Below are 72089 nucleotides of genomic sequence, written 5' to 3' on the forward strand. Positions count from 1 at the left end.
AAAGTTTTATAAACTGTTTTTAAACAAAGTGAACATTCACAAAAGACTGAAAAGGATTCTCCCAAGGATAGTACGATCTCCAAAAGGTAATACATTTGTTCATTTCTGGCATGTTTATATCCTCTTCATCATCTTTTCAGGTTGTCTCCCCAGCGACCGCAGAGAAGAGTGGTACATCTTCAACTCCCCAGAGAGCCTGAAGTTTTGGCCTCGATCTTTTAGAGATGCATATACCTCTATATCAGGCACTAGCATTTGTGTTTTATCAATTATATGGTTGTCATCCCTTGTATGGACTGACCTGAAATCCCTTATAAATTGATAAAAGTTGATATGCTATCTATTCATGAGGAAGTTTGTCTTTCCCCAGTGAGCAGAAATTCCTATCATTAGTAGAAATCCTCGGCGAAGTAAGCATGTATTCCCTGCAGAGCTATCTTTCAGATATTTCCTCAGCAGCAGTTGCCTAGAGCAGTTGGTGAAGGGTTTATCCCCTTTTTATCCCCCTCAGTAGAGATGTTTCTCCACCAATTACAAGAGAATGTTTTGATTGATGTGTATCTGTCTGGCGGTTGTTCCCCACAGAATTTCATATCATCCCCCGATAACATCCCCAGTAGAGTTCTTCTATGACGAATCTTATCGATATCTTTGCATGTTCCACAACTGAGACTTTTCCTATCCCCGGCGGTTGATAGATGTGACCTTTGCTTATCCCCAGCAGTGGTCTTTGACCCCAGCGGTGATTGGTGTCTTCTGGTATTTGATAAATCCCACCAGAATTGATTTCTCTTGTGGGCCCGACCTTTCTCTTTTGAGATGTTATACCGGATGTCCGTCCATTAATTCTCGGACCTGTTTGTGTTAGATATGTTTGTTTGTCAGCATTAATCATACATAAATCACGCATATACATCCATAATTATAGCATTCAGATATTCATGTTGCATACTTTTCCATATATCTTTGCTTGTTATCTCCTGTTATTGGTGAAATGTTATTCCCCAAGCAGATGTCTGAGTCTGATCTCTCCATATAGAGTCAGCCCTATAGGCAGAAAGTGTCTATCTTTCCTTCTTTATTCCCCACTGAGTTATGTCCTCGTGGATGATTATTTGTTTCAGTTTCTACCATAATTATATATTGGATGGAATTATTCCCCTGAATTATATCCTCATTGGGTTGAGTCTTGTTAATTGTGTCTTTCTAGTTTGTTCCTAGATCGACTCCTTTTTGTTATTTCCCCTGCAGTTCCATGTGGTTTATTGGTTCAATTGCTCAGTAACCAGTAATTGTCCATCTTCTCCCTAGTGGATTTTGGGGCTTTCTACCCAGTAACCGGTAGTTGTAAGTCCTATTTATGTTGTTTTTCTACCCAGTAACCGGTAGATGTAATCCCATCTTTGTTGGTTATCCTTATCCAATATTCGGTATGGATATTCCTTCGTGTTCGAGTTTTTCCCCCAGTAACCGGTGATATATCTCTTTGATAATTGCTCTTACAAGCAATTCATCCCCAGCGAGTCATCTTTCATTTACCCTTGTTTGGTAATGATTGTTTCTCCCTTTTGATCGATCATCATTATATACCTAGTAACCAGCATCCCGATGTCCTTTCTTTTCGGTCGATTTATCCTTTATTAACCCAGTAACTGTTGTGGATAGTCTTCCATGTGAGTATGTTATCTATGTTATAACGGTAATAGATAATATATCTCATGCGCTCTTCAGTCGAAGTTCTTGTTCTTCCCCAGTCGAGTAAGATTCGTATTTCCTTGTGGAATCAAATGTCCATCCTCTAAAACGAGTTTTCTTTTTCAGCCCTCCTTTCGGATGATGAGTGTCTTGGATATGTTCCCAATTCACGCCTGGTTGGTCACCTATTATATGCCCAGTAACCGGTATCCTTGGTGTTCCTTCCTTCTGCTCCCTATTATGACTTTTTGTCCCCTGTGGAGTCAGATTTTCCTGAGTGGAGATATGCCTTTTTGGTTCCTCCTCAGATGTTTCGGATGATTGATATCTCTCACCCTTATACCGGTCTTAGATATTCTTTCTCCCTAAGCATGTTGTTCTTTCGCCTAATAACCGGTGTTCTGATAACATGTCTCTTTTTGAGTTTATTATCCAGTATCCGGTAATATCTCGTTGTTTCCTCCTCAGCTGGTTCCTTTATGGATTTCCCCATCTGAGTCCGGATTTTTATTCGATGTATCCTTTGTGGATAGCTTCGTTGTATTAGCATATTCCCCAATACATGCATCTTTGCGTCAGCTCGAGTCTTTCCATCGATTTATTTTCGTGGAATCCCTTCGTGTCTCCCAACAAGTTTTAAGTCGTGACTTACTCACGCATTTTACCCTATTTTGCCCAGAGTCTCTGTCTCCTTAGTGAGTGTGCTACTCCTATGGATTTTCGGTCTCTCTCTGATTTCTTTTTTCCTTTGTGGCCATATTTCCCCACAGAGTATTAACTTTAGCATGCATATACTTTCATCATGAGGTCTCTTAGGGACCAAAATTCATTTCTTTGTTATTATTTAAGCCCATTCTACCTCGTCGAGACGAAGATTTTAACCTTCATATCTCCGACTAGAATGACCTTAAATAGGGGCATCTGTAAGACCCTATTTTTGACCCTAAGATCCCTCAGGGCATCTTATCATTGCTCATTACATTGCCTCAAGGATCATAGCATTAGTGGCTCCTCTACCCTAGGGTTGGGACTTGTGTGAGTTGGTTTGAGACCACCAAGCATGCTTGAATTGTATATTATAGCTTTTCTTATTTGTTTACTAACCAAAAGCACAAAAATATGTCACTAACCTCTTCTGTTTTGAAGCTCAAGTGATCATGTGCTCACCATGCTCCTAGAAGGCTCCTATGCTCAATGAAGTGGCTAGATGGAGATGAAAGCAAGAATGACAATGGTCCCCAAAGCTCTCAATCATCATATATGTCTCCCAAGTATCTCAATTTTCCAATTTGATCAAGATAACCCAAAGGGCTTGAGGATTGTTTCCCAAGGAAACCCTAATTCAACTGTGCATTGACTGTGCCTTGCTCAGGAAGCAACCCCAACCTATGATCAAATTTAATCAAGGGAAGTTCTTTAATTCATTATTTTATGCATATATGAGCCTATGTGAGTATCATCAATCATTCATTCATCAAGATTTGAAGTTTGGCCTTGAGAAGTTGACCAGTCAAGTCATCTAACTAAACTGAGGATCCTTGAGACCTAACTTTTGATGTGTTTGTCAAATGAAGATGACCCCAAGAAAATATATGGTCTTAAGAACCATATGAACATCTTTCATGTTCACCAAAAATCCATTTGAAACTTGGAAGGTCATCATTAATTTCAAAACATTATAGGTCATTTTGACTAAATCCCTAATTTTGAGTCAACTTCCCAAGGACCTAACTTCCTTATATTTTATGCTTTTGAGGTGAGATCAAATTAATTGGAAAGCTTAAGATGTCTACTTCAAATGTTATGTTGGACAAAATTTCATAATCCTAAAAGAAACACATGTGATAATACAAAATATTATAGGTCACTTTGGACCAAAACCATTGAATTTGAAAAATGTCCAACTTCAAGTACCCATAACGTTCTCATAAAAAATTCAAATGATGCAACATTTAAGTCCAAATTGATCATATTGAAAATATCTACAACTTTGATGTTGAATATTTTTACATTTGAGGCTTGCATCATTGAAACAGAAGGGCTTGAAGTTGATCAGGTTTGGTAAAAAATTTGAAAGGAAACCTGGACATGTTTTGTACCTCAAACTTCAAGGCCAGTTTTCATAAATTTCCAAACTCCAAATGGATTTTTTTCCCAACATAGCTTTTGTTCCTTATGTCAATAGCTTTTCAACCATTACTCACACCACCATGGTTAGATTTTCCATGTGTGATTTTCGAAGGGCTTAAGATTTATGTTCAATTATGCAATTCACTTTGTAACTTCATGCACAAGCTAACACCAGGCCAATTGCACGTCCAATCCATCTGCAAATGATCTCAGCTTACCATTTCATTCACTTTTGGGCCTCACATGCCCCTGTATAGGCCCATGCATGGAGGACCCAATTCTCATGCACACGAGCATTTCATTGCCTTGCTTCATCTCCAGCTATAAATACATGTGCCTTGCTCATTAAAATGGAACCTTATGGTGATCTGAAACTCTGCTGGAATCAAAACCTAACATCACTTAAAGGAATTCCAATTTTCATTTCTCAATTTCAAGCTTGAATTTCAACACAATCAGTTGATCTTCAAGTCTTATTCCTTAGTCTTGCATTCATATCACATCTCAAGATCAAATTGGAAGCAAACGCTTGAAGGAATCGTGTTGTTCAAAGCTGCTCTTCAAAGGTATAACACCAAACTGTTTTGATCTAAAGCTTGCTATGCAATGTGAATTGCTTGTGTTTAAACTATTTTCTGAAGTCCTCGAGCAAGAGGCAGGCCAGTGGTGGTCTTGATTTCATGATTGGAAGCATTTTAGTTTGCATACTTGGATTTTCAAGCTCAGATTTCTCACTTAATAGAAACATTGAGCACAATCCAAGGTTACAGGGGTGATGTACATCACCCCAGCTTCATTTTGGTACCATGCTTGTTTATTTTGGTTAAGGTTCAAAAATTGGCGCGTGGTGGCCGGAGTTCGTTCTCTGGCCGGAGAAGATGGTGGTTTCCACCACCATCCCCACGTGGATCCACCTGTTCCCAAGGATGATGCTCACACGATCTAATCGTGTCCATTGCTTTGGCTGACTTGTTTTAAATGAGTGTGTTGCGCGCTTGACTTTAGACAATGGTGAGACCGCGCCTCTAAGCCTTTGGATACAGCCACGTCATTTAATGAATTCAATCCAAGCGCTGCTGATTTTTTCCTATTTCCTATTTTCTGTTTTATTTCTTTTAATCCCTTTTAATTTCAAAAATTCATAACTATTTTATTTGAAGTCACAAAAATATGAGACCAATTGCAAAAAAAAAATCTTGAAAAATCTAGTTTCATAATCTGATTTTTAATTATTTTTGTGACTTCATTTAATATTTTTTGTGAATTATTTTGTTTTTAATTGTTTTTAATTCATTTTAAATACTTTTTGATATCTGAAAATTCCAAAAATATTTTCTTAATAGATATGGATCATGATAAGTCTATGAAAAGTATTCTCATCAATTTCTTAATTGATTTGAAATTTATTTGAGATTTTAATTCATTTGTGTTGTATATAATTGTTTTAAATTGATTTTAAATAGTTTATGTTTTCAAAAAATGTTGAAATTTTTTGTCAAACCTTGTTTGACCATGTTAGACCTACGATGATTCAATTGGACTTGTCTAAGTTGATTTGAATTGAATTTGAGGTTTGACCATATATTGTCCATTTTAATTTTGCATTTATTTTAATTCCAAAAAATACCAAAAAAATATACTTGACTTGTTGACTTCTAATCTTCATTTCTCTTCTGTTTTACATTGGTTAATGATGATTTGATTTACATTTGATCATTGTGTTTTGATTATGTCATTTGAATTCTCATTTTTGTTCATTTCATCTTCATCTCTTTTCTTCTTCTTTTTATTTTGGCCAATGAGTTAATGATTTGTGGTTGGTCTTGACATATGAGAGGCTTAACCTTCTTTGATCCAAATCAAACTCAACTTAATCAAAGATCAAGTGAGTTGCTTTGTGTCCAAGATAGATTGCTTCTTGGTCAAGCAAAAAACCTAAAATCCATACAAGGCCTTTCTTCTTTTATTTTGGCATGGCAAGTTGTAGGAGCTTGGCTTACTAGTCATGATCTCTAACTTGTGTTTATTTGCCTATAATTATATTGATCGGCCTCGGATAGGTGTGACTACTACATTAGTCCACTTACGATTGCTTAACATAGCGCTAAATTGTCTTATGACACACTAACATTAACTATTAACTACTAACTTTAATTTGAGCATTTAATTTCTTGCAATTTACTTTAATGCAATTTACTTTCTTGCTCATTTATTCATATTTATTTTCCCTTTCCTCACTTGAGCATATATTTTATGTTTATGTCATTTTTCTTTTGCTCATTTGAGCTCACTATTGTATATAAACATATTATTGCCTTGTGATTGTTTTGTCTTTGTTTGTGTGAACCCAATGCAAAAAGGAGAAAGGACTTAGAATTAGGACCTTACCTATGCTTAAAGGAGTTCAAGAGCAACTAGGCCTCATGCATTTAGAATTCTAAACTTGGTGAAGAGCAACTAGGCCTCATGCCTTTAGAATGCTAAATCTTAAAGTTTACTTCAAAGGACCCCTAATCTAAACTCATTCTTTGTCCATTCCTCTTATTGTGTTGTGAACTTTTTGATGTTTTTTCTTGTGTGATAGGGATTCTATCTTGAGATAGTAAGAAGGACCATTGCCATGAGTAGCCAAGTTAAGAGAGACAAGCAAAATGGAGATCCTAGGAGCTTGAATATAATATTTGTTTGATTTCTTGAGTGATTGCTAAGTCCAAAGGAAAGGAGCATCTTGAATCATCTTTATGATCTCAAGAAAAGGAACTCCAAGGGTTTTATCTCTTCTCTTATCTTTGCATGTTTAGGACTAGCCCTTCTCTCCTTCTCTCCACTCTAACCCAAGCCAAACTCATTTATGTGCAAACTTTGACTTTGTTTCAAACTAGAAACCTAGGCATTATGCCTTTGACTTTTCAAAATCTTTTCATTAATACTCATTGTGAATAAACATTAATTCAACTTTGACCTCATTTTGTGAATACTTCTAACTTGTAAATACAACTCACATCAAGTTAATTTTGTGGTTCCAATGGCCACCTTTGTTAAACTTTTTTTAATAAACATTAGCCATAGGTTTGATTTATCGTAGTGGTTGATGTAAACCTCCCCTTATCCTTAGTGATTGGACTATAAGTCTTCCATACTTATTATAGGGTGGATCCCTCACTAGTATGTTGAAGCTCTCCTCACATGGTGGATTGTTGGTTTAGGTTAAGTTTTCTCCCTTTGATAACAAAAGACCTTAAGGCTTGTGGTCAAACCAATTCACCAATCTTTGAGATTTTTACCCCGAACTACGAGGTTTTGATCCTACCTTTGCGATGGTACGTAGGCAATGGGTTTATCCATTCAAACAATAAAATTGTAAATATGTATATTCTTTTCTCATCTCTCCAATCTTGTTTGCACATATTTTCACAAATACCAACCTATAATACATTTGCAAAAAGGGCTCCCTTAGAGTACTAAGGATGTTTTGGGTGCTTAAAACCTTCCCATTTCATAACCAACCCCCTTACCCAGATCTCTGACATTTTTATTAGTTTTTTATTTGATAAAACTTCTTACTTGGCTTTTTTTCGCTTTTTAGCCTTTCCTTTGGACAAATAAAAGTGCGGTGGCGACTCGAATTGTATGATTTACTTTTGGTTTAGTCAATAAATCTAAAGGTAACTAATACCCCGCTATAATATCTTTGCTTGTTATCTCCTGCTATTGGTGAAATGTTATTCCCCAAGCAGATGTTTGTGTCTGATCTCTCCATATAGAGTCAGCCCCATAGGCAGAAAGTGTCTACCTTTCCTTCTTTCTTCCCCACTGAGTTATGTCCTCGTGGATGATTATTGTTTCAGTTTCCTCCCCAGTTGTGTATCGGAATGGAATTACTGCCCTAAGTTATATCCTCATTGGGTTGAGTCTTGCTTAACTGTGTCTTTCTAGTTTGTTCCTAGACTGACTCTTTTCTTGTTATCCCCTGCAGTTCCCTGAGGTTTAGTTGTCCAATTGCTCAGTAATCAGTAATTATGCATCCTCTTCCCCAGCGAACTTTGTGGCCTTCTACCCAATAATCGGTAGTTGTAAGTCCTTTTTCTGTGGTTTCCTACCCAGTAACCGGTAGATATAATCCCTTCTTTGTTAGTTATCTCTACCCAGTAACTGGTATTGATATTCCTTCATTTTGAGTATACCACCCAATAACCGGTGATATATCTCTTGGATATTCGCTTTTGACGGGAAATTTATCCCTTGCGAGTCATCTTTTATTTTCCCTTGATTGGTAATGATTGTTTCTCCTTCTGATTGGTCATCATTTTATACCCAGTAACCGGTATCCCGATGTCCTTTCTTTTCGATCGATGTATCCTTCATTAACCCAGTAACCAATTGTGGATAATCTTCCATGCGAGTATGTTATCTATGTTATGACGGTAATAGATAATATATCTCATTCGCTCTTCAGTCGAAGTCTTTGCTCTTCCCCAGTTGAGTAAGATTTGTATTTCCTTATGGAATCGAATGTCCATCCTTTAAGTCGAGTTTGTTTTTTCAGCCCTCCTTTCGGATGATGAGTGTCTTGGATATGTTCCCAATTCACGCCCGGTTGGTCACCTATTATATGCCCAGTAACCGGCACCCCTGGTGTTCCTTCCTTCTGCTCCCTATTATGAATTTTTGTCCCCTGTGGAGTCAGATTTCCTGAGTCGAGATGTGCCTTTTGGGTCCTCCTCAGATGTTTTGGATGATTGATATCTCTCACCCTTATAACGGTCTTAGATATTCTTTCTCCCTGAGCGTGTTGTTCTCTCACCCAGTAGCCGGTGTTTTTATACCATGTCTCTCTTTTAGTGTATTACCCAGTAACCGGTAATATCTCGTTGTCTTCTCCTCAGCTGAGTCCTTTGTGTACATTCATGTCTGAGTCTGGATCTTTATCCGATGTGTCCTTTGTGGATAGTTTTGTTGTATTGGCATATTCCCCAATACATGCATCTTTGCGCCGGCTCGAGTCTTTCCATCGATTTATTCTCGTGGAATCCCTTAGGGTCTCCCAGCAAGTTTTCAAGTCATGACCTGCTCACGCATTTTTTTACCTTATTTCCCCCAGAGTCTCTGTCTCCCAAGTGAGTGTGTTACTCCTATGGATTTTTTCAGTTTCTCCTGATTTCTTTTCCTTCCTGGCAATTATTCACCGTGAAGATTCTCTTTTGCATACATACATTTGCATCATGAGGTCTCTTAGGGACCAAAATTTGTCTCTTGGTTATTCTTTAAGCCCATTCTACCTCGTCGAGACGAAGATTTTAACCTTCATATCTTCGGCTAGAATGAACTTAAATAGGTGCATCTGTAAGACCCTAATTTTGACCCTAAGATCCCTCATGGCATCATATCATTGCTCAGTGCATTGTCTTAAGGATCATAGCATGTTTGGCTCCTGAACCCTAGGGTTGGGACTTGTGTGAGTGGTTTGAGACCACCAAGCATGCTTGTATTGTATATTATTGCTTTTCTTATTTTTATTACTAACCAAAAGCACAAAAATATGTCACTGAATCTTTTTGTTTTGAAGCTCAAGTGATCATGTGCTCCCATGCTCCTAGGAGGCTCCTAAGCTCAATGAAGTGGCTAGATGAAGATGAGAACAAGCATGACAATGGTCCACAAAGCTCTTAATCATCATATATGTCTCCCAAGTGTCTCAATTTTCCAATTTGATCAAGATAACCCAAAAGGCTTGAGGTTTGTTTCCCAAGGAAACCCTAATTCAACTATGCTTTGACTGTGCCTTGCTCATGAAGCAACCTCAACCTATGATCAAATTTAATCAACTTAAGTTATCTCATTCATTACTTTATGAATATATGAGCCTATTTTAGGATCCTCAATCATTCATTCATCAAGATTTGAAGTTTGGCCTTGAGAAGTTGACCAGTCAAGTCATCTAACTAAACTGAGGATCACTAAGATACAACTTTTGATGTGTTTGTCAAATGAATATGACCCCAAGAGAAACATTGTTCCTAAGAACCATATGAACAACTTTAATGTTCACTAAAAATCCATTTCAAACTTGAAAGGTCATCATTAATTTCAAAACATTATAGGTCATTTTGACTGAAACCCTAATTTTGAGTCAACTTCCCAAGGACCTAACTTCCTTATTTTTTATGATTTTGAGGTGAGATCAAATTAATTGGAAAGATTAATATGTCTAATTCAAATTTTATGTTGGAAAAAATTTCATAATCCTAAAATAAATACATGTGATAATACAAAATATTATAGGTCACTTTAGACCTAAGTCATTGAATTTGAAAAATGCCCAACTTCAAGTGCCCATACCTTTCTCATGAAAAATCCAAATGATTCAAAATTTAAGTCCAAATTAATCATATTGAAAATATATACAACTTTTATGTTGGAGGTTTTTCCATTTGAAGCTTGCATCATTGAAACATAAGGGCTTGAAGATGCTTGCTTTTGATAAAAAAATTCAAAGGTGACTTAGACATGTTTTGTACCCAAACTTTCACAGCCAGTTTTCATTAATTTCCAAACTCCAAATGATTTTTTTCCCAACATGACTTTTGTTCCTTATTTCAAGGGCTTTCCAACCATTACTCACATTAATTTTTTGGACTTTCCATGAGTGAGTTTCGAAGAGCTTTCTTTGTATGTTCATTTTTGCATTTCACTTTGTAACTTCATGTGCAAGCTATTTCCATCACAATTGCACGTCCAATTCACTTCCATGAGGTATCAACAAGGATTTTCACCCATCATTGGGCCTTACATGCGCCTGTACAGGCCCATGCAAGAGGAATTCAAATCTCATGCACACGAGGGAACCATGCTTCTCATCACATTTCAGCTATAAATAAGTGTGCATTCTGTCGCAGCCTGAAAAATACAGTGCGCGAAAAAAAAACCAACCGGCGAAGAAGGAATGACAGAAGAGTCGCCACCGTGCGTTATTTATCCCAAAGGAGGGAAAGGAAACGCTCGAAGTAAACCTGGAAAGAGGAAAGGAAAAGACAAGGTCTCGCAACCAAATCTTGGGTTCGGGAGTCGATTATGCGAAGGGAAGGTATTAGCACCCCTACGCATCCGTAGTACTCTACGGGATCCACTCTTGTTGTTTTTGTCTAAAGGGTGTGTGTTTATCTAATGTACTATTTACTAAAAGAAAGGGTCAAAGAAAATGACTCGCACGGATGTCGCATCCATTGCATACGTATCTCATCTGAATATGAGAATCAGAGTCCTCGTAGCTCGGCTACCTAGGGGTTAAGGGTAATTGTGCTCGCTAAGACATCGTGTCTTATGCCTACGTATCTCATCTGGAATGAGAATCAGAGCAAAAACGTAGTTCAGCTAACTACGGGAACAAAGGGTCTCGATTGCAACTAGGGCAAGAGAAAGGGAAGGTCTCGATCGCAACGAGGGCGAGAGAAAGGATCGCAACAAGGGCGAAAGCAAACAAGGATTAGTTGTTAGTTGTTAGTCAAACTCGGCAAGACATCGCATCTTGTGCCTACGTATCTCATCTGAACATGAGAATCAGAGTTGTCGTAGTTCGGCTACATAGGGATTGCCATCTGAACATGGACTTACAAAGGAAGGCACCAGTTGTGTCAAAGGAGAGTGGGCGATGTGTCTACATCCTAGCAGTAGGTGTCGCAGCTCGCTGAATCGAGTCTTAGGCAGTTACCTCTTTGCAATAGGACGGATTGACATGCCACAGGATCGGAGATGCACGAAAGGTCTAAAAGAAATGGGGAAGTTCTGCCCTAGAGTTGTCATGCAATATGTACTTAAGTGTTAGGATTTACAAATCTACACTCGGAAAAGCGTCATCTATCTCTACTCAACAATCGTGGCTGAAACAATGTTTTGTATCTCTTAAGACAAGATATCTTTCATTTTAAAAGGTTTTTTGATTGGTCGCACGGCGGCCAGAAAAAAGAGTTTGATTGGTTGGATGTGCTTTGAGTGATAGCGAGAACCAGGATTGGCGAGATATACATCTCGAATCCTAGCCTCAGGAGTGCATGGTATACACCATGTTCCATTTCCATCTTTATTTGCAAAAGTGTTTAATAGAGAATTAAGTGTTTTGAATTTGATTGAGAAAGGGTTTGGAGAAACCGCATTGACAATTTTAGGCGATGGCGAGAGTTAAGATTGGTGAGGCATACGTCTCGAATCTTAACCTCAGGAGTGCATGGTATACACCATGTTCCATTTCCACCTTTATTGAAAAAAGTGTTAAATAAGAATTAGGTATTTTGAGTTTTGTTGTGAAAATGACTTGACCTAGATCAAGTATTGATGGACGTTTGAGAAAGATTTGAATGAGTGTTTGAGAAAACAAAGTGGGTAAATTGGATGATGGCGAGAGCTAGGATTGGCGAGATATACATCTCGAATCCTAGTCTCAGGAGTGCGTGGTATACACCACGTTCCACTTCCATCTTTATTGAAAAAAGTCTTGACTATGAATTAATATTTTTTTTGAGTTTTTTATTAGAGAAAATGGCTTGACGTTGAATCAAGCATTTGATGAAAGTTTGGAAGAAAAGGAATAGAATAGGAGGGCGAAATGAATTGATTTGTTTATTGAGAAAATACTCGACGTTGGATCGAGTCATATTTTTGTATTTTTTCAGAAATGGTGGATTTTACTCTTTGGTTAGTGTCTAAAACAAATAGAGAAATAAAACAATACAATATTATATACACATTGGGGAAGTGGGGTGCATTTTGTCCAAATGGGGATTCAAAATCATGAAATAATTAGATCAGGCCCAAACAACAAATGATGCGAAATATGAGTGTAAGTGCAAGAGAACCGGCTCATTGTAAGAAAGCCCAAGAGTAAGCTATGTGAGGTTGATGGCGATGCTTAAAAAGCAATCGACTTACAAGGGTGTGGAAAATGGGCTCGATATTAAATCGAGAAAAATATGATTTTTATAGTTAAAAAATGGTTTTGAATGAATGATGAAATTAAAAGACAACAAATCTATGATAATGAAACTATGAAAAATAATAAAGCATAAACATAACAAAAAAATGTTAAAAGAAATAAAATACTAGAAGAAAATAAAATACTAAAAGAAAAATAAAATACTAAAAAAAGCTACACATTAGTATTGAACCCACCCCACTCAAGACTATGATACTACCCTTCTCCACCAGACCACTCATGGTTATTTATTATTTTGATGTTACTTTAAATATATAAACCAAAATAGATTAAACATTAGAATAAAAACTAAAATAAAAAAAAAGTCTTCCAGTAGTTAAACCCAGCCGCTTGGCTGTTGGGTTCTTCAACAGAATATGCATTGAAAATGTGTAAATACTTATTAACTACTTAGGAAGTTTAAACAAAATCTTTAATGTTTTTTTCAAAACTTATTCTGTATAAAAATAAATTAAAGAAAAGAAAAAAAGAAAACCAAAACAGAAGACACTTCCGTCTCCGTCTCTCACAATCCCACGAATTCTATCAAACTCCAAAGAATCTCTCTCTCTCAACTCTCATCGTCCTCAACCTTCGCTTATCAACCTCAACGAAAACTCTCTCACACCACGTAACTCTCAATTTCACTCCCACCAAACCCTCTTTCAATCGCGTGCCCTCAAACTCTCGTCTCTCTCACAAAACCGCTCAAACATCGCCTCTCAAACCTCTCTCTCGCGTACCCTTCGCTTACCCATCACTCAACAACGTTAAGCAACAAAAGCGTAAATCCACGGTTTCACAGAGACCTCAAGCAGAAATCTCACCTTCGATGAGACGGAGAATCAGGTGCTTAAATCTTCCGGCTCCTCTCTTCCAATACTGGTTCTTTGATTTTGGGATTAGGGTTTGCCTTTGAGATTTTCCGCCTCCAGGTTTTTCGTTGTTTTTTTTCTCTCACTGATTCGTTTTCTATTTATGCTTTACAAATTAGGGTTTCAAAGGGTGCCTTTGATGTTCCAGAAGAGTAACTCTGCAAAACACTTTGGATGTTCTCAGAATCAAATCGCCCTGTTAATGCTAAAACCGAAAATGGTATTCTGAGCTCGTGCTTTCTTCCTTATTTTTGTCTTAATTCTAATTTGGGAATTTTTCTGACTTTTAACGCTTTGGTAATTAATTGCGTTTTTTTTTCTTTTTACCGCAGTGAAGATTCTCTTGTAACCTTGAGATTGTGGATACTGCATTTGAGGATGAGGATGAGCATGAGGCTCGACACACGCCTGCTGGTATTGATTCTGGTCCAGGGTATTTGCTGCAAGTTATTTCATGTTTTGACTTGGCTCATTTGCTTTAAGCACTTAAAAGTCATAAGCTTTGAACCACACTTCAATTTATTTTTCTACAGCCAAAGCGTGAGAACACCGATGGTTTGAATGAACTGAACAGGGGACCTAGGGCCAAGGGTGGCAAGAACCAAAAGGTTTTTGCACCGACTGTTCTTGCTGTGAAAGGGCAGAATTTGCCTACTGTTGCTGATGAAGAGAAAGGGAAGACTTCTAATATTCCAGACCGTGAGCAATACAACAAGGCTGATTTTCCAGAAGAATACACAAGAGGCCCAGCAGAAACCTGGTGGCTGCCCTATATGCCTTTTGTTCTCAGTTAATACAAGTGGGCAGTTTGTTGGGCTTGCAGAGATGATTGGTCCTGTTGATTTTAACAAAAGTTTGGAGTACTGGCAGCAAGATAAATGGAATGGTTGTTTTCCTTTGAAGTGGCACATTGTTAAGGATGTTCCCAACAATGTGTTGAGGCACATTATTTTGCTGAACAATGAAAACAAACCTGTTACAAACAGTAGGGATACACAGGAGGTATTGTTGGATTTAGCAGCTGCAGATCTTGATAATGATGGATCAATCAGGTATGCCTCAATGTTGGTAACATTATATAACCTGAACACATTCTGTGTAGCTGAAATTTGTTTATATTTTCCGAGTTTTATCGCATATACCAGCTTCCTTTTTGTTAACCTTTTACTTTTATGCAGTAAATCGGACTTTGTCATATACAAGCTTAAGCAAATGGGGAAGATTACTGAGATAGACATTCTACAAATTAGCAAACAATTTGATTCCTTAGACCATGGCATATGCGGCAAGATCACTCTAGCTGACCTCATGGAAACTGTCTAATTCAACTATCTCTTCTGAAAGTGTAGACCAGTGCAAGAGACCGGCGATATTTAGGACATGAGACATATTTGCGAACTTGTCTCATGTGTGGCGAAACAGATTCAGGCTTTCAGCAACTAAAACCTGTGATCACATCATCAAGTCATAAAGTTAACCTTAATGTTGGATCATCTTTTATTCTTTTGAAAGCCAAAGGGAAGTATCCTGCGTTGAATCAAACTCCTCGCATAATTTTATGAGGATATGTGATAAACACTGAAGTCAAGCTTCTTCAATCATTTACCGTCATCTGCGTGGAACATGTATGTTCAATGAATAGAAACACTAGCTTCACTTTCCTAGTACTTGAAGACTGAAAAGACGTGATTTTATTCGTAGGGCTGATTCTATTCGTTTGCTGATGTAATGTAATGCTTATTATATGTAATAAGAATACACAAAATTCAGGTTCTTGATGTAACTTGGAACAATTGTAGTAATGGATTATTTGTTGATCTTGTATGACAAAACAGATGATCGCGCGTTTAAAGGACTAGGCCACTAGGAGCGAACCGATACATCTACACTTCTTTGCTTTGCATTATACTCAACTAACAATAAGCATCTCAAATGTGTCTTTCATGTTCCCACAATGACGTTTCGGTGCTTTGCATTATACTCAACTAACAATAAGCATCTCAAATGTGTCTTTTATGTTCCCACAATGATGTTTCGGGCAACGAGAAAACTGTGGCAGATTATTTTATGACTCAAGTTAGTTTTCACGTGGCAGCAGAAGCTTCGTCGAGCAAAGCAAAATTGATCAGATCCTCACTTTTGCTTCCTTGAACTTCTGATTCTCTGTCTAATGCGATGGATGCTCTCGAGGAGTTCTGTTGTTTGTTGCCACCTGAAATTCTTTGGTCTCTCTTCACTATCCAATACTAAAATCGAGACATTCAAACCAGAAACTAGTTCGTTTTCAATCTCACTAAGCTTTTGATCTATATGTTCCATGAAGTCCTCGTACGAGGATATTTTCGACAAGCTGCTGGATACGCTGTTTTCATTCCCAGTATCAGTGCTAAGCGATTTCAGAAGATTATCTATCTCCTTATCGTCCAGTGGTTTCTCTCGACTTTCGAAAGAAATTTGCACATCTTGAATGTCGTTGAACTTCATCTTATTAGAGTCAGAATCATCGTTGAGAGAATCTTCTAGAACTTCCTCCTTTGGAGCAATGATTCGAACTGGATTCGAGTCGTCTTTTATCGTGTCTTCAATCTTCATAGTCACATTTCCAACTAGCTGGCTTTCTTTCAAAGATATTGCCTCACTTAGCTTTGCGGAAAGCTCGTCAAGCAACTCAATGCGGATTTCAGATTTTTCCAAAGCCTGCAACACTTGTTTCCTCTAAAGAAGCGTGTCCCTTGCATAATCTTCATCCCCCTTCTGGATACTTATAGCTGCTTGTTTTTGAAGCTTCTCAGCTGATTCTGATAATCTTAACAGCCTCAATCTAGCACTATTTGCTTTGGTTCTTGTGGTGTGTGCTTCCGCATGAAGTTGATCAAGTTGAGAACGTAGGTCTTCTGTGTTGATGGTGGTTGAAGAAGCACACAAGAATATAGGTTTTCTTCTCGTTGTTGTCAACATCAATGAAGGAACAGCCATGGTTGTGGTTGTTACTCCAACAAGGTTCAGTATCATCCTCTTCACAACTTGTCTCATCATATGCTTCTAGGTGTAAGCTTCTCAGTGCAGCTGGACTGGTTATTACACCAAGCAATAATTGATTTTATCACATGATCAAAGGTCCCATGTCTTGCTTGACCAAGGGAAAATAATCACTCCATCTCGAGACAACATGGCGAGACCCATAGATTCATGGAATAGCAGGTGATGATAAGTCTAAACGAACCAGTCAGTGGGTAGACTCGTGACCAAATGAAATGGTCATGAGGAGAAAAGAAAAATAAATGAGTAAATGGAAAAAAAATTCAGGACCAAAATCGGGGTATGACAGCTGCCCCTATTTAAGCGTCTTCAACTAGAGAGTATGAAGCAGGACGTTCTTCATATGATCATAGTGAGAGATGGTTAAATACTAAGAAGACCCGGATTTCGCTCCTGAGTCCCTATGAAATAATTAACAATGCCTGTCAGAATCGGCAAAGAAGCAATCTCAAAAGAAGAATCCGTCTGGTACGGTGAAAATCGGCCTGAGTACCGAAACAGAAAGTTGACCTGGATACCAAAATAAATGGTAACACAGGAATACCCATGGCCTGAACGCCGCACATTAGTCTGAACACTAAGCATCGGAATATGAGAGTATCAATGTTGGTCTAATCACCGGAAATCTGGTCTGAACACCACTTCGATCTGGAAATCGGAAAACTGGCCTGAATGTCACAAGTACTTCGACTTGATCGTCGGAAACTTCTTCGATCTGAAAATCGGAAACTGGCCTGAATGCCACTTCGGTCTGGATACCGGAAACTGGACTGAATGCCACAAGTTGCATCGACCTGAATGTCGGAAACTTCTTCGATCTGAAAATCGGAAACTGGCCTGAATGCCACTTCGGTCTGGATACCGGAAACTGGCCTGAATGCCACGAGTTGCATCGACCTGAATGTCAGAAACTTCTTCGATCTGAAAATCGGAAAAAACTGGCCTGAATGCCACAAGTTGCATCGACCTGATTGTCGGAAACTTCTTTGATCTGAATATCGGAAAAACTGGCCTGAATGCCACAAGTTGCATCGACCTGATTGTCGGAAACTTCTTCGATCTGAATATCGGAAAAACTGGCCTGAATGGCACTTCGGTCTGGATACCGGAAAAACTGGCCTGAATGCCACTTCGGTCTGGATACCGGAAAAACTGGCCTGAATGCCACTTCGGTCTGGATACCGGAAAAACTGGCCTGAATGCCACTTCGGTCTGGATACCGGAAAAACTGGCCTGAATGCCACTTCGGTCTGGATACCGGAAAAACTGGCTTGAATGCCACTTCGGTCTGGATACCGGAAAAACTGGCCTGAATGCCACTTCGGTCTGGATACCGGAAAAACTGGCCTTAATGCCACAAGTTGCATCGACCTGAATGTCGGAAACTTCTTCGATCTGAATATCGGAAACTTCATGCCTGTCAGCATCGGCAAAAATAGGGGACAATAATAATTGAGGCGGCACGTGGGCCGACGACCCATGCTGGGGATAATAAGTCATGAACAACCTTCAGTCTGAGCACTGGAAACAAACTTCTGGCTTATCACTTGGGATACCGAGAATGTTTCATGCTTACATGCGTATGTTTGAATTTTTCAATGGCGTAATGCTCCATGAAAATGGAAATGCTACGCGATTTGGGAGGATGCAATGCAATATGATTCTACAGGCAGGGATGTGAAATGCTGGGGAAAATGCCAAGCCGAAGCAAGGAATCCTGTTGGGGAAATGATCACAATCTTCTGGACCCTGGCATTACTGTTGGAGATGCACAGCATAATGAACTATGTGGGGAAATGACCGGCCGCGCGGTGTTCTGGCAATGGCGAGATACCGAGACTCTGACTGGGGAGAGAACGGCGCTGGAAACCTGTTGTTGGGGGAAGCGATAGTGGTTCTGGCAACCATAATCTACGAGAGGTGACTCAGCAGGGGGAGGCAAACACCGATACGGTACCGAGGTTATGCTTCCAGGAAAGAGATCATCGATCTGGGATTGAAAACATCGATCTGGCATCGAACTCCGAGGAGCAGATGCTTCTACTGGGGATATACAGTCTGGTACTGTCAACTCCGCTGGGGATATACAGTCTGGCATTGTTAACTCTACTAGGGAGTGTATAGTCTGAACCAACCGCTTGGGGAGTACAGTAGTGAGAACCTGCTGGGAATATACAGTCTGGCACTGTTAACTCTACTAGGGATATATAGTCTGGCACTGTTAACTCCGCTTGGGATATACAGTCTGGCACTGTTAACTCCGTTGGGGATATACAGTCTGGCACTGTTAACTCTACTAGGGAGTGTATAGTCTGAAACAACCGCTTGGGGAGTACAATAGTGAGAACCTGCTGGGAATCTTAAGGAAATGCCCCGAGTGTACCTATTCTGAATAGATGATTCAAAGTACTTAAAATTTACAGCAATTTTAAATGTTCATTGAGCATGTACCTGTAAAGCTCTTATGTTTCATGATGCAATGTTTATCAAAAATTCGGACGTCATTTTTGCAAACAAAATAGTAAGATGAAAATGAACACAGAGATGTACTGAATAACATGATTTTATTGATTGAATGGCCTCTGAATAGGCATTTACATCAGGAAGCAATCCCTGGAAAGAGGTAATTGCACAAAAGATAAAATATGAATTAATCTAATGGCAATGTGAAATGGATTTCTATTGGGTTCCAATTCTGCTATGACTTGCTCGTCTTCCAGATCCTCCAGATGATCAGCCTTCTAAAAAAGGTGATTAGATTGTTTTCTTTCTTTTGAAAGTTTCCAGTCATCGACATGAGATGAGATTCAGAACTAAATCAGAACGCAGTCATTCGCTTAACCCCTAACTTTTGCCTGGATTGCCCTTTTCGGGTTTTCAATCCACCGGGATACCCATTTTTGCCTAAGTTGCCTTTTCAGGTTTTCAACTTGCCGGGTGTACGATCTTTTCCATTTTTAAATCCCTAATTTTTGCCCGAACCTTTTCATCTTCTTGGTTCGTCAGGATGCCCATTTTTGCCTGGACTGTTCTTTTTACTGTCCAGCAGGTCTATTTCATGCGAAGTATTTTTTAACTGCGTCTGAGTTCACAGGGGAAGTGAAGTCTTCGCCATCCATCGTTGCGAGCATTAAGGCCCCACCATCGAAAACCTTGGTGACGATATACGGTCCCTCATAGTTAGGATTCCACTTGCCCCTGTGATCCGTCTGAGGAGGAAGGATCCTTTTCAACACCAGATCTCCGACTTGGAAACATCGAGGATGCACTTTCTGATCAAAGGCTCTCTTCATCCGACTCTGATACAACTGCCCATGACAAATGGTTGCCATTCACTTCTCTTCGATAAGACTCAACTCATTGAACCTTGTCAGAATCCATTCAGCTTCATCTAGCTTGACATCCAACAGGACTCTTAGAGATGGAATCTCCACTTCGACAGGCAGGACCGCTTCCATACCATACACAAGGGAGTAAGGGGTTGCCCCGGTCGATGTATGTACTGAAGTGCGGTACCCATGCAAGGCGAAGGGTAGCATCTCATGCCAATCTCTGTACGTAACGACCATCTTCTGCACAATCTTCTTTATGTTCTTATTTGCTGCCTCAACAGCACCGTTCATCTTAGGACAATAGGGGGAAGAATTGTGATGCTGAATGTTGAAGTTCTGGCACAACTCCTTCATCATTTTGTTGTTGAGATTAGAACCATTATCAGTAATGATTCTCTCGGGAATCCCATAGCGACAAATGATTTCTTTCTTGATGAAACGGGAAACCACATGTCTGGTGACATTCGCGAATGATGCTGCTTCGACCCATTTGGTGAAATAGTCGATGGCAACAAGGATGAAGCGATGCCCATTGGAAGCAGTCGGCTCAATCTTTCCAATCATGTCAATGCCCCACATAGCAAACGGCCACGGCGAAGACGTCACATTCAGAGGATTTGGCGGTACATGCACCTTATCAGCATAAATCTGGCATTTATGGCACTTCCGAGCATACTTGAAACAATCTGATTCCATGGTCATCCAATAATAACCCGCCCTCAACAATTTCTTAGCCATTGCATGTCCGCCGGCATGAGTACCGAAGGAACCTTCATGAACCTCCTGCATTAACATGTTCTCCTCGTGTTTGTCCACGCATCTGAGCAAAACCATGTCGAAGTTCCTCTTGTACAGCACATCGTCTTTGTTCAAGAAGAAACTGCCTGCCAATCTTCTCAAAGTCTTTCTGTCATTGTTGGATGCCCCTGCAGGGTACTCTTGATTCTTCAGAAAGCACTTGATATCGTGATACCAGGGCTTGTCATCAACCATTAGTTCAGCAGCAAACACATACGCGGCCCTATCAAGGCGCATAACATCGATCCTAGGAGCATGGTTCCACCGAACCACCTTGATCATGGAGGATAGAGTAGCAAGAGCATCTGCCATCTGGTTCTCATCACGAGGTATATGATACAACTTTACTATTGTGAAGAAAGTCAACAGTCTTCTCGTGTAATCTCTGTAGGGGACCAAAGTAGGCTGGAGAGTATTCCAATCACCATTCACTTGATTGATCACTAGAGCTGAATCTCCGAAGATGTCCAGAGTCTTGATTCTCAAATCAATGGCTTGCTCAATACCCAAGATACAGGCCTCGTACTCAGCTTCATTATTGGTGCACTCGAAGGTCAGACGAGCGGTGAAAGGCATGTGGGCACCTTTCGGAGTGGTAATGATAGCACCAATTCCACTTCCTCTGGCATTGACGGCCCCATCAAACAACAAAGTCCACTTTTCTTCTGGATCAGGTCCCTCCCCAACAACTGGCTCTTCACAGTCTTTCATCTTGAGGAACATGATGTCTTCATCTGGAAAGTCAAACTTCATCGGCTCATAGTCTTCAATCGGTTGTTGAGCAAGATAGTCTGACAGAATACTCCCCTTGATGGCTTTCTGGGATGTATACTGGATATCATACTCTGTCAGTACCATTTGCCAACGAGCAACCCTTCCGGTGAGAGCTGGCTTCTCGAATATATACTTGACTGGATCCATCTTGGAGATCAGTAAGGTTGTGTGAGTCAGCATGTATTGTCTCAATCGCTTAGCAGCCCATGCAAGTGCACAACATGTCTTTTCAAGCATTGAGTATCTCGACTCGCAGTCTGTGAATTTTTTACTCAGGTAGTAGATGGCATACTCTTTTCTACCTGTCTCGTCGTGTTGACCGAGAACACAACCCATGGAATTGTCGAGTACTGTCAAGTACATAATCAGCGGTCTCCCTGGGACTGGAGGCATGAGGATAGGGGGATTCTGCAAATACTCTTTTATCTTTTCAAAAGCCCTTTGACAATCGTCATTCCACCTGATAGCCTGATCTTTCCTCAACAATTTGAAAATTGGCTCATACGTGGCTGTTAGGTGAGAGATGAACCTTGCAATGTAGTTCAACCTCCCTAAGAAACCACGGACTTGCTTCTCCGTTCTTGGCTCAGGCATTTCCTGTATTGCTTTCACTTTGTCAGGATCCACCTCAATCCCTTTTCCGCTAACAATAAAACCCAGCAATTTTCCAGATCTCACCCCGAAAGTGCACTTGTTCGGATTAAGCCTCAACTTGAATTTCCTTAACCATTCAAACAGTTTCTGCAGATTCACCAAATGTTCTTCTTCTGTCTGAGATTTGGCAATCATATCGTCCACATAAACCTCGATTTCATGATGAATCATATCATGGAATAGAGTCACCATAGCTCGTTGATATGTTGCCCCAGCGTTTTTCAGACCAAACGGCATCACCTTGTAGCAGAAGGTGCCCCATGGGGTTATGAAAGTTGTCTTCTCCATGTCTTCTGGTGCCATCTTGATTTGGTTATAGCCAGAAAAGCCATCCATGAAGGAGAATACCGAGAACTGAGCTGTGTTATCCACCAAAACGTCGATGTGGGGTAATGGGAAATCATCTTTAGGACTGGCTCTGTTCAGATCCCGGTAGTCAACACACATCCGTACCTTTCCATCCTTCTTAGGTACTGGAACGATATTTGCAACCCATGGCGGATAATTGGTAACTGCTAGAAACCCTGCATCCAACTGTTTTTGCACTTCTTCTTTTATCTTGACAGCCATCTCTGGTCTTGTTCTTCTGAGCTTCTGCTTGACCGAAGGACAACCTTCTTTGAGAGGAAAACGGTGTACCACAATATCTGTGTCAAGCCCTGGCATATCCTGATAAGACCAAGCGAAGACGTCAACATACTCTTGCAACAGTTCAATCAACCCCTTCTTCACATCATCTTCCAAAGCAGCCCCTATCTTGATTTCTTTCTTGACGTCCTCGGTGCCAAGATTAATCACTTCAGTAGACTCTTGATGCGGTTGAATGACCCTTTCCTCCTGTTTTAACAGCCTGGCAAGTTCTTCAGGGAGTTCACAGTCTTCATCACCCTCTTCTTCAGCTTGGAAGATTGGGTTTTCGAAGTCGAAGCGAGCCATAGCAGAATCGTTATCAATAGGATCCGGTGATGTGCATCTGCATGAGTGATGGTATGTGCTTATGAGTGTGAACAGTGAGTGAAAACTAAACTAAACATTGCCAAATATTTTTATTCTTTTGAAATTTTGAAAACTGTAAAAATAGAAAAACAGTGGACAAGACTTTGAATGCAAAAGACATCCTTCATTTATGATAAACAATGCAGGTATTCACATAGATGAGCCCTACAATGAGTCATTACGCCCTGGGCGGAACGTAAGACTTGGACATGCATGAATAAACAAAGAAAAATTACTCCTCTAGAAGAGTGACTTGGACAATTTCCTCGGCAGACCAATTGTTGATGACTTCACCAGGAATCCTCGGACGCACCCAGTTGTCGATGTCGCAATCACTATCTCCATTTTCATCGTTGATCGCAGAGATCTGGCCATATTGGATGACGCCAGCACTGGAGAAAGTAATCGGCCCCTGACGAGTCTGAAGTGCTGAAGTTGTAGAAGTCAGCGCTGGTTGATACCCAATCCCAAACTTGTCGTCTTTCATTGGTAACTACAACAGACGCCCCCAACCAGGAGCAACACCTGAATCCACCAAGGCTTGCGCCTGCTTGAAAGATGAGATAGGGGCTCCTGCTTTAGCCCCTTCCATCGGAGCTGCATCCTTGATCTGAACTGACTCAAAGGCCTGACTGAGAGTCTCATGAATTTCACCTTCTACCTCTACGTACTTGAAGGTAGACAGGTTACTTACCAGTATGTCCTCCTCACCACAGACGGTGACAATTCTTCCATTGACTGGGAACTTGATCTTCTGATGCAGTGTTGAGGAGACTGCCCCAGCATTGTGGATCCAAGGACGACCCAGAAGGCAACTGTACGAGGGACTGATATCCATCACATAGAATACGGTGTTGAAGGTTTGTGATCCAATCTGAATTGGCAATTCTACCTCTCCAAACACCGACCTCTTAGAACCATCGAAGGCTCTCACCATGAGATCGGAAGGTTTCAAGATCAAACCTTCTACTTCTAACCTTGACAGGGCTCTCTTGGGTAGCACATTGAGAGAGGAACATGTATCCACCAGAACATGAGATAACACGGTGTCTTTGCATTCCATTGAGATATGCAAAGCTTTGTTATGGTTGCGCCCAGCTGGTGTTAAGTCAGAATCAGTAAAACCCAACCCGTTGCTTGCATGAACATTTGCAATGATCCCTTCTAGCTGGTTTACTGAGATCTCCTGAGGCACATATGCAGCATTAAGGACCTTCAGAAGTGCCTCCCTGTGTGCCTCTGAACACAACAGGAGTGAGAGAATGGATATCTTAGACGGCGTCTGAATCAACTGATCGACTACTTTGTAGTCGCTTTTCTTTATAATTCTTAAGAGCTCGTCCACATCATTCGCAAAAGTAGGCTCTGAGCCAGTCTGAGGTGCAGAGGTACCCTCATTCACGACTTGTTTGCCTTTGGCCTTAACCGCGACATCAGTGCTCTCAGTTTGGGTAACGGGTGGCGAGAATAGTCTGCCACTCCTGGTGAATCGCCCGATTCCACCAACATTGTCCACTACGGGACCTTCAACTTCGAGTTCAGATTTTTGACCCTCTTCTACCTTCAAAGGTCGTTCCACCCCATGATCGTGTGTGTATACACTCCCCCCATAATGCCACGGAATGGCCCTATCGCTTGTGAAAGGTAAAGGACTAGGGGTTGTGATTGTCATAGCGGCCGGTCGCACTGGTGGCACTAGTCGCGCTTCTGGCACACTGATCTGATTAGTCGGGTAAAAGATGGTGATAGTAGCGACATCATAGTCATACTCAGGAATTTCATTCATTGAAACAAAAACACCCGGAACACCGGAATCAAGTTCCGTTACATCAAAATCAGACACATTGTTTGGTGTATCAGCAACAACATTTGAAAAATTAAATACATCAATGGGAAATACACAATCAGCAGGAACAACATCTGAGAATTCTTCAACAGCATCTTCAAATACCTCTTCAACTACCCCTTCGGCAAACTCTTTGACAGACAAGTCTTCAACTTGGAGGGTACCATTGTCAAGCAAGACCTAGATACCCTGCTGCAGCTTCAAGCAATCCTTACCCTGTGTAGCGCAATCCAAACAACCTTTCCCACAACCGGGGAAAACGTCGGCCTTCAGCAAGCATTCCTTAATTTCCAACAACGGAGTCTTCAACTTCAACACATCCTTAACGGACTTGGCTTCTTCTTCCAGCATATTCACGTTTGCACCACCATGCTGTGGCATGGGATTGTTGACGACATTAGGAGCCGGTGCAAGGTTGATAGCCTTTGAATCTATGAGGTCCTGAACTACGTGCTTAAAAGCTTTGCAGTTCTCAATATTGTGGCCAGGTGCCCTAGAGTGGAAACTACACCTAGCATTGGCATCGTAACGCACCGGAAGCCTACCAACTGGAGGAGCCAGAGTGCGTAGCTGCACAAGTTGTAGTTGTTGAAGACTAGCAAGCAGTTGAGCGCACGGCATTGGAAGAGTGTCGAAACGCCGGTCCATCATCCTCTGCCTCTGTTGATAGGAGGGTCTGTTACCTGGCTGTTGTTGTTGATACTGAGTTTGCTGACGTTGTGGTTGTTGTTGTTGTAGTGGTGCTGCAGCCGGGATAGTCACAGCTGCAACATACGGTCGCTGATGGTAGTTTTGAAAATTATTCCTCTAGTTATCCCTGTTTTGATATGAAGACACAGAATTCACACCCCCTTCCCTCTGCTTCTGTCCTCCCATAAACGGCTTCTTTACTCCTGATGAAGATCCACCTCCACTGTGGCTCTTGTAGGTCTTCAGGTAATTTTCTACCCTCTCTCCGGTAGAGACCACATCAGCAAAGTTGGAGGCATTGCACCCCACCAGACGCTCCAGGTAAGGTCTAGGCAACGTATTCATGAACATGTTGGCCATCTCCTTTTCCAACATGGGAGGTTGAACACGGGAAGCTATCTCCCTCCAGCGTTGAGCGTATTCCCTGAAGCACTCATTGCTTTTCAGAGACAGGTTCTGGAGTTGAGTTCTATCTGGGGCCATGTCTGCATTATATTGGTATTGCTTCACAAAAGCCTCCGCCAAATCCCTCCAGCAACGGATATGGGCTCTATCCAACCTCATGTACCATTCCAGGGATGCCCCAGCTAGGCTGTCCTGGAAGAAGTACATAAGTAGCTTCTCGTCATCAGAATATGCAACCATCTTTCGGAAGTAGGCTTGCACATGGGTCTTCGGGCAAGAGCTGCCATTGTATTTGTCAAAGACTGGGACTTTGAACTTCGGTGGGACCCTCACGCCTGGGACCAATCCCAAGTCAGAAACATCTACCCCCAGGGGATTTTGTCCTTCTACCGCCTTCAGCCTCTCCTCTAATCTCCTGAACATGGGATTCATGCCATGGCCCAAACCAAAGTCTTCTGGCAGCAAGAACTGATCATCTTGATCATCGTGAATGGGTTGTTGATCAAGGTTGTTATGTGGGATCGGGACAGGCCCCGGTCCATTAACCTCTGCAATTGGAGGATCAGTCACGACCTCTGGTTGAGTAGTTGCGGGATTCCTTTGTATCATTTGTCTAATCTCCTGCTGTCCTTGCGCTACTCCCTGAACCACATCCATGAATTGGTTCATGCGGACCCTCATCTCAGCAAGTTCTGCTTGTAGACTTTCCATTGCTTTTTGCTGGTTTCTGCGGGTTCCGTACCGGTGAATTCCTGAATCAGCTATCCTGCTAGTGGAACACCAAATAATATGAGAACACCGCAGCGGTACCTGTTATGCAAGATATGAAAATGAATATGTAAATGCAATGACATGTTTATCAAATCCAAAAGGTATTCTACTCCCTTGATTCCAGTCTCACATCAGGTGAATAGTGCAAGAAGACCGAGTCATGGATAAACTTCTGAGATCGATATGCAATAAAGGGAAACCATCATACAAACGAGTTCAAGGAAAGGGGCCTTAGCCGAAAGTACATCAAAAGAGGATCTCCACAACAAGCCTGTGGATCATCACTACACAACAACAAAGCAATAAGTAAAGGGAGGAGCAATAATCAGGACTCAGCCTCCTGTGTACAAACCATGAGGACTGCTCCTCACTTCAGCCAGCAATGCTATCGTGTCAGGATGATCTGGGAATTCTATCAAACGCCGGATAAGCAGATTCCTTTGGTGAATAACTCCATCCAACTTGTTGATGTGCTCTCTGTAGTAATTCCCGTCATCTTCTCCGAATACCTCTTCAAGTCTGGATTTCTTCAAACCAGCCAACACCTTAAGTTCTTCAATCTGTCCTCGAGCCTCATTGAGTTGATCGGTGATGTAACCATTGGTAGAACGAGCGCACAGAAGCTCATTGTTCTTCTCCTTTAGCGAAGTCTTCAATTTCTCCATCTGACCAGTCAGTTCGGTCACCATCTCCTCCTCCTTTTCCTTCCGAGAAGTTGAAAATGCATCCCATCGCTCTTGCCACCCTGCCAATTTACCATGAGTATCCATTAATTGTTGCTTGACTCGCTTCAACTCAGAACTGGATGATCCCAAGGCCTTGTCTGTCTTCCTGAAGAAGTCCACCTCCACAACTAATTTCCTTTCTGCTTCCTCTTGCAATCTGACGGCTTCCCCCTTCTGATATTCTGCCTCATGGAATTGATGCATACAGTCTTGCAACTTCACACTTAACTCCGAGTTTTCAGTTTGAAGCTCCTCCATGGCATTCTTCAATTTGTCATACTCCTCTCGGCTCACCATTGTTGACTGCGCAGGAGTAGGTGGATACAAAGGTTCTTCTATAGGAAACGGCAGACCCAACTCTTCGACTCTTCCTTGAAGCCACTCTCCATACTGAGGGTAAGTTCTACAATCTCCTTTTCCAAGCACAGTTCTTCCTCTCTTTATCACCTTGAGCCAGGCCTCAGCTGCCTTACGGGATACAGTCAAATCAGGCGAAGAATGGAAAAACAGAGATTCTTCCACATCCTTTTCCAAAGGCGGAGTTCTTAAAGCATATCCAAACTGTCTGACTGCTAGAGAAGGATTATAGTTGATTCCTCCTCTTCTTCCTACCAACGGTACATTCGGGAAGTTCCCACAACTGTGAATAATATCCGCCCGAACCAAGCTCCGGTCAGACCACCAAGAAATATCTTCAGCTCTCAACCCCATCAATCTCTTCGACCAACCCAACGAGTCCTCGACATCAACGAACGCTCCTGATTTGGGTAGGTGAGAACTGAACCACTTATAAAACAAAGGCGCACAACAATTCAATAATCCTCCTTTTCTATTCTCATTCCTGTGGTGCACCGAATGAAAGAAATCTCCTAGCAAGGTCGGCACTGGATTTCCCAACACGAAGAGGCGTATTGCGTCCATGTCCACAAATTTGGCAACATTAGGGAACAGGACAATCCCATACACACAAAGAGCCAACACAGCATTGAAACCCCTCTGGTCACCATCTTCAAGTTTCTTCTTAGCTTCTCCCAGCAAGAAACTCAAATGAAAACCACTGACTCCTCCCTTCTGACACGTATTAGCCTTCAAGACTGATTTCCCCAAATATGTGGCCGAAGCAACCATGCTGAGATCGGGCAGAAACTCAGAACTGTAGAACAACAACTGTGACTTGATAGGAACTCTGAGAAAACTGGCAATCTCCTCCAAAGTAGGGACCAAAATATAATCCGGGAATGTGAAACACCTCAATGGAGGGTCATAGAACTGCAGCAGTGTAAAGAGAGCATCATGTTGATCTTTGGAGAGAACCGTGACGAAGCTTAGAATCAAACCGTAATCCTTTCGGAATCCTTCTAGAGAATCGTGATCCATTAACTTCATCAGTTGTTGAATAGGCTCCAAACAAACCACTGGAAACTTGTAAGCGACGTGTCTCTTTCTGCCAATATCCATCTCTAGAGAACCAGAAAAACCCGACCGGAATCAAGAAGAAGATGTAAACCCCCTAGAAATGGATAAACATGTGTTAAATGATATGAATGCGGAATGATGTGATGCAATGCATGGAAATCAGGACTGCTGTATCTGCTTGAACATCTGTCGGGTTGCACTGTCTGAAGAGAAAACCCACTGAAGAATATAATATAAGATCAAAACTCTGCTCCAGAAAACCGGGTTGGTTGGAGGTTAAGGTTCCCTGACTTTAGCCCGCCCCTCACTGGTAGGTTCTAAGAACATAAGTTTGTCAGCTTTAGCCCTTCAGTCGAGAATAATACGTTTACCACTGAAGGTTTGGCATTATTACGGGATAAAAGACCTCTGCTGACTCCCTTCAACAGGATATCCTAAAGCAAGTTCCCAGTCTCGGGGTCCTCGGATTGAGCAACGAGAATGCGCCCACCATAGCTAACATAAACGCGTCTCGGAGGAGAGGCCTCGACTGAGTTCTCGGGAAATGGTCACCAGAGTCGACGATTTCTAAAGGAACGTTTGTCGTTATGGAACACCCATAGGACAAAATATATCCAACAGAAACCTCGTCTGGAATGTGGGTCTCATGAACGACTTAACGTAGCAACATACCACGCAAGCCTCATGACTATCCACTCTAACACCTATGTGTGCACTCAAGCCTGGGTAGTGGGCTTATCTCTCATAGAACAGTCCCAACCCAACAAACAAACAACCCACAGAACCCACAGATACAACAAACATATGTACATGAATGCAATAAGGTAAAGCAGGTAAATGCTGAAAATAAATAACTGTACAAAAGAATAAACACCCAACAAACAAGAAACCTACAAAAGCTAGGAGGGACTCGCTTAGGGAAACCAGAGATTCTGGGTTCGGTCCCCAGCAGAGTCGCCAGCTGTCGCAGCCTGAAAAATACAGTGCGCGAAAAAAAAAACAACCGGCGAAGAAGGAATGACAGAAGAGTCGTCACCGTACGTTATTTATCCCAAAGGAGGGAAAGGAAACGCTCGAAGTAAACCTGGAAAGAGGAAAGGAAAAGACAAGGTCTCGCAACCAAATCTTGGGTTCGGGAGTCGATTATGCGAAGGGAAGGTATTAGCACCCCTACGCATCCGTAGTACTCTACGGGATCCACTCTTGTTGTTTTTGTCTAAAGGGTGTGTGTTTATCTAATGTACTATTTACTAAAAGAAAGGGTCAAAGAAAATGACTCGCACGGATGTCGCATCCATTGCATACGTATCTCATCTGAATATGAGAATCAAAGTCTTCGTAGCTCGGCTACCTAGGGGTTAAGGGTAATTGTGCTCGCTAAGACATCGTGTCTTATGCCTACGTATCTCATCTGGAATGAGAATCAGAGCAAAAACGGAGTTCAGCTAACTACGGGAACAAAGGGTCTCGATTGCAACTAGGGCAAGAGAAAGGGAAGGTCTCGATCGCAACGAGGGCGAGAGAAAGGATCGCAACAAGGGCAAAAGCAAACAAGGATTAGTTGTTAGTTGTTAGTCAAACTCGGCAAGACATCGCATCTTGTGCCTACGTATCTCATCTGAACATGAGAATCAGAGTTGTCGTAGTTCGGCTACATAGGGATTGCCATCTGAACATGGACTTACAAAGGAAGGCACCAGTTGTGTCAAAGGAGAGTGGGCGATGTATCTACATCCTAGCAGTAGGTGTCGCAGCTCGCTGAATCGAGTCTTAGGCAGTTACCTCTTTGCAATAGGACGGATTGACATGCCACAGGATCGGAGACGCACGAAAGGTCTAAAAGAAATGGGGAAGTTCTGCCCTAGAGTTGTCATGCAATATGTACTTAAGTGTTAGGATTTACAAATCTACACTCGGAAAAGCGTCATCTATCTCTACTCAACAATCGTGGCTGAAACAATGTTTTGTATCTCTTAAGACAAGATATCTTTCATTTTAAAAGGTTTTTTGATTGGTCGCACGGCGGCGAGAAAAAAGAGTTTGATTGGTTGGATGTGCTTTGAGTGATGGCGAGAACCAGGATTGGCGAGATATACATCTCGAATCCTAGCCTCAGGAGTGCATGGTATACACCATGTTCCATTTCCATCTTTATTTGCAAAAGTGTTTAATAGAGAATTAAGTGTTTTGAATTTGATTGAGAAAGGGTTTGGAGAAACCGCATTGACAATTTTAGGCGATGGCGAGAGTTAAGATTGGTGAGGCATACGTCTCGAATCTTAACCTCAGGAGTGCATGGTATACACCATGTTCCATTTCCACCTTTATTGAAAAAAGTGTTAAATAAGAATTAGGTATTTTGAGTTTTGTTGTGAAAATGACTTGACCTAGATCAAGTATTGATGGACGTTTGAGAAAGATTTGAATGAGTGTTTGAGAAAACAAAGTGGGTAAATTGGATGATGGCGAGAGCCAGGATTGGCGAGATATACATCTCGAATCCTAGTCTCAGGAGTGTGTGGTATACACCACGTTCCACTTCCATCTTTATTGAAAAAAGTCTTGACTATAAATTAATATTTTTTTTGAGTTTTTTATTAGAGAAAATGGCTTGACGTTGAATCAAGCATTTGATGAAAGTTTGGAAGAAAAGGAATAGAATAGGAGGGTGAAATGAATTGATTTGTTTATTGAGAAAATACTCGACGTTGGATCGAGTCATATTTTTGTATTTTTTCAGAAATGGTGGATTTTACTCTTTGGTTAGTGTCTAAAACAAATAGAGAAATAAAACAATACAACATTATATACACATTGGGGAAGTGGGGTGCATTTTGTCCCAATGGGGATTCAAAATCATGAAATAATTAGATCAGGCCCAAACAACAAATGATGCGAAATATGAGTGTAAGTGCAAGAGAACCGGCTCATTGTAAGAAAGCCCAAGAGTAAGCTATGTGAGGTTGATGGCGATGCTTAAAAAGCAATCGACTTACAAGGGTGTGGAAAATGGGCTCGATATTAAATCGAGAAAAATATGATTTTTATAGTTAAAAATTGGTTTTGAATGAATGATGAAATTAAAAGACAACAAATCTATGATAATGAAACTATGAAAAATAATAAAGCATAAACATAACAAAAAAATGTTAAAAGAAATAAAATACTAGAAGAAAATAAAATACTAAAAGAAAAATAAAATACTAGAAAAAACTACACATGAGTATTGAACCCACCCCACTCAAGACTATGATACTACCCTTCTTCACCAGACCACTCATGGTTATTTATTATTTTGATGTTACTTTAAATATATAAACCAAAATAGATTAAACATTAGAATAAAAACTAAAATAAAAAAAAAGTCTGCCAGTAGTTAAACCCAGCCGCTTGGCTGTTGGGTTCTTCAACAGAATATGCATTGAAAATGTGTAAATACTTATTAACTACTTAGGAAGTTTAAACAAAATCTTTAATGTTTATTTCAAAACTTATTCTGTATAAAAATAAATTAAAGAAAAGAAAAAAAGAAAACCAAAACAGAAGACACTTCCGTCTCCGTCTCTCACAATCCCACGAATTCTATCAAACTCCAAAGAATCTCTCTCTCTCAACTCTCATCGTCCTCAACCTTCACTTATCTACCTCAATGAAAACTCTCTCACACCACGTAACTCTCAATTTCACTCACACCAAACCCTCTTTCAATCGCGTGCCCTCAAACTCTCGTCTCTCTCACAAAACCGCTCAAACATCGCCTCTCAAACCACTCTCTCGCGTACCCTTCGCTTACCCATCACTCAACAACGTTAAGCAACAAAAGCGTAAATCCACGGTTTCACATAGACCTCAAGCAGAAATCTCACCTTCGATGAGACGGCGAATCAGGTGCTTAAATCTTCCGGCTCCTCTCTTCCAATACTGGTTCTTTGATTTTGGGATTAGGGTTTGCCTTTGGGATTTTCCGCCTCCAGGTTTTTCGTTGTTTTTTTTCTCTCACTGATTCGTTTTCTATTTATGCTTTACAAATTAGGGTTTCAAAGGGTGCCTTTGATGTTCCAGAAGAGTAACTCTGCAAAACACTTTGGATGTTCTCAGAATCAAATCGCCCTGTTAATGCTAAAACCGAAAATGGTATTCTGAGCTCGTGCTTTCTTCCTTGTTTTTGTCTTAATTCTAATTTGGGAATTTTTCTGACTTTTAACGCTTTGGTAATTAATTGCGTTTTTTTTTCTTTTTACTGCAGTGAAGATTCTCTTGTAACCTTGAGATTGTGGATGTTGCATTTGAGGATGAGGATGAGCATGAGGCTCGACACACGCCTGCTGGTATTGATTCTGGTCCAGGGTATTTGCTGCAAGTTATTTCATGTTTTGACTTGGCTCATTTGCTTTAAGCACTTAAAAGTCATAAGCTTTGAACCACACTTCAATTTATTTTTCTACAGCCAAAGCGTGAGAACACTGATGGTTTGAATGAACTGAACAGAGGACCTAGGGCCAAGGGTGGCAAGAACCAAAAGGTTTTTGCACCGACTGTTCTTGCTGTGAAAGGGCAGAATTTGCCTACTGTTGCTGATGAAGAGAAAGGGAAGACTTCTAATATTCCAGACCGTGAGCAATACAACAAGGCTGATTTTCCAGAAGAATACACAAGAGGCCCAGCAGAAACCTGGTGGCTGCCCTATATGCCTTTTGTTCTCAGTTAATACAAGTGGGCAGTTTGTTGGGCTTGCAGAGATGATTGGTCCTGTTGATTTTAACAAAAGTTTGGAGTACTGGCAGCAAGATAAATGGAATGGTTATTTTCCTTTGAAGTGGCACATTGTTAAGGATGTTCCCAACAATGTGTTGAGGCACATTATTTTGCTGAACAATGAAAACAAACCTGTTACAAACAGTAGGGATACACAGGAGGTATTGTTGGATTTAGCAGCTGCAGATCTTGATAATGATGGATCAATCAGGTATGCCTCAATGTTGGTAACATTATATAACCTGAACACATTCTGTGTAGCTGAAATTTGTTTATATTTTCCGAGTTTTATCGCATATACCAGCTTCCTTTTTGTTAACCTTTTACTTTTATGCAGTAAATCGGACTTTGTCATATACAAGCTTAAGCAAATGGGGAAGATTACTGAGATAGACATTCTACAAATTAGCAAACAATTTGATTCCTTAGACCATGGCATATGCGGCAAGATCACTCTAGCTGACCTCATGGAAACTGTCTAATTCAGCTATCTCTTCTGAAAGTGTAGACCAGTGCAAGAGACCGGCGATATTTAGGACATGAGACATATTTGCGAACTTGTCTCATGTGTGGCGAAACAGATTCAGGCTTTCAGCAACTAAAACCTGTGATCACATCATCAAGTCATAAAGTTAACCTTAATGCTGGATCATCTTTTATTCTTTTGAAAGCCAAAGGGAAGTATCCTGTGTTGAATCAAACTCCTCGCATAATTTTATGAGGATATGTGATATAAACACTGAAGTCAAGCTTCTTCAATCATTTACCGTCATCTGCGTGGAACATGTATGTTCAATGAATAGAAACACTAGCTTCACTTTCCTAGTACTTGAAGACTGAAAAGACGTGATTTTATTCGTAGGGCTGATTCTATTCGTTTGCTGATGTAATGTAATGCTTATTATATGTAATAAGAATACACAAAATTTAGGTTCTTGATGTAACTTGGAACAATTGTAGTAATGGATTATTTGTTGATCCTGTATGACAAAACAGATGATCGCGCGTTTAAAGGACTAGGCCACTAGGAGCGAACCGATACATCTACACTTCTTTGCTTTGCATTATACTCAACTAACAATAAGCATCTCAAATGTGTCTTTCATGTTCCCACAATGACGTTTCGGTGCTTTGCATTATACTCAACTAACAATAAGCATCTCAAATGTGTCTTTTATGTTCCCACAATGATGTTTCGTGCAACGAGAAAACTGTGGCAGATTATTTTATGACTCAAGTTAGTTTTCACGTGGCAGCAGAAGCTTCGTCGAGCAAAGCAAAATTGATCAGATCCTCACTTTTGCTTCCTTGAACTTCTGATTCTCTGTCTAATGCGATGGATGCTCTCGAGGAGTTCTGTTGTTTGTTGCCACCTGAAATTCTTTGGTCTCTCTTCACTATCCAATACTAAAATTGAGACATTCAAACCAGAAACTAGTTCGGTTTCAATCTCACTAAGCTTTTGATCTATATGTTCCATGAAGTCCTCGTACGAGGATATTTTCGACAAGCTGCTGGATACGCTGTTTTCATTCCCAGTATCAGTGCTAAGCGATTTCAGAAGATTATCTATCTCCTTATCGTCCAGTGGTTTCTCTCGACTTTCGAAAGAAATTTGCACATCTTGAATATCGTTGAACTTCATCTTATTAGAGTCAGAATCATCGTTGAGAGAATCTTCTAGAACTTCCTCCTTTGGAGCAATGATTCGAACTGGATTCGAGTCGTCTTTTATCGTGTCTTCAATCTTCATAGTCACATTTCCAACTAGCTGGCTTTCTTTCAAAGATATTGCCTCACTTAGCTTTGCGGAAAGCTCGTCAAGCAACTCAATGCGGATTTCAGATTTTTCCAAAGCCTGCAACACTTGTTTCCTCTGAAGAAGCGTGTCCCTTGCATAATCTTCATCCCCCTTCTGGATACTTATAGCTGCTTGTTTTTGAAGCTTCTCAGCTGATTCTGATAATCTTAACAGCCTCAATCTAGCACTATTTGCTTTGGTTCTTGTGGTGTGTGCTTCCGCATGAAGTTGATCAAGTTGAGAACGTAGGTCTTCTGTGTTGATGGTGGTTGAAGAAGCACACAAGAATATAGGTTTTCTTCTCGTTGTTGTCAACATCAATGAAGGAACAGCCATGGTTGTGGCTGTTACTCCAACAAGGTTCAGTATCATCCTCTTCACAACTTGTCTCATCATATGCTTCTAGGTGTAAGCTTCTCAGTGCAGCTGGACTGGTTATTACATCCAAGCAATAATTGATTTTATCACATGATCAAAGGTCCCATGTCTTGCTTGACCAAGGGAAAATAATCACTCCATCTCGAGACAACATGGCGAGACCCATAGATTCATGGAATAGCAGGTGATGATAAGTCTAAACGAACCAGTCAGTGGGTAGACTCGTGACCAAATGAAATGGTCATGAGGAGAAAAGAAAAATAAATGAGTAAATGGAAAAAAAATTCAGGACCAAAATCGGGGTATGACACATTCTCATTCAAATGGCAACCAAGTGAAGATCTGAATTGCTGCTGAATTGAAATCCCAACCCTCACTAAAGGAATTTTCAGTTTTCTTTCTCTTTTTTAAGCTTGAAATTCAACATCATTAGTTGATTTTCAAAGCTCAATTCCTTAACCTAGCATCACCATCACACTTCCAAAGAAAAAGTAGATCAAGAGCTTGAAGGATTCGTGTTGTTTGAAGCTTCATTTCAGAGGTAGAACCTCAAACTTTTTTGATTCAGATCTTGCAATACAATGTGATTTTCTTTGGTTTATGATGTTTTCTAAAGTCCTCTCACTTGAGGCAGGCCAGTGGTGGTCTTAATTTTGCAAATCGTGCCATTTCAGTTCATATACCATGATCTTCAAGCTCACATTTCTCTCTAAATAGAAATGGTGAGGCAGATCCATGGTTATAGTGGTGATGTACATCACCTCGGCTTCATTTTGATGTCCTCTTTTTTTATTTTCATTGCAATTTAATTTCCTGCGCGTGATGGCCGGATCTTATTGGATCGCCGGAGAAGATGGTGGTTTCCACCACCATCCCCACATGGTAGCCTCCCAACCTTTGGATCATGTTGAATCGTTTTAATCTTGGCCATTACATGTGTTGACTTGTTTTAATGCAAGGTGTAGTGCGTTTGACTCAAGTATACCGTGTATCCGCGCCTTAGAGCCATGTGATCATTGCCACGTCAATTAATGAAATGATCTGATGGCGCTGGATTTTTCTATTTTTCTTATTTTCCTTTAATTTCAGTTAATTCCTTTTATTTTCAAAAATTCATAAATATTTTATTTGAAGTCACAAAAATATGAGACCAATGCCAAAAAATTTCTTGAAAAATCTAGTTTCATATTTTGATTTTTAATTATTTTTGTGACTTCATTTAATATTTTTTGTGAATTATTTGGTTTTTAATAAATTTAATTCATTTTAAATACTTTTTGATATTTGAAAAATCAAAAAATATTTTCCTAACACCTATGGATCATGATAAGTCAATGAAAAATAGTCTCATCAATTTCTTATTTGATTTGAGATTTATTTGAGTTTTTTTTCATTTTGTGTTATTTTTCTTTGTTTTTAATTGTTTTTAAATAGTTTCTGATTTCAGAAATTGTTGAGAAAATTTGTCAAAGTTTGTTTAACCATGTTAGACCTGTGAGAATTTAATTGGACTTGTTGAAGTTGATTTGAATTGAATTTGAGGTTTGACCATATTTTGTTTATTTTATTTTACATTTATTTTTTTAATTCAAAAATACCAAAAAAATATGGTTGACTTGTTAACTTGTGATCTTCATTTCTCTTTTGTTTGGCATTGATTGATGATGATTTGGTTCACTTTTGACCAATTGAGCTTGATACTTGAATTCTCTTTCCATCCATTTCATCTTCACCCCTTTCTTTTTCATAATTTGGCCAATGAGTTAACGTCTTATGGTTGGTCTTCACAAATGAGAGGTTTAACCTTCTTTGATCCAAACCAAACTCAACTTGATCCAAGATCAAGTGAGTTGTTTTGTGTCCAAGATAGGTTGCTTCTTGGTCAAGCAAAAAACCTAAAGTCCATACAAGGCCCTTCCCCTTTTGTTTTGGCATGGCAAGTTTGTGGAGCTTGACTTACTAGTCATGATCTCTAACTTGTGTTTGTTTGCCTATAGTTTTATTGACCAGCCTCAGATAGGTGTGACTACTACATTAGTCCACTTACGATTGCTTAACATAGTGCTACATTGTCTTATGATAAACTTGTAAGAACAAAAATTGTTCTACAACAGATTCCAAGATTTTGATGATAACAAAGGATGAAACCAAAAATGGCACCCTAACGAAAAGTTTCTAAGTGTGCAGGACTCTAAACAAAAAGAAAGGAATCTGATTACGTCATCAGATACAGAATCATATCAGATACAAATTACCAGAAGATCAGAAGCATCTGAAGTAGAAACACGCTCAACAAGTTCCAACTCTGAGCAAAACAGCAAAACATCAGAGGCATCTGAACAAGAAGTACGCTCTAGAAGTTCTGACTCTGAACAACGGTATATCAAAGTCCAGAAGCTCTCAGCGTCATCTGAAGACATCATCAGAAGCTCCGAATCAACATAGCAAGATTCCAAGATTCCCAGAGTCACGTAGACTCTGATAATGGGTTTCCTAATTCAGAAAGAGTAACGGCAACTTCAATCTCAAATGGAAAGAAACCATTATTGGAAAGAAGTTATTCAGGGAGACAAAGTTGTTTTAAACAACAGAAGTTATGGCATTAATTCCTATTCAAGACAAATCATCTGCCATCAATTTCAAACGGTCCTTTCACCCCTATATAAAGGACAACAAACAGCATTGAGAGACACACCAACGCACATAAACGTTTTACTCTCTCTCTCTCTCTCTCAATCTTTTACGAAGCTTTTGCTTAGAACGTGAAACATTCTTTTGATCTTACTGTTGTAATACTTTGCTTATTCTAGAAGCACTCTAGATTACATTGTCTTTTTATCTATTGTTTTATTTCCTCAAGTGACTCTGCGCAGTCTGTATACTTGAGAGGACTAAGAGATCTTTCTCTTAGACGTTGGTTGTAAACTATCTTTCAAGAATAGTGGATTAAGTCCTTGTTGAAGGCGAAATCACCTTGGCCGGGTGGACTGGAGTAGCTTTGTGTTATAAGCGAACCAGTATAAATTCCTTGTGTGGTCTTATTCTGAAAAAGCGCTTATTTTCCAAAACAATTCAAACCCCCCTTTCTTGTTTTTCTCACCTTCAATTGGTATCAGAGCTTCGGCTCTGTTATTGATTTTCTAATCAAACACTTAACAGTGTAGAGAGATCCAGAACGAGAAAAACCATGGCCCACACAAATGAAAGAGACAGTTACAATGTTAAGCCTCCTGTCTTTGATGGAGAAAAATTCGACTACTGGAAAGATAGGATTGAGAGTTTCTTTCTAGGATATGATGCTGATCTCTAGGACATTGTCACAGATGGATACAAACCTCCTGTCACAGAGGATGGAGTTGAAGTTCCCAGAAGTATGATGTCAGATGATCAGAAGCGAGTTTTCAAAAATCATCACAAGGCCAGAACCATACTTCTCAATGTTATCTCTTACAACGAGTATGAAAAGATCACCAACAGAGATACAGCGAAAGACATACTTGACTCTCTAAGGATGACTCATGAAGGAAACTCTCAGGTCAAAGAGACAAAGGCTCTGGCGCTTATCCAGAAATATGAAGCTTTCAAAATGGAGGATGACGAAGCCATAGAGGTAATGTTCTCTAGATTCCAAACTCTTATTGCATGTCTCAAAGTTCTAGACAAAGGGTACACAACTGCAGACCACGTCAAAAAGATAGTCAAAAGCTTGCCAAAGAAGTGGAGACCCATGGTCACTGCTCTGAAGCTGTCTAAGGATCTGAACAATATCAGTCTTGAAGAGCTTGTCAGTTCTCTCAGAAGCCATGAGATAGAACTAGAGGAAGACGAACCTCAGAAGAAGAACAAGTCTGTAGCATTAAAGTCCAGATCTGAAAGACGCAAATCTGACAGAACCAAAGCATTCCAGGCCGAGACAGAAGATGCAGATGACTCTGAACAAGAAGATTTTGATGAGGAAAAAGAATTGTCCCTCCTAACCAAAAGAGTTAAACAACTCTGGAAAAAGAGGAACAACAACTTGAGAAGACCAAGACCCAGAGGGGATCGATCAGAATCAACCTCAAAAGGTAAAACTAACAAAGATATTACGTGTTATGAATGTAAAGAAACAGGTCACTACAGGAATGAATGCCCCAAGCTAAAGAAAGACAGTTCCAGAAAAGAAAGTTTCAAGAAAAATACCTTCAGGACAAAGAAAGGATTAATGGCTACCTGGGATGATAGCGAATCTGACTCATCAGAATCTGACTCTGATGAACAGGCCAATGTGGCATTCATGGCTACCACATCCAGGAACAGTTCAGATGAAGAATCTGAAGAGGTATTTTCTGAACTCTCTCGATCTGATCTAGAATCATGCTTGTCAGATACTCTTAGCTCATATCAGAAATTAAAACAAAAGTTTAAAGCAATAAAAGGCTGTCTTGAAGCAAAATTTGAAGAATGTGGCAAACTTGAGATGACAATTCTAAAACGAGAAGATGAAATCAGATCTTTAACATTACAAAGAGATGGAGCAATTAAACATCGTTTAGAACTGGAAGAAGCGTTGTCTCAAGCTCCACAGACTTCAAATACGATAATTTATAAATACGAAGAAGCCTTTCAAGAATTTCTGAAAAATGGGATAGGAAGGAGTGTTATGGCATCCATGATTTATGGAGTCAGTCAAAACAATAAAAAGGGAATTGGGTATGATCCTAAGGAAGATAAAACTTCTACTAGTGACCAACTCAAATCTCCATTTTCATATCACTACACACACACGCAAGAACAAAAATTTGAAAATACTAGAACACCCAAAGTTATAAGAAACTCTGGGAAAACTAATCAGAAAGGACCCAAGAGACTCTGGGTACCAAAAGATAAGATTGTTTATGTTGCAGATATCCTATGCAGCAAAGTTCAAACACCAGTCATGGTACCTGGACTCTGGATGCTCGCGACACATGACGGGAAGAAAGTCTATGTTCCAAAGCCTGGAACTTAAAGACGCTGGATTCGTAGGCTTCGGAGGAGATCAGAAAGGAAGGATCAGAGGCTCCGGAACTATTGGTAATGGTACTCCTCCCTCTATATCTGATGTCCTTTATGTAGAAGGATTAATGCATAATTTGTTATCCATAAGTCAATTAAGTGATAACGGTTATGATGTAATCTTTAATCAAAAAACATGTAAAGCCATAAATCAAAACAATGGTTCTGTCCTATTCACAGGCAAGAGGAAAAACAATATTTATAAAATTAATCTTTCTGATTTAAAAGAACAAAATGTGAAATGTCTGATGTCTGTTCACAAAGAGCAATGGGTATGGCATAGACGCTTGGGCCACATTAGCATGAGAAAACTATCTCAGCTAAATAAACTCGAGTTAGTCAGAGGCCTACCTAAACTGAAGTTTTCTTCAGATGCTCTATGTGAAGCATGTCAGAAAGGAAAATTTTCAAAAACCTCTTTCAAAAAGAAAACTATTGTTACCACCTCTAAGCCTCTGGAACTTCTTCACATTGATTTATTTGGTCCTGTGAAAACAGCATCAGTCAATGGAAAGAAGTACGGACTAGTTATTGTTGATGATTTCAGTCGCTGGACATGGGTGAAATTCCTCAAACACAAGAGTGAGTCTCACTCTGTATTCACTAGTTTCTGCTCCAAAGTGCAAAAAGAATTTGACTCTAAAATCATCAGAGTCAGAAGTGATCATGGTGGGGAATTCGAAAATAAATCCTTTGAGGAATTATTTGACTCTAATGGAATATCCCATGATTTCTCCTGCCCTAGAACTCCACAACAAAATGGAGTTGTAGAGACGAAGAATAGGACACTCCAAGAGATGGCCAGAACTATGATCAACGAAACTAATGTGGCTAAGCACTTTTGGGCCGAAGCTGTAAATACAGCGTGTTACATTCAGAATAGAATCTCTATAAGACCTATTCTGGAAAAGACTCCCTATGAACTGTGTAAAGGAAGGAAACCAAACATTTCATATTTCCATCCATTTGGATGCTCTTGCTTTATTTTAAACACTAAAGATCATCTGCACAAGTTTGATTCCAAAGCACAAAAAGGTATTATGTTAGGATACTCAGAACGCTCTAAAGGCTACAGAGTATACAACACAGAAACCAAAATTGTGGAAGAATCAATCCATGTCAGATTTGATGATAAGCTTGACCCTGAAAAGTCAAAGCTAGTTGAAAATTTTGCAGATTTAGAAATCACTCTTGCAGGATCTGATAAAGCTCCAGAAGCAACTGCCACTCAGAACTCTGAGGAAATTATTTCCACAGTAATCCCCAAGAAAGCTAAAAGTCGTATCAACATATCTGAAGAATTGATTCTGGGTAACAAGGACGAACCTGTCAGAACCAGATCTACCTTCAGGACCTCTGAAGATACTCCTCTGGGACTAGTGTCTCTAATCGAGCCTATGTCCTATGATGAAGCACTTCAAGATAACGACTGGGTTTCAGCCATGCAAGAAGAACTAGATCAATTCACAAAGAATGATGTCTGAGATCTTGTTCCCAAGCCCAGAGGCACTCACGTCATTGGAACCAGATGGGTATTCAGAAACAAGCTGAATGAGAAAGGAGAAGTCGTCAAAAACAAAGCTCGACTGGTAGCTCAAGGTTACAGTCAACAAGAAGGTATTGACTACAATGAAACCTTTGCTCCAGTCGCAAGGTTAGAATCTATTCGTCTTCTTGTATCTTTTGCTATTAACCATTCTATTAAATTATATCAAATGGATGTCAAGAGCGCATTCCTTAATGGTTATATATCAGAAGAAGTGTATGTCAACCAACCTCCAGGTTTTGAAAATCCAAATTTCCCAGAACATGTTTTTAAACTTAAAAAATCTTTATATGGACTTAAACAAGCTCCCAGAGCTTGGTATGAACGGTTAAGTAATTTTCTTCTGGAACACAATTTTATCAGAGGGAAAGTTGACTCCACACTCTTCTGTAAGAACCGTAACAATGATCTCATGATCTGCTAGATATACGTTGATGATATTATTTTTGGTTCTGCTAACGCCTCTGTTTGTCAAGAATTTTCTGAGTTAATGCAGGCAGAATTTGAAATGAGCTTAATGCAAGAACTAAAGTTCTTTTTAGGAATTCAAATTAACCAAACTTCAGAAGTCACGTACGTTCATCAAAGCAAATATATAAAAGACGTTCTGAAGAAATTTGACATGGCTGAATGCAACTCTGCAAAGACTCCCATGCATCCAACATGCATTCTTGAAAAGGAAGAAGTCAGTAAAAAGGTTTGTCAGAAGCTCTATCGTGGTATGATAGGCTCCCTTCTCTATGTGACTGCTACTCGACCTGATAATCTCTTTAGTGTCTGTCTCTGTGCCAGATTCCAATCAGATCCTAGAGAAACTCACTTAACAGCAGTTAAGAGAATTCTCAAATATCTGAAAGAAACCCCTAACCTGGGCCTGATGTATGAGAAAACATCAGAGTATAGACTTTCGGGTTACTGTGATGCAGATTATGCAGGAGATAGATTGGAACGAAAAAGCACATCTGGAAACTGTCAGCTCCTAGGAAACAATCTGATATCCTGGGCCAGCAAAAGACAGTCAACTATCGCTCTATCAACTGCAGAAGCAGAATACATCTCAGCATCACTGTGCACTACTCAGATGCTCTGGATGAAGAATCAGTTAGAAGATCTGCAAATCTTCGAGAGTAACATTCCTATCTTCTGTGATAATACTGCTGCCATTTGTTTAAGTAAGAATCCCATTCTACACTCCAGAGCTAAGCACATTGAAATAAAACATCATTTTATCAGAGACTATGTTCAGAAAGGGACAGTAACATTAAAGTTCATTGATACAGATCATCAATGGGCAGATATCTTTACTAAGCCCTTAGCTGAAGATAGATTTCTTTTTATCTTAGAAAATCTGAACATTCAAAATTGCTCTGAATAATTTGTGCCTCTGAAGATGTAAAATGAGACTCTGACATAAACAAATGAGCTTCTGCCTCTGACTCTAATACTTCTACCAAGTTAAGAAGATATCTGAGTTAGAAATCTCCAGGAACCAATCCTTTGGGATTCCTGAAGATCAGATAAAGCAAACACGTGGAGTGAATTGCGTCTAACCTTGGAACTTCTAGACAGTTGTCCAGAAGAAATTCAAAGGGCAGACGTTTGAGATCTCCTCGAGCAGTGTGCATACTGTTGGGATTAGACATTCATTAATGAGCCATAATCATTTCTCCCTCTAGCGTGCTAACTTGTTTTCTGTGCTAACGCTGATTTGTGTGTCGTTTTGCATGCGTTTTGTGTAGGGTATTTAAACACTTCTCTCACACTTCACACACACTTCACTCTCACTCACTTTCTCAAACCAGCTCTCTGAAGCATTTCTGCAAGCAGTTCATCTTCATCTCGCTCTTCATCAACAATGGATGCTCAACAACAATCAGTTTTCAACTATTCTCAACAAATGGAATCCAGCAACACAGCCCAAAGCACAAGCATTCCCACTCCAACAGTTACAGGCGTAACTATTACACCAGTTTACAAGGAGCCTATATACTTGATCGTGAAGCTCATATCAACCTTGCAACTCCTTTTGAGAAACTGGATGTTTTATGTGAATCACTAGTAGATTTCAACAACATGAAGAGGAATGGAGTAGACCTAACTGAAGAACTCCGTCAACAAGGTTGGGAAAACTACTTTCAACGGCTCTATGGCCCTGTTTACCCAAACCTCATCAAAGAATTCTGGAGATTTGCTGATGCTGACGAAAACTTCATAGTTTCCTTTGTATTGGGGGTCAAAATAGTGATTACTGAGAAATCAATTGCCTCATTGCTGAACATGGAGAAAGCTGGAGGAAGAAGGATTTACAACATCAATCCTAGGGCAAGGTACATTGCTCAGGAAATCAACCCCACCATCTTCAAACTCAACACAAAAGGTAATCCATCAAAGAACAAAGAACTTCATCAGAACCTCCGAGTATGGCTCAAGATCATTCTGGGTACCATTCATCATCGCCCAGCATCAAGTTCATCAGACTACATCAATACAGATCAGAAATGTATTCTGTATTGCATTCACAAGGGTCTGAAGTTGTGCCTCCCAGCCCTCCTCTTCAAATATCTCAGAGATTCCATACGGGAGACCAGGAACAACATGAAACCTAAAACCTACATCCCTCTGGGAAGACTTCTCTCTGATGTTCTGATAGAAAATGGGCTTGTAGATCATCTGGAGAAAAATAAACTCATGGAAGATTTGGCAATAGACACTGGAAGGCCTCTGAACTCCAGAAATCTGAAGAGCATGGGGATTCTGAAGAAGATTCAAGTCAAACCTACGATGGACACCTCTTGGGACGCTTTGAAAGATCAGAGGAAGATGCCACATGGTCTCGCAAGGTTCTACAAGAATGAACCCAGAGAGGCAATCCTCCACTATCTCCAACGTCTGAAGGATGAAGGAGTAGACATATCAGACTTCAGACTAGACGATATGCTAGATTCAGAATCAAACTTCGTCAAGTTCAAAAGAGGTCCATCTGAAAAGAAGTCTTCAAAACCAAAGAAAGCAAGGCTAGGAGAATCTTCTGAATCAAGACCTCCAGGGCCTCTGCAAGAAACTTCTGGTAAGTCTGCCCCCTCTATTCCCTCTGAACCTCTTTTGGCTTCCTCTATTCCTCTCCCAACACCTATCTACACCTCCTCTGAAACCCCACCTTCTACAACCAGAACCTCACAACCTCTACCTAAATTTAATCTTGCCCATACATCTCTACCTCTATCCGAAGCTGAAGAATTAAATCAAACCACTTCCTCATCCACAGCCCCAGAATCACCTCCCTACTTCACCATTTCCTCAGATACAGAACACTCTGACCCAACGTCTCCAACCCTATCCCAACTTCAGGCTCAAAACCTTGCCTCTCAACAACCAACCCAACCTCCACCTGGAGTAACCTCACCATAACCAACCATCACTCTTTCTGTGGTTCAACCCTCTGACCTTCATACCTCTGACACTATTCCTCCAAACCCTTCCGCTGAACCTGAACCTGAACCTGAACCTAAACCTGAACCAGCATCTGAATCTGAATCTGAATCTGAATCTGAAGCTGAACCTGAACCTGAACCTCAAACACTAAACTTAAGCCCTTCAAACTCTCCACCTCAAACATCTGAACCTGAACATTCCCTGCCTACCCTAGAGGAAGCCATAATGTTGTTCGCAGGGGCTTCAGTACAAAAGGTCAAGTCTCTGACTATTAACTCTGGCATTAGTGATGATCCTGACTCTATAAGGACACACTGGAACAGAGTCATTGGCTGGATGACTTCTGAGGCCTTCAAACTGAAGCACATCTCTGAGCAAGTCAGAAACGACTTCATCAGAGATGCTGAGGCAAGACTATAGGAGAGACTTGCCAGAGAAGCTGAAGAAGAAGCCAGAAGGCAAGAAGAAGAAAGAGCTCGACAAGCAGAAATCCAAAGGGTCAAGGAAGCTGAGGCTAAAGCTCTAGCAGACGCTGCTGCTGCTGCTGCTGCTGCTGAAGCTGAAGCAAAGGCAGCTGCAGAAGCTGAAGCCAGAGCTGCTGAAGAACAGAATGCCTTGACTCAGGGGGAGTCCTCCTCTGTCATTCCTATGGTTCTCAAGACACTTGAAGAACTTCAGAAAGACCAGAAGGAACTCAGAGCCAGAATGGACAAACAGGACACCGTCAACGACAACATTCAGAACATGCTGGCTCAACTGCTTCAAAGAATGCCTCCTCCTCCCAACCCTTAGGCACTTAGGATCTTTTGTTTGTTGCTTTGTTTTCTTTGTTTCTGATGATTGCTTGTTCTCTTGCCATTGTCTCTGCTGTTCTTTTATCTGAATATAATGTTTTTCTTGAATATTTGTTTAAGTCTTTTTGATTCTGACAAAAAGGGGGAGAAATCAAATATAGCTCTGATGAAATATTGCATAATACCTTAAGCACTCTGCAACATACTATTTCTTAAAAATAAATTCATCTAACACTGGACTTTAGAAATTGCAGAAGGTATCGAAACTTCATTGCTTGGAAGCTCTGGTAAGAATTTCTGAACTCCCTAACCTATCTCAGGGGGAGCTCACTTCTATCTGATCTGATATTTTTTATGTTTCATCTGCTATTTGAGTTTGTTTTGTCATCATCAAAAAGGGGGAGATTGTAAGAACAAAAATTGTTCTACAACAGATTCCAAGATTTTGATGATAACAAAGGATGAAACCAAAAAGGGCACCCTAACGAAAAGTTTCTAAGTGTGCAGGACTCTAAACAAAAAGAAAGGAATCTGATTACGTCATCAGATACAGAATCATATCAGATACAAATTACCAGAAGATCAGAAGCATCTGAAGTAGAAACACGCTCAAGAAGTTCTAACTCTGAGCAAAACAGCAAAACATCAGAGGTATCTGAACAAGAAGTACACTCTAGAAGTTCTGACTCTGAACAACGGTATATCAAAGTCCAGAAGCTCTCAGCATCATCTGAAGACATCATCAGAAGCTCCGAATCAACATAGCAAGATTCCAAGATTCCCAGAGTCACGTAGACTCTGATAATGGGTTTCCTAATTCAGAAAGAGTAACGGCAACTTCAATCTCAAATGGAAAGAAACCATTATTGGAAAGAAGTTATTCAGGGAGACAAAGTTGTTTTAAACAACAGAAGTTATGGCATTAATTCCTATTCAAGACAAATCATCTGCCATCAATTTCAAACGGTCCTTTCACCCCTATATAAAGGACAACAAACAGCATTGAGAGACACACCAACGCACATAAACGTTTTACTCTCTCTCTCTCTCAATCTTTTACGAAGTTTTTGCTTAGAACGTGAAACATTCTTTTGATCTTACTGTTGTAATACTTTGCTTATCCTAGAAGCACTCTAGATTACATTGTCTTTTTATCTATTGTTTTATTTCCTCAAGTGACTCTGCGCAGTCTGTATACTTGAGAGGACTAAGAGATCTTTCTCTTAGACGTTGGTTGTAAACTATCTTTCAAGAATAGTGGATTAAGTCCTTGTTGAAGGCAAAATCACCTTGGTCGGGTGGACTGGAGTAGCTTTGTGTTATAAGCGAACCAGTATAAATTCCTTGTGTGGTCTTATTCTGAAAAAGCGCTTATTTTCCAAAACAATTCAAACCCCCCTTTCTTGTTTTTCTCACCTTCAAAACTAACATAACTTCACTAATTACTAACTTTAATTTGAGCATTTAATTTCTTGCAATTTACTTTAATGCAATTTACTTCTTTCTCATTTATTCATATTGCTTTTTAATTTGCTCACTTGAGCACATATTTTATGTTTATGTCATTTTCCTTTTTGCTCATTTGAGCTCATTATTGTATATAAATACATTGTTGTCTTGTGTTGGTTTTGCTTTTGTTTTGTGTGAACCTAATACAAAAAAGAGAAAGGACTTAGAATTAGGATTTACCTATGCTTAAAGGAGTTCAAGAGCAACTAGGCCTCATGCCTTTAGAATGCTAAACTTGTTGAAGAGCAACTAGGCCTCATGCCTTTAGAATGCTAAATTTCAAAGTTGACTTTAAAGGACTTCCTTCCCAAAACTTATTCTTTGTCCATTCCTCTTATTGTGTTATGAACTTTTTGATGTTTGCTCTTGTGTGATAGGGATTACATCTTGAGATAGTAAAGAGGACCATTGTCATGAGTAGCCAAGTTAAGAGAGACAAGCCAAATGGGGATACTAGGAGCTTGAATCTAATTTGTTTGATTGCTTGATTATGTGCTAAGTCCAAAGGAAATGAGCATCTTGAATCATCTCTATGATTTCAAGAAAAGGAACTCCAAGGGTTTTATCTTCTCTCTTACCTTTGTATGATTTAGGACTAGCCCTTCTCTTCTTCTCCTCATTCTAACCCAAGCCAAAAATCATTTTCAAAACTTTGACTTTGCTTCAAACTAGAAACCTAGGCCTTATGCCTTTGACTTTTTCAAAATCCTTTCATTAATACTCATTGTGAATGAACCTTAATCTAACCCTTGACTTCATTTTGTAAATAAATATAACTTGTAAATAGAACTCACTTCAAGTTGTTTTTTCTGGTTCCAATGGCCACCTTTGTTCAAACTTTTTTATAAACATTAGTCATAGGTTTGAGTTATCATAGTGTTTGATATGAATCTCACCTCGTCCTTAGTGATTGGATTATAAGTCTTCCATACTTATTATAGGGTTAACCCCTCACTAGTATGTTGAAGCCTTCCTCACATGGTGGATTGTTGGTTTAGGTTGAGTTTTCTCCCTTTGATAACAAAAGACCTTAAGGCTTTTGATCAAATCAATTCACCAATCTTTGATATTTTTACCCCGAACTACGAGGTTTTTATCCTACCTTTGTGATGGTACGTAGGCAATGGGTTCATCCATTCAAAAAACAAAATTTGTAAATATAATCTATTCTCTTCTCACCCCTCCAATCTTTTGCACATATTTTAACAAATACCAACCTACAACACATATTTGCAAACAGAGGTTCCCTTAGAGTACTAAGGATGTTTTGGGTGCGTAAAACCTTCCCATTTCATAACCAACCCCCTTACCCAGATCTCTGGCATTTTTATTAGTTTTTGATTTGATAAAACTTCTTACTTGACTTTTGTTCGCTTTTTAGCCTTTCCTTTGGACAAATAAAAGTGTGGTGGCGAATTGTATTGTATGTTGACTTTTGGTTTAGTCAATAAACCTAAAGGTAACAAAAACCCCGATACATTGGGAAGTTGTGTTTGAGTGCGTTTGTGAAGCTTGGTACCTTACCTGCCGTTTTCCACTTCCTTCTTTTTTTATTTGTCATGTAACTTGTAAATGGGTCCACCGAAATGTAATGGTTTTCGTTTTGTGGTAGCTTTACTTGGATTTGTCTCACTAGCCATGTGGTATTGGACTATGTAATGGTTATGAGTAAATACAAATGGGAATTAGATTTTTGGTTTTGGATAATGCTAATGGATTGAGTTAGAAAAATGGATCAAAGACTTGTATTTGAATTGGATAATTGTTATGGATGAACTAAATGGGTTACTTGGATAAGTAAAATTGGATTGGTCAATTTGGTTTGTAAATGGGTAATTTTGAGATATGAAAATTAGAAATGGATTTGAATGGATAAACTAAATGGATTTTGGATAATTGGATTTAAAAAAATGTAACAAGGTTAATGGATACTTGATTTTTTTAAATGGTAAATGAATAATGAATTGGGTAAGGATTTTTGTATTGGGTAATGGATTTAGGAATTGGTTTTGAGAATATCAGTTGGTTTCAAGAATTGGATTAAAAATATGGAAATGATAAAAAAATGGATTTAAGAAATATGAAAATGCTTAACAAATGAACTCAACAGTTGACAAAAAGTCAACAGTTGACAAAAAGTCAACTTAAGTAAGAATGCGTATTTTCTTGTGGAATGAATGTAGATGTGACTGAAAAACCCGATGTTCTTAAACCAAATAAAACATGTCGATCCAATACTTAAAATCCAATCAATCAAAGCCAACCAAATGATACTTAATCAAGCAACCAATTATAGCACCTCGAATGAATATTAACCAATGCATCAGAACCATGAATCTTAAGCCAACAACTAAAACCTTTATAATGAACTAAATGAATCAGATGCAATCTCTCTGAATCAGGGTTTCCATTATGCTCCCCGATGAACACTCTTGAACCCATGATTTTATATTTTTTCAGATGCAAGTGGACTGTTATGGTACAATGAATATGTAGGTGAGATGAATGATTATCAGGATATGTGAATGATTAGGGTTAGTGACCTAGATGAACTTGTAAAGGGTATGGTGAATTTTGGGGTATGACAATGTTGAATCACATACCCCCGTTATACCTGTTGCACCTCTCACCGATCATGTTGCTGCCATCGAAGTTGTTCAGACAGATGTCGTCAATCTGAGACGCGAGCTGAGCACCCTCCGCATGGAATTCCAAGGCTTTATGGATGTAGTGACAGAGAACCTGGATCACATTTACCAGCACTTTTACTCGTTCGTCCCTCCAACCAGCAGTCGTCGTAATGGTTGATTTATTAGAGTTATTTACTGACTTTATTTTATTTTATTTTCTTACTGGAATTTTATTGTTATTTACTTTTACACATTGGAATTTATTTAATTACTTTATCACTTTTTATTCCAGTAGACAGATTATTTCATCTTTTCCCGTCTACTCGATTCTTTTATTCGTCAATTTTGCGATTAAATTCCATTCCATTGTATCATGCTTATTATTCCCATACACTATATATTATTGGTAAAATGAATTCCATTGAAATTCTATGGTCAAAGCAAAATAAAGGCACACACATGGGAAACCACACTATATGTGGCGCCTGCCACACACAATTGTGGCGCCCATGTGAGAATTGTGGCGCCCGCCATAGGGCCTATAGTGGCGCCCGCCACCAACACCAAAAGTGGTGCAGGCTACTACACAAGCATGCATGCGCAGGCTGTGTATTATGACCATCCAAATTACCTTTATTGTGATGTCCCTTGCATGCCGACAATGCCTTAATGCCATTCAACCACTTTTAAAAACTCTTGGACCAAGGCATTGAATACCGTAAATGCTATTTATTTACCAATTAATTTTTCAACCAACCTCGCCTCTATATAAACCACCAACATTACCTCAACAAACCACAACTCTCATTTACATATTTCTCTCTTCTCTTGCTCTATTCTCACTATATTACACAAGGAGTGTGAAATCCATTATGGCACAGATGAGGGAATACGAAATAGTATTCAGAAATGGCGAGCCAAGCGAATTACAAGAGGAGACGTACACGTCTCTAAGCGCCAGAAAGATCGAATCGACAAGGTACGTCGATGAACACTGTTTATATGCCTTAGGAATTCAAGATAATGTCAACTATATGCTAAATATTTTAAATTTAAATTATTTTCTATCTCTCAAAGACCATGTTTATGCTCAACTAACATTAGAATTCCTAAGCTCATTAATTTTTAGTCCCACGCCTAACACATACTGCTCCAGTGGGACTATCCAGTTTCGTTTATTTAACATCGAATAGGCCCTTACATTTTCCCAACTAGCGGACCTGCTACATTTTCCCCATGGGGATGGTGTAGTAAGTGAGGTCCCAGATACTGAGGGTTGGCAACGTGCCTTCCAACCATTTTGGAGGGCAATAACCGGTACAATCACTCATAGTTTTGAGGGAAACAGAGCCACTTTAATTCAAAACCCGACTATTCGATATTTCCACCAAATATTGGCGTGCATAATTTTTGGTCGAGAAAATTCTAACAAGGTGAACGAAAAAGAACTTTTTTATTTGTTCGCCACATTTTGCCACAAAAGGTGAACACCGTCCCCTTTATGCTATCTCACATGCAGGCCATTGCCAATACGAAGCGAGGCCTGATTATTTTTGGAGGTTTAATAACCTCCATAGCCAGAGTCCTAGGACTCGAAGAAAAGTTCTTCAGGCTAACCCCGCTCCCGCATCATGCCATTGGCATTGTTGTATCACAATCCACATTCAGACTCAATATCACTTGCATTTGGACTTAATTGAGTTGCTTCATGGGCATGTACACAGCCATGCAAGCATGCACTTCACTTTGCCAATTTGGAAGTATTTTGAAAGGTGCAAATATCACTTGCATTTGCTATAAATAGACGTCCATTTCATCATAATTGAGGGGTCTTGCGCCAGTTTTTCCTCTCACACTTGAAACCCTCACATTTGAAAGGAAAACCTAAGAATTTTCACTTGAAATTTGAGTTTGAATCTCACTGTTTGGAGAGTCAAAAACTCCAGGATCCAAACCCTTGTATCAATCCTAAGCTACTTCTGCAAGCTACTTGAGCAAGATCAAACACGAATTGAAGCAAGAGAGATCAAATTCTACACAGCATTGAAGGTATTTTTCCATATTTTTCTTCTCTTTGATTCTCTCTCAATTCTCATCAATTCTATTGGATCCTTGGTTGTCTGAAGTCCTACCAACGTAGGAAAGAAGATTGAGTTGCTTTGCGGTCAAATCGAAGCAACTCAGTTCATACACCTCAAAATTCAACTCCATGTATCTCTCAATATACTTGGAGTTAGTTTAAATTGAGGTCAGATTCGTGATCAGTGTCATTTTGTCTTTAAGATTATGTCCTTCTCTTTTCATTTTTGTGATGGTGATGAGAGAACCAGTCTGGCCAGGGTCATCGGAGAAGATGATCGGTGATTTGCTCTGGCGATGTGTTGGACACGTTCTGAGCCATTTGATCATTTCAAATTGTTTTAATCCTGAGCGCTCTTTGTTATTACCATTGGTGTAGTGCGCTGACTCGTGTGTTTGGTGGAACGCGCGTTTCAGACCACTTGATTTGCCACCTCAATTAATGAGGGAGATCAAGTGGTCCACGTTTTTTCAGATTAATTGATTTTTATTTTATTTCTTTTATTTTCTTTAGTTCATATTAAATTTAATATTGATCCAAAAAAATGAGAGTTTCACCAAAAATATTTAAATTAAATCCTCTTATATTTTCTGAATTAAAATTATTTTTTGGATCATTATTAATATTTTTCATGATTTAATTGATTTTGTGAATATTTTTAATTGTTTAAAAATACTTTTAAGTTTCTAAAAATTCTGAAAAAATTTCCCCAAGGTCCTTTGACCTTGTTTGACCTATGGTAAATCTCATGGCCATTTCTTTGGTATTTTGATGAGGTTTTGGAAAATTGACCAATCATAATTTAATTTAAGGTATTTTTTAATTATTTTTAATTGCTTAAATGCCAAATTAATTGTGTAGAGCCATTTTAATTGACTTTGTGAGTTTGACTTGTGTTGTTGGGCCTTGGTCAAGGTTGATTTGACTTTGCTAGGTTAAGATCATTGAATTTAGGGGATTGATGAAATGTACATTCCATCTCCCAAAATGAATGAATGATCTTAATTTGGTAAAAGTCCTCCTTTGATCAATTTTTGTTTAATCCATTCCCCCTCCCTCTTCATCTCATTCCCATTCTTTATGCATTCATATCATGGACCTATAATATCTCTATATCCTAAGGCTAGTTGATTGTAAAATCAACATAAGTATGAATGAGATTAGGTCCCCCACTTTGCATATTTTTTTTTGTGTGTGGTATGTTTCATGAGCATAGTCCATTATACTATGTTTCTAACATGCATTAACACCAAAATTCTATTGCCCGACCTCAAATAGTTGTGAATTCTACATAAGTCCAATTACGATTGCTTAACATAGCGCTAAATTTTGATACAAAAGACATAGCATTCTAGTTAGTGAGATTGTAAGTCTCTCCTATTTCATGGTATTGTGTGGAAACTAGATCTGTTTTCCTTCCTTTAGAAGATGTATTGGTTCAAGGATCCATGTTTGTGATAAGTGGGTTGAGTGTTCTCCAAAGAATGGCTTAAACAAAAGAAAAGCAAAAGCAATACTAACATCTAATTCACTAACAACTAACATTTAATTTCAAGTCATTTACTTTTAATGCACTTTAATTTTTAAGCCTTATTCATTTGCCATTATTCATACCATTCAAGTTGTTTACTTTAATGGCATTTTCACTTTGTCCATTTGGACCATATTTTGTGTTTGTATATACTTGTTTGTTTGTGTGGTCTTTTGACCTTAATGTACATAATAAGAACAAAAACCCTAAAAAAACATCTTGTGTGGATTATTGGTTTGATCTGAGACTATTGGACTTAGAATTTAGGCAACACTCCCTATGCAAAGGACTTGGCCAATGCCAACTTTTATGAAACCAAGTGCTTATTTATCTGATACAACTTTGAAGATTCATTTGAGTTCATCTGAAACATGATCATTGTAAAGCTGTTATTTTGAACCTGTGACTTATGCCATCTTTGAAGTCATCTGATACATGGGAAAATTTTGAAGAAAATCATGAAGTTGCTAAGCTTGGATGTGGCTGTCTTTATTTGATTCCTTGCTCTTCAACTTTCTATTTTGTGTATTGTTTATTGCTTGATTCTAAAGTCCAAGGGAAATTTGGGTTTCTATATGGCATTCTTGTCTATTGGATTGCAGCCCATTGGTCAGATCTTTTCAACTCTCAACTTTTAAATTTGTGTGCTTATGATTAGTCTTTTCATCTCCTCCCCACTTCTTAAATTTCAAAATCTCTCCCTCATTTTAAAAGATCTACTTTGCTTGTGTCTGTTTTCTAAACTTTGACCATATTGCAAATTAGAAACTTTGGTCTTATGCCATTGCATTTTCAAACTTTTTCTTAATCAAACTTGTAAATAAACTTAACTATACTTGACTTAAAATTTTAAAAGTCAAAAAGAACTAACACTCATCAAAACCATTTTAGGCCTTTTGTGCCTTTGTTAAACTGAAACTTTTGTTAAAAGCAATGCATTCACTTTGAAATTATTACCACGAACTACGAGGTTTTGATCCCTCATTTTTATGTTGGTACGTAGGCACAAGTCTGAAGGTCTTGTCAAACACAAAAATATAATTAATGAATTCTTTTCTCATCCCTCCATTCTATTTATTGCAAACATCATTTGTACAAAAACACATATGCACACAAGAAAGGGCTCCCTAGGAGTACCTAAGACACTTTGGATGTTAAAACCTTCTCTGTGTGTAACCAACCCCCTTACCTGTAATCTCTGGCATTTTATTAGTTTTGATTTGAAAACTTCTTATGTTTGGATTTTGTTCGTACTTTTCCCTTTTCCCTTGGAAACAATAAAAGTGCAGTGGTGACTCTGATTTTATTGATGTCTAGATTATCCATAGCTTGATGGTCATGAATTTACCGCTACATTATGTTCTGCTTCTCGTAGCCACCTCTCTCAGGCATCCACTTCACAGGGCCACGAGTCCCTAGATGATGCAGTAGACCTTGAAGTCGTTGAAGCCCTTGAAGCCTAGGAGAAAGCTGCCGGTTCATTAGAGAGTTATACAAGATACCTGTTTAACACCTTCTTACTTCGTCTCTATGTAGGTCATGCTACTAGGCATCTTTGGGAAGGAGAGGTATATTTTTTTCTTTTACAATACATATGTTTTCATCTAATTAAATTGATATTGATGGTAATATTTTCTTTTTACATGAGCATAAATGTTTGAAATCAGCAAACCATGGGAAGAAGATATTGGAGTTGGGGCATCTCTTGCTAATTGGTTTCGGGATGTTCGTTATTTCGGTCTTGTCGGTTTATGTTCTGTTGTGTACATGACCATATCCCATGACATGCAAGCGGCTTTTCTAGAGAGGTATCATTCAAAGACTTCATCTTTCCACCTTCCTATAGGAGATGACTATCACCTTGGATGACGTCTCATGTCTCTTGCATCTTCCTATAAGAGGAAATCATTGGGTCACGGGAGGATCGGCCGAGAGGAAGGCGTCAACATGATGGTCACCCATTTGAGGGATGACCCAACTGAGGCCTCACATGAGGCACAAGACACAAGAGGTGCTCCTGTTAGGTTTAGTTTTTTGGAAAAGCTTTATAAAGACCACCTGCATAAGCTTATGGGCGCCGAAGGTGATGACATGCAGGTTGAGTACCATTGGACTTACACATTGAGGTGTCCCCTCTTGTTCTTGGTTGGTACGTCCACTTTTGTGGACAAAAGTGCAACATATGTCTATGTAGTCTACCTTCAATGTTTCATTGACTTGACTATGATTCACAAGTACAATTAAGGGGCCGCCTGTTGGGTCTACATGTACTTAAAGTTGGGCACAGGTTGTCTTTGAAAAACAAAGTAGATAACATGGAGCTATATGTTGCTTACGATAATTTATTATTACTAATATTTTCATAATTTATTTGTTACACTTTTTATTAACATTGTATTTGAACCATTTTCAGGGATAGATCATCTCCCACTTCCCTCGTATCATTGAGTTTGAAGTAATGCATCATTTTAGATATCTACAAATTATCTTGAGACCCCCTTATGAGTCTGATCCTCCCACTATCCGCTACAGATACCTTGATGTGATACTTGACAATTTCGAGAATCACCTAATACCATAGGAGTATCGCAGACCGAATACCATAGGAGTATCGCAGGATGCTAGCTCGTACAGTGCACATTCAAAAGTGTAATGAATATTTCCCTTGTCTCATCTACGGTGATCCATCCATTACCACATCAAGTTTTTGGTCCACAATAACATAACTCTTGTTTTATAACAAAAAAAATGTTTTAATAAGAAATAAATTTTGTTTAGTTTATGGTAATTAGGCTTATGCCCCCGCGCACACACACATTTCTCATTGTAACTTGTAATCACATGCTTGGATTGACACCATCAATCCAAACATAATGAAATGATGTTGTATATCATTGTTTAGATCATTTTAAAAAATTATTGAACATAAATTAGTGTCATTCATTCCTTTATATTTTATTAGTAACCACAATTTCAGTTTCTAACAAATTGTGCAAAATGAGATCAAATGATTCCTAATATTGTACAATTCAGTTAATTTTTGAAACATCATAAAATGCTCAAACAATATAACGAGATCTCTGTTCCATATTGCTTCGGTACATTCTCATTTTATTCTATTTCATTCCACACCACTAATCCAAGCATATTTTTACTCGTAAATAAATTTTTCAAGCAGGGAAGGGGAATAATCGGAGTTTATTGAGTAATTATTTGTACAGTCCAGATATCATTACACTACTGTTTGGTAATATTTCACACATTTCAGCATCTTAAATAGGTTATATATCCAGATTTATACACAAAACAAAAACAAAAAATGAGAAGCACCCTGTTTAAAAGTAGACCTTTTGGGAGGTAGCAACTTCACAATCATAATTCATGAGAACTTGCACCAGAGAACCAGCATCCTTGATATTAATCTTCTATGTTCTTCATATACTCCTTTGAAAGTTTAGTTTCCATTATCAACTCTTGTTCTTTGAGTAGTGAATAACCTGACTCAAGTAGAGCTTCGGTTGTTTGCTATCCAACCAAATACAATAGAAGTGTATTATTTTCACATAAGCCAAATCAATTGAAGAATAGAAATGAAACTATTTAAGACAAAAGGAAAAGAAAAAAACATGAGTTGACAGTCGTGCATATCATCATGTATGTTTCCTCCCAAAACATTTTCAAATCTTGAAAGACTAATTTCTCATGAATTAAATGTCCAAAGATCACAAGTATGAGTTAAGAACTTTGTGTTGGCCCGAAGAATTAACATGAGAGTCAGTATTATTACACTGTTACGGAAAGAAACATTATGGTGAAGGATCTCTTTCTAAGTGCAAGAGAGATAATGACAAAATATCATGGGTGGAAATTCTTGAAGACAAGCTAGTGCCCTTTACATTTTAAAATTTTGAGTTATCAATTTCTGAAATCAAGTTGTATTATCATGTTTAAAATTATAGTTTAAGACCCCTCTCAATGAAAAACTAGATTAATCATCTTCTATCTATCTAATCGAAAACTACTAACAAAGACCATGCATGCATGATAAGATCAATAATATTTCATAATTTTATCTCATTTATTTTTTAAATATAATTAAATCGGTCAAGTCGGTTTGAATAAAACTACAATGTAAAGTCCATAACCCTATTTTTGTGTGTCTATATTTAGATCTCATAATTTCATGTTCGTCTTGTAAACAATTTTTATTTACTTATAAATAAGCTGAATCAATATTTCATCAATATTGGTCAACCGGAAACAGCTACTACAACAGGACACAAAATAAGAACAGAACAGGGGACAAAAGGCTGACTTTTTACCTCTGGAGGAATAAATACAGGAAGATTCTTGTCCTTTCTTCTTTTGAGAAAATTGGATGCAAAATTTTCAGCACCTCCAATATCATCAATCCACTGAAGTTCACCACAATTTTTAACTCATTAGTAGCAATCTTTGTGGCGGAAAAGTAAACATGGATAACTCAGAAATATGAAGGAAATTGTCATCTTCTATACTCAATATATCAATTGCTATTTATGTTGCATAGTTGTATTAATCAAATATACTACTATGGAAACACATTCCCTTGGTTATTATAAATAAATATTAAAATGCAAAATGTGATAGAAATTTACACATTAAGAGTTCTCTGTCTCTCTTGAGATCATTTATCTTTATCTATTGGAGCATTTTATGATCAAATGGCGAGAAATTCAATGTTTTTATGCTTAAAATTTTCATAACTAAAGTAAATTTCATTAGAAGGAACAGTGGCCATGTGCATTATCATGCTTCAAGCCTTTTCTTGAATGAGAAGGGTGTATTGGATTAATATAAACAGTTCTAGCTTAAGGATTCTTGTCGGTTGTTATCGTATAATCTTATAATCTTTGAAACGTTTATGCGATTATGCTTATGAATGAATTTAAATTTATATACGTATTTGAAGTGTGATTTAAGGTTTTAATTATGTTACTTGTGAACTATGCTTATGAATTTAAAATTTTAAATAAGTATTTCAAGTGATTTAAGGTTTTCTGTCCTACTAATGCTATTTTATATGCATATATATGAATTATGTGCATAAATATGAGTTTTAGAATTATGTATAATCTTACGATTGGTGTTCCGATTCCAAGACTTATGATTTTACTTCCCCGTCCCGATTTTGCGTAAAATCTTGATTTTAACTATATTAATTTCTGTAGTGTAAAATGTACGACATCCAAGAGTCACATATTAAGAGAGTTTGTCTCAGTATATTAATCTCTTTTCTTCTTTTTGGTAACCTATGTCTTTGGTCATAAAAAACTACCATTAATATTTAACCAAACATAAACAGTAATCGAAAACTAGATTTCTTACATATGAAATGAAAAGTCAGATAAATCGATAAGATATTAACATAAACTCAGGTATCTGCATACCTTTAAAATAGATTTGTCATATGTACGCGATCTTAGAGCTCCATAAAAGTCCAATGCTGTCAGTATCAAAATAAGAGTGCGTTTGTTTAAGTTTTGGAATTCACATTACAAATATTTTAGATTGTATGTTTAAACTTTAAAATAATTAAAAAGAAAACTGATTTCTGCTAATTTTGAGAAACTGCACTGAGTATCTTTAGACAAAAAGCAATAATCGAAACTATTTGAAGAAAAAAAGATTAAAAGTGCTTTTCTAAACAAACAAGCAAACAAGTGGTTTCTGGCTTACATAAAAAAAATATTTGAAAATAAATTACTTGTTTACACAACATACAAATCACTTATTAAAATAAAAACAATGGGCCCTAAATGAGAAAAGACCTAATATGATATCTCAGCCATGAGACACTCCAATCTCTATCCTCAGTACAAATGTAGTCAACCAGAAAAATAAGTTATTTAAGCTAAAGAATAAAAGTGATAAAAAAAAGGGGACTCTACCGGAATAAGCATAGAAAAATAGGCAGCATGAAATATAAATAAGCAACTGCAATATTTTCTATAAAACTACTTAATTTATATTGAATAACAACATATACTTTCTTACTATTCATGTTTTAGCAACATAACATGACAAACGGATAAGTACCTTGATTAGGAAAAGTGTTCACAATTTTTTCAACTTCATCCCTAGATATGCCATCTTTCTCATACATTCTTTGAACAATATTCAGTATATCTTCTCGGTTAGGCTGCCTGTGCCACATTTACATACAACATTTTAGGGAAGAGCGACATAGTTAGCTAGTATCATAAAATCGGATACTTCAGAGTCATTACATAGCAATCCGAAAGATGAGGTAATCATGCTAAAACATAGCTTTATCAATCACAACCACATAGATCATGAAAATTCATCCTACAGTTCTATGTAAAATTCAACTAAAACCTTTTATCCAACTATACACCTGGCAAAAACTACCGTAATTAAAATTCATGATTGACAAGTATAATAATCCTATAATAAGACAGATGACAATTTACCAGTAAAATTTATCCATCCTTCCATCGCGAATCAGTGGAGCATAAATAGTTGATAGATCATTCCCTGTTACAATAATTGGAATTCTGTTTGTGACATCTGATTCTCGCCAATCTTGACCAACACTAACTCTTTTAGGATTGTCACATAGATTCATAAGAGTCCCAACAACAATTTGGTTGTTGACTGTCATTTGAGTATTCCCTGAACCAAAACAGGAAAAGTATATTCAGTAAGAATTGACTAAATAACATAAACACTAGAAGATGCAATGCAAGTCGCACGTGCACACCCGCACACACACAAACTACAAAGCAATGAACAAATAAAAGGGATATGGAATAAAAATTACATATAATCAATTTATTTGGTCTAACCAGATGTTAGCTTACCGAATCTACCAAGGCCAGCATCAATGTCATTGATCATTAAACAGCTCATTTTTCCCTGTATCAGAAAAACAAATGTAGACTGCTTCAGCAGATTAACGAAATGTAGTATTGTTATTCGACTAATAAATATTGTCCTAGAAGAAAACCAGATTTACACCATTTTAAACTATTTCATCCATAGTAGAATGTAAGCAATGAGTACATCAACCTTCAGTATATCTTCATTTAGCGTTTTTTACAGATTACACCAGTCAAAGATGCACGATAGTGTTAAGCTCTCCTTTCTTTGTAAGTTGAATTCTATTTACAATAAATGTATTAGTGTGTTAGGGTTGAGTTTCAAGACGTCCGAAGCCTCAACAGCTCATGTTTTAATAAATTCAAATGCACAATCATACTCTACTTTAACTCTAATTCAGCTAATAATGTAGGCACGATGTGGTTCTACATCACCCATCAGAATTCTCTGAGGACAATTGAGTTGGTTGTATAATGGGAATATATTTGATAAAACATTTCAAGGCTAAGTCTTGTTGAGGAAGATTCCTAATACATTAAGAGAAGTCGGTTTTAGAAAAGAAAGCCTTGAGCAACGCATGTGATAACTTCAAATGAAAGGCGAAACAAACAGAGAACTCTTGGTTGTACGCCTATGGTATAATCATTTCAAGGGAAGTTCTTTAAATGAATTTGTACTAAACTATCATACACTTGCCGCAATTGCACAAATTTTGACAAGTAAACATAATAGCAATGTCTATACATATTTCATTCTTAGAAGCTCTATAAATAGAAGCAGAAAAGTTTATGCATCCTTCATTTAACCCTTTACTCTGTTTTTAGTTTCTTGTTTTGTGAACTAATGAAATGGACAATGAGTTAAAGTGTGGTTTTCAAGACTATCTTAACAATCTTTAAAAAAAAAATATCTGCCCTTGAGTATATCGTCTAGGACTAGTAGAAGATATATACGAAACTTTGTTTCCAAAATCTACCCATGCACAATCATCTGACTTATATTAGACGATACAACCATCTAAAGCCTTTGTGGAAAACACATAACATTATATTTTGTAAATACCATCTTAAAAGCACAATTCAACCCCCTCTTCCAGTGCTTTTTTAGGTGTTTGAGTGTGCAAATACCAAATGCCACAAAGTAAACACTAGATCGGGGAAAAGATCAGGAAAGAGGAGGATGTAGAAAAACCACAAGCAAAAAAATACATAATATACAAAACGATTTCTGGATGATCAATATCAAAAGCTTCTATTAGCTTAAACCGAGGCGCAAACACTTGCCTCAAAATGGTTCACATTAACATTATTTTCTGCATACAACATAGGGAATGTAAAGTGAAGAAGATATATCATAATGTTCAATTTCTTTAGATGAATGAAAAATCATCTTATCGAAAGGAAAAAATGTATAACTAATCACATAGAGAGTAACATAATAACTTAAAAATCAAGACATACTGAAAAATTTAAAACTCCTAACTTGATTCTGGACCACTTGAGATGCTGTTCTATAGCGCTCACGAATCAATCTTCCCGGCTCTCCTATTAATAGAAATTAGTAAGATTATACATTTCTATGAGTTACAGAAATTGTAAATCAAACTTAAAGACAAAAAGAAAATTCAGAATAATTTCATCAAACACCTTACCCGCATTTTCTGATTCTAGTTCCCCTGCGGACATAATTACAGGTTCAACTCCCATAGCCCGAAAGATAAGTTCTGTTTGAAATGTTTTCCCTTGCCCTTTACCTCCCCAAATACCTGCAATAAATTGAAAATAAACCTCAACTTTTCAATCAGAAAATGAGTTTTTGGTTGGGTTAATAAACTATACCTAGAATCAAAGGAACTTTAGCCTTGAGGATATGAGTAATGTAATTCTTCACAATGTGGCATGCAACTTTGTCCATGAAAAGAGGCGCAATGTAATAATCTCCTTGAAGATATTCAAAGGATCTGGTAACTTTCTGACGATAATCAAAAACAATGTCGGAGTCTTTGCCGAGAAAATCACCGACGAAAAGATCGTCGATGATTCCGGCACGCTGACCAACGGCGATGTTCATGTTATCAGCTTCTTTGCCGAGTCTGTAGAGATAATCTTTTCCCTCAGAATCCTTGGTTTCCCATGAAGACTGCTTTGATAGCCTCTTCTTGTTCTTGTTGTTGTTGGTATCTTCATTGTCACGATCGCAGCAGCGAACGCAGAATTGTTGGGGTTTGAATTTGAATGAAAGGTTGGGAGTTGGAAGACATAACGGTAGGAATAGTAGCTTCGCCATTTCATCTCATAACTTGTTTCCATTGCTCGCCACATAACAAAAACATAACATCAGCATCTTCCACTCATTTTCATTCATTATCTTTTCTCGATTTTTAATTCTATTTTACTTTCTTTTTCTAATATTGTTATTTTGCTTGTAATATTTATTTTAGTCATTATTTTTAGAAGTTATAATCAAGATAAAAAGCACAATAAAATTATTTTTCGTATTTTAAAAAATTAAGCTTAAATAATTAAATAATTAATATTTTGTAACTATTAACTTATTTATTTTTGGTAGAAGTTGGAATATGATATTCCGATACGATTAAATGAGATTTACACTCACGGGAAAATACTAAAATTTGATGATAATTGTGTGATGAAGGACGGTAAATTGAATATCTTTACCTTGATCTAATGGGAAGTGATACAAGACTCGAAAAGACTCAAGTTTGATGATGATGGTGTGATGAAGGACGGTAAATTGAATATCTTTACCTTGATTTAATGGGAAATGATACAAGAGAGATTTTTGAAATCTAGTGACAATATAAAACTCCACATCAAAGAGAAAATAACGAAGATTTCTTATTCAGAAACCACTTATTTAAAATCATCGTCTTAACACGTAAAAACAAAAGTTACTCCTAACAAAAACAGGAAGTTTCTAACCAAGAAAGCAGATCATAGATTCTATAAGCACTGATTGCATAATCATTGACAAGTTCATTAAAGACCAAATATTTAAAACACACCATTAAGATAATCAAACTCTCTTTAATATGCTCTTTCTAGTTCATCATAATATTCAAGTTTTCTACTTCAATAATATAGGAACAATATAATGATGAATAAAATTAAAATCAAACAAGGCACAAAAAAACAAACAATACATAAGCAAAACTAAGGAAACACAATCTTGCCAAAAGGAGAAACTAAGAAAAATTAAGAGAATCTAGAAGCATAAATGCCGAAACAATTTCTAAAAAATCTCTGATGAAGAAAGGTAAAGTCTTCAACCATAAAAAGAATTTCACCACCATTGATAGATAGATATTACTAAAGCTTGAGGAGTGCAAAATAGAGCTTGTGGTTGAGTCTGAAAGACCAAAGTTGCATCAACACCTTCTCGTCTTTTTTCCAATCGTTTTCTGCTACAAGTTCATTCCATCCTTATGTGATGTTGTAGGCTTCAGAAGTTTCTATTTTCCATTTCTTCAAGCACATTTCATTCCAAAGGTTAAGATTGTGATCCAACATAGATACATACCTACCGATAATCTTCTCTTTTTTATTATGCTCATAATTCAAGTATGATCCAACATCTCGTCTTCCACTCATTTTCATTCATTATTTTTTCTCTATTTTTAATTCTATTTTAATTTAGTTTTTCATGTTGGCTTCAATTCTTCTTTTTTTGTTTAATGATTTAAGTATTCTTTAATCTCTAAATATTTTTTTCTTAGTTAATGTATAATATTTTTAGTCATTAAAATCTATCACTTTTTATTTTTTATCCTTGATATTTTGTTTTAAGGCTCCACACAAAAAAATATTCATATTAAAATTAATTAATCTAACATTTATTTTATTCATTATTTAAAAGATTAAACTTAAATAATCAACACATTATAACAATCAATTTTAATATACATCAATTTTTTAAAAATAAAAATAAAAAATGATATGTGTAATGACATAAAACAAAAAATATTTGAGTATTATATTTTATCATAGTTGAGTATAAACTCTAATCTAAGTATTTCTTGTGCAACTCATTCCTCACAACATTTAACAAATATTTACTTTATTACTTAATTCAAACACTACACAACAATAAACCAATATATATAGAGATATAGATATATAAATATAGATATAGATATAAATATAAATATATTTTTTCTAATATTTTATTCGATCCATGCGAACGCACGGTTGCCTTACTAGTTAAAAAGATATTGTTATTCTTATCTTTAGTGATAAATAATCACAATTTAAAAATTCAAAACTTTACTTAGAATAATATAGAAGCTAATTCCCGGACGCCCTCATAACACACCAAAATCTTCGTAAATGAGCCATTCTTATTTTGTCAAAAAAAAATAACATACGTATTTATGAAAAATGAGTCGGTAGATTAAATTTCTGACTAACCCCTAAACACATTTTAAATCTCATGATAGTGTGTTTATTTCATGATTATAATTGGGTAAACCAAAAGTTAACTTTCAAAACTACCAATCGAAAAATGAAAATATTTATATTTAAATATTATTTAATTATTATATTACAGGAATTGTTATATCGGCATATATATTTGTATTACTTATATTAGTTATTTATCAAATTAAGAGGCTTAATTAATTAAGTGGTCAAATAAAGTTAATAAGACTAATTAAATTTTTATTTAGTAATTAATTAATTAATAAGTTATATATGAGCTCAAATATGAGTGGATGTCAGGATGACTCATTTCATAATAATGGGAACTCTAATTGGCCATTATCCTATATATAGATTATGGTCTTCATACTACTAAGCAAATTATCTCTTCTCCTCATCTAGAGAGTGTTTAAGGCATTAGGAGTATCGATTGAGGAATATCCACAAGTCAACAAATATTAGTCACTTGTCTCTACACTTTTGCGTTTTAGGATTACCTTATTACTGCCTAGAAAGTTTTCCCTTTGGATCCATTAAGGTATTCCTATAATCCTTGATAATATCTCATAGACTAACATGTCGTAAATCATAAGGTTGTGTGTATACATGCTCATATATTTGTGTCGCTTCCGCCTTAAATTATGATTATAGTTTTTAATCTTTGTATTGAGCATTTGTTGTATAGATTAATTATTAAATTCTTTCTAACAGAAAATTGAATAAAACTTCACCTTGCATGTTCTCTTCATTGCATGATCATACCACCATATTTCACCATACTTCCAAAATCCTACATAAATATACTTTCATTCTCAATCAAGTTTTGTTCTTTAAAACCATGTTGTTATGTATTTTCACATCAAAAGAATGTAGAATTTAAGGTAATGTACATGTATTACATTTCTTGTTGCTTGTAAGAATCTAGTTTAGCTGGTTTAAAATGAATGTTGCATTTGGAAGTTAACTTCTGTATTTTGTTGCTTGTAGTTCAAAAAGTTTACTTTGGAAAATGGTGTAGCTAGACGTTGTATACAAAGGTAAAATCGCAAACATTCTTTTCATAAACCCTTTTTAAGGTAAAACTAACATCAACCCATCAAACTCACTTTTGTGCCTCAGGGCATCACACTGAAAACCCTTTTTCAAATGTAAAATCAATCAACCCACAAACATTTTTTACTCCGAACTTTTGCTCTTTTTGACACTCTTTTTGAAAATAATGCAATAAGTAGATAAATACTCATGCACGCAGGTAACTTAAATGATTCATATGGAGTACTATGGACGTAGGAGGTGCTAATACATTACCCTTGCATAATCGACTTCCCAACCCAATCTCGTTGCGAGACCGATTCGTTATCCTTTCTTTTTTTTTCTTTTTGAGAGTTTATCGACTATTTTTTCTCTCGTCTCTTACGAGGAAATTAAATAAAATTCGGTGGAGACTCTTCTATTTTTGTCTTCTTTTTCTCTTCGGTTGAGAAGGAAATTCTTTTTTTCAGCCAGTCCGATTCGCTTATCCGATTTAAAACCTTGGTGCGACAACAGTCAAACATTGACAGATGTATCTTCTCTGATGGGTCTGATATGAGGCATGTCCTAAATGCCATCGTGACGGAGGCATATGTGGCATTGATGTACGGGAGACAACGTCGAAGGACATGTGTGATTGATGACCGAGGAGGCAAAGCTGGCAGAGGAGGAAGAAGAGGTAGATGAGAGGTAGTTAAACATACACAATAGTGTCTTAGCATATAGTAGTAATATTATGGTCTGTATTTTATTTTGACGGTCTTTCTACTTTATTAATCTCGATTGTATGATATTTTGATATTTGTTGGTATTTTATTTACGTATGGCAATTTTTGACCATCTAGAATTATGTTCGTAGATTTATATTTTTCGATCATATGGTATGATTTAAATCATCATTTGAATACAAATAAATAAAATATAACATGAAAGACTAAGTTATGAGACGTTACAGAGATATATTTCCGGAATATACATGTAGATGCATCTTTGATGCAATTCAAATGTAAATGACTTATGAGTGAGATGTATTAAATGTTTTTAATTGTTATGGAGATACATCTCCGAAATATTTCAACATTTATTTAGAAATTGATACGCCCAAAGATGCATATCTGAAAATTAAAGGCATTTAAATAATTTCGCCGTGGTGGCTAAAAAGTATTAATGGTACATTAAGAATTTCAAACTAAGAGGTCAAAAGATGGAATTGAATCTTCTCCCACATCTAGCCCATTTGGAACCCTAAATTTGAAGGAACTCCAAATTCAGGTTAATCTCCATCAACCAAATCAAGTCATCGGTCAGGAGCCAATCGAGTCTAAAGATAGGTTCTCTGGAGTATTTATCCTTTGATGTGATTCCACAAATGATTTAGGCAAACTCGAAAAAAGATTATGCGTTCAAGGTGTTGAAGACGAACACAGAGTTAGGGATTAAGGGAATTGAAAGAGATGAGGTGTATGGAGATGTTATTCGAGGCATGAAGCAATGTAACCAAGAGGGGAAATCAACCAAGGAAGCAAATAGAACCGCGACTACATGAATATTGTAACTTATAACATTAGAGAATGCAAAAATTCGGTAAAATGGTGAAGGATTCAAGAAATATTGAAAAAATGGGGCGCAGATATGTGCTTCATCCAGGAAACAAAGGTACAATTGAAGATTGACAACCTTGCTAGGAGCCCATGGGGCAACAATAAGGTGAACCGAATAGATAAGAGAGCTCAAGGGTTATCTGGTGGTATGGAGATATTCTAGAGAAATGATGTGCTTGATCCAACTTTCAGCCTAAAGTTTTCATTGATATTTGTGCAAGTTTCAAAGATAGAGTATGTTACTTTGTTAATGTGTACTTTTCTTGTCATATTAATCTAAAGATAAAAGTATGGGAAGAGCTTATCTTGCTTAAACGAAAATAGGTAAACGGGGAGTGGTGCTTAGGTGGTGACTTCAATGCCATTAGGTGCCCTGGTGAAAATGGTAGGTAGAAGTTTACATTTGAGGGTGGGAGAGTCTCATGAATTTAACGATTTCATAAATTTAATGGAGTTGATTAATTTACCTACTTTGGGTAGGAAATTCACATGTTGTAATGGGGATAAGAGATCAATGAATAGGATAGATAGGTTCTTACTTTCTGAGGGGCTCATGATAGTTGGTTTGATGTTAGTCAGGAAATTGGTCCTAAGGACATATTTGACCATAGTACAATTTGGTTAAGGTGTAATGTGACTAATTGGGGTCCAAAATAATTTAGAACCTCAAAGTGATGATTTAATCACCCAAAATTTTGTATCATTTGTGTCAAGGGAGTGGAAGTCTATGAATGTTGGAGGATCACATTGCTTTGTTGTTAAGGAAAAACTAAGGCTACTGAGAGATAGACTTAAGTGGTGGAACAAAGAGGTTTTTGGGTGGGTAGATTTGAGGATTGAAGAGGCTGATATAGAGTTGAATGATTGTGATGAAAATATGAAGATTGATGCTCTAGAGGTGGGTGGAAATTAGGTCAAACTGAAAAGTGATGCTTCTCATTCATTTTGGAAGAATTTGCAATATAGGGAAAATATTTTGAGACAAAAAATCATGACATATAGAGAGTATGGATGAGGTGAAAGGTGAAGTCAAGAGATTTTTTGAGGAGAGGTTTAAATAATCAAATATGGTTAGGCCATTGCTGGAAGGGTTAACCTTCAATCAACTTTCAATGGAGGATATGGTTCATCTAGAGGAGGAGTTCACAATGGAAGAAGTTAAAGGTGTAGTTTGGGAATGTAATGGTGAAAAATGCTCGGGGCAAAATAGTATAAATTTTGAACTTCTGAAGAGAAGCTGAAATTTTATAGATGAAGATGTCTTCAACTTTATCACTGAATTTCATTCTAAAGCAAACCTCCCTAAAGCCATTTCAGCCTATTTTATGTCCCTAATCCCTAAGATAGATAATCCTCGAGACATAGTTTATTACATGCCTATAAGTTGGGTGGGTATTCTAGACAAAGTAGTTTCAAAGGTATTGACAAACATACTTCACAAGGTGATTGGTAAGTAGTTTCTAAGAATCTAACAACATTTGTGCCTGGAAGAAAGATTTTAGATGGAGTTGTGGTCCTAGATGAAATCATTGATTTAGCCAAAAGAGAGAAGAAGAAGCGTATGTTGCTAAATGTAGACTTTGAGAAGGCTTGTGATAATGTTAATTGGGGGTTCATGAAATATATGCTATGTATGACTGGTTTTGTGAGAAGTGGTTAAGATGGATGAATGCAAGCATCTGGCAGAGTACCTTAGTAATGCTAGTCAATAAAAGTCCAACAAAAGACTTCAGAATGTACAAAGGACTTAGGCAAGGGGACCCATTATCTCCATTCTTATTTTCTTTAGTAGCTGAGGGCCTTAAAGGTATGATGGAAAAGGTTGTGTCCCTAGGTGAGTTTCGAGGCTTCAAGGTTAACAATCACTTAGAGTTTCAACTTCTACCATTTGTTGATTGTTGGAAAATATATTATTTTCGGTTTTATTATTGTCTTTAATACTACATTTATTTTTCTTTATTCTCCATTAAGGAGAAAATTAATTGTAATAATTGTATCTTCACTATATAAACCAGCCTAAGGCTGACGAATAAGACGTAACAGCTTTTACCCTTTTTTTCAATATGGTATCAAGAGCACTGAGTTAGGAGTTACCATAAAGCTTTCCTTAACCTATTTTTATTCTTTCCTCAACCTATTTTTGTTGGGTTAAGAGCACTGGGTTAGGGGTTACCCTAAAACTTTCTTCAACCAATTAAGAGCATTGTGTATTCATGTTTCTCGCTGGGCTTAATAAAGACCTTGATGAGGTAAGAGGTAGAGTTTTAGGAAAAGTACCATTGCCAACTCTTCGTGAAACTTTTGCAGAAATAAGAAGGGAAGAGACACGACAAGGAATTATGATGGGCAAGACACCACGAATTCCTGAATCTTAAGGCTCAGCTCTGGATACTAGGAACATTGACGAGGGAAGAAGGTCAGACAAAGTTCTTTTGTATGATCACTGCAAGCGCGAATGACACACACGTGAAACTTGTTGGAAGCTCAAAGACAAACCTCCTAACTGGAAGAAGAAAAGTGGTCGTGCATTTCAGGCTAGTAATTTTGATCAAGCGCAACAACCTCCTCCGTCTCAGTTTCTTAGTGTCAGTCTCAGTCATACTTGGATAGTTGATTCAGGTGCCTCCGATCAAATGACATGTGAATCTACTTTATTCTCTTCATATAGTCCATGTGTAGGTAATCAAAAAATAAAAATCGTAGATGACTCTTTTTCAGCCATTGCAGGTAAAGGGTCAGTTGTGTTGTCTCCAATGTTAACTCTTAAAATGTCCTTCATGTTCCAAATTTATCTTGTAATTTAACGTTTGTCAGTAAATTAGCCCAAGATATAAATTATCAAACTAGTTTTTTTCGATCTCACTGTGTCTTTCATGATTTGAACTCGGAGAATATGATTGGTAGTGCTAAGGAGAGTGGAGGACTCTACTATCTTGACATTGGCTCTGCATCACAACTACCTTAAAAAATAACAAGTTCATGCTTTGAGTCTTTTTATGTTTTGAATAATAAAGATGACAACATTGTGGTATGGAATTTAAGATTAGGTCATCCTAGTTTTCGTTACTTAAAACACTAGTTTCCTAAGATATTTCACAATAAAAACTTTTCTTCGTTTAAATGTGAAGCATGTGAGATTGCAAAGAATCATCATTCCCAGTTTTCAATACAACCTTATAAGCCATCAAAACCTTTTTCTATTATTCACATTCATGTTTGGGACCCTAACGGTACAAGTACACTCTCTCTTAAAAAACGGTTTATCACATTTATAGATGACCATACAAGAGTATATTGGGAGTACTTGTCAAAGGGGAAATCAGATGTTTGTCAGTCTATAAAGAATTTTTTTTCAATGGTGCAGAACCAATTTCAAACAAATATTCAAGTCTTTAGAAGTGATAATGGCGAAGAATATTTTAACACTATCCTGGGTGATTTTTTTCTAAAAAATGGGATTGTACATCAAAGTTCATGTCCTAATACTCCTCAACAAAATGGAGTGGCCGAAAGGAAAAATAGACATTTACTAGA

The 72089-nt window shown here is 37.9% G+C and overlaps 2 protein-coding genes and 1 pseudogene across 2 annotated transcripts; all 3 read right to left on the minus strand.

Moving 5' to 3' along the window:
- Positions 1–15632: 15632 nt before the first annotated feature.
- On the minus strand, positions 15633–16670 carry LOC127083703 (uncharacterized; annotated as a pseudogene).
- Positions 16671–35160: 18490 nt separating this feature from the next.
- On the minus strand, positions 35161–36051 carry LOC127082693 (uncharacterized). Its single transcript, XM_051022918.1, has one exon. It carries the CDS (start codon positions 36037–36039, stop codon positions 35161–35163), a length of 879 nt encoding a protein of 292 aa, XP_050878875.1. The 5' UTR covers positions 36040–36051.
- Positions 36052–57783: 21732 nt separating this feature from the next.
- On the minus strand, positions 57784–63850 carry LOC127087662 (ribulose bisphosphate carboxylase/oxygenase activase, chloroplastic). The gene is made up of 9 exons (XM_051028592.1): positions 63325–63850; positions 63138–63251; positions 62969–63030; positions 61468–61522; positions 61078–61279; positions 60683–60789; positions 60034–60089; positions 58927–59019; positions 57784–58129 (listed from the first exon to the last, which is right to left on the minus strand). Exons 1-9 carry the CDS (start codon positions 63770–63772, stop codon positions 58022–58024), a joined length of 1245 nt encoding a protein of 414 aa, XP_050884549.1. The 5' UTR covers positions 63773–63850; the 3' UTR covers positions 57784–58021.
- Between the last annotated feature and the right edge of the window lie 8239 nt (positions 63851–72089).

The sequence above is a fragment of the Lathyrus oleraceus genome, chromosome 5 (assembly GCF_024323335.1).
Source record: "Lathyrus oleraceus cultivar Zhongwan6 chromosome 5, CAAS_Psat_ZW6_1.0, whole genome shotgun sequence".
NCBI classification, from domain to species: Eukaryota; Viridiplantae; Streptophyta; class Magnoliopsida; order Fabales; family Fabaceae; genus Lathyrus; species Lathyrus oleraceus.

Excerpts from the sequence above, each read along its gene's own strand:
- LOC127087662 (XM_051028592.1), bottom strand. The coding sequence starts at position 63,772 with ATGGCGAAGCTACTATTCCTACCGTTATGTCTTCCAACTCCCAACCTT. Across the intron at positions 61,523-62,968 it reads CTCAAGTGGTCCAGAATCAA|GGAAAAATGAGCTGTTTAAT; the intron begins GTTAGGAGTTTT and ends TTTCTGATACAG. Across the intron at positions 58,130-58,926 it reads CTGTATTTATTCCTCCAGAG|CAAACAACCGAAGCTCTACT; the intron begins GTAAAAAGTCAG and ends TTGGTTGGATAG.
- LOC127082693 (XM_051022918.1), bottom strand. The coding sequence starts at position 36,039 with ATGATACTGAACCTTGTTGGAGTAACAGCCACAACCATGGCTGTTCCT.